The following is a 60,948-nucleotide window of genomic DNA, read 5'->3' as shown; positions in this document are numbered from 1 at the left end:
GCAAAAACACACAACTGCTGTCCAGCTGCGTGTTTGAGACATGTATGAGACACAACCTGGTTTGTGTTACATGTGTCCTGGTGTTTTTGTTTTGTATGGTATGTGCTGCAGTTTCCCATGCAGCCTGGTGGCCGTATGCGGTATTGCTTATAAACCCCGCCTCCTCCATGTTAACGGATGGGACACGGTCCAAACTGAAAAAAGTACATCTTGAATAAATGTTTTAGGTTTTGATTAACTGCACATAAACATGGCTGCTCCACCAAAAGTAAAGCCAAAGAGTCTCTGTCGCCCCCTGGGGGCTGGCTGCAGTACGGGTAATGAATTTAGAGTATAGGAAGTGTAAAAGTACACGGAAAATAAATGTTTCCAAAGTTGGTTTCTGTGATTTTAAGAAGTTTCTAATCACACTGATGTTCGTACAACGACAAGATGAACGTTTCGTTTACAGGGCCAAGTTCGCCATTGTTAGCAAAACCAGTGTCTTGATCGCCCCCTGGTGCTTGGTTGCAATAATATTCAAGATGGTTTGGTTTTAATTTGTTATTTGATGAAAATGTGGTGAAGCGCCATGATTGACGGGTACGACTGACTTCTGATTGGTTGAGCATTTGAATTGATAAACAATCGATAACATTTGTTGAGCTTTATTTGCAAATGCAGTGAATTAATCTCAAATAACTCTTCAGCGTTTTCACCATCAATTGATCTTTCCATGATTTTTCTATTAACTGATCAGTGTTTTGTCTTTAAAATGAAAATATTGAGTTTACGTTCATGTGAGACAAAGGAAAGCATCAATATTTGTCTTCATATTTCAACAGCACCTATTGGAGATTGCTGGATATCGGTTGTGGCAGCGGCCGCTGATTCAACTACATAGAGATGAATGTTGTGTGTCCTGAGATATTCAAACTAAAATAATCCTGTTTTCCATTCATTAGCGAGGTCGTCCAAAAATACAAACCTCGAGAGTCACTCAACTTCCAGGAAGTGAAAGGAAAAGTGAATAATAGACGCTGTCCCACTTTGTCTCTGCATGAGGGAAGTGACTGACTGTAAATAACTTCCTGTCCCATCATGCTCTTCTCCACGGTCAGCGGCTCCGCTCCCAGCTGATCTGGGAACAGCCAACGCCGAGCCCAACCAGGTCAGACACATCTCACCAATTACACTTTTAATGAAGACGTCTGCTGGGCCACAAATGGGTCACTGCACAACTACACATTTATTTAGCATTTTTATTGTATAGACTTTTAGTAAATGGTCTATAACTTGATAAGTGTAGTTATAAGAGCAGATATAAGTGATAAATAAAGTATTTTTAAATGACTATAGATCCTCCTCATGAATGTAGGCCAATATACAGTATATATATGTATATATACAGTATATATATATGTATATATATACATAACCCTGCCACACTTACAGTTAATGACATTTATATTTGTTATTTTCATGTTTATTGTGGTTCATGTGCTGTTGATTTCTTTTTTAACACATGTAAATGTTTTTTGACAACGAATGAGTTCATTCATTAATAATTGATTCTTGTAAATAATTTGATTATGTTCATGTTGTTTAAAATGCATTGATTATATATTATTTGCAATTTTGCAATTTTTTTAAATATAAAATGTTTTACTTGTTTACTTGTTGATGTTTTTATTTGTCCTCTTTCTGAAGCTGTTGGGAAAAGGTGCTTTATAAAGGAAGTTATTATCTTGAATTCACAGCTACAGATGTGTAGTGTGTAGCGTGTAGTGTGTAGTGTGTAGCATGTAGTGTGTAGTGTGTAGTGTGTAGTTGTGTAGTGTGTGGTGTGTGGTGTGTAGTGTGTAGCATGTAGTGTGTAGTGTGTAGCATGTAGTGTGTAGTGTGTAGCGTGTAGTGTGTAGTGTGCAGTGTGTGTTGTCGGGGTTTGTTGTGTGCAGATCATCGGCCACTTGTTCTCTCTCCTCCGGTGATTACACGAACACCTGAGAGTCTCCGCAGGCCACAGTCACAATCCTCCAGCATCCGGCGGTTTGTCTCCGTGTGAACTCCGTCTCACACCCTGACCTCCACCTCTGAGATCAATCACAGCTGACTCACACCACGACAGTGACGGATGGCGAAGCCGCAGACGATCCGCCTCCTCCACCGTGTTGAGAACGAGCACAGCTACTGTAAGTGAGCAACCGGCGTGGAACAAAGGAACTTCCACATCGTTGTCTACTCTCCCCTTTTCCAAAACACGTAACTCTGCAGCTATCACCCAGAATGCACCAGAGTTTCAGGACCACCCCCCCTCCGGCGCTCTTTCACCATTATATCACCCATCGGTGATGTGGAACGCTTTTGTCATCAACTTGCTGCACCGACTTTTCTCATCTGCTTCCACTCCACTCAGTGGATCCCTGCGTTTCCCACAATGCCTTGCATCGGCCCCCAGAGAGTGGGCGTGGACTTGTTGATTTGGCTGAGGGGGTACACAGACACACAAACAGCTTCAAAGTGTGATCACTCAGCTGTGGGGTTATACGCATCTCTACTCGCTGCTGTGCCCCGCACTCGAACGCAACACGTCCCGTGGCAGCGCTGCAGTCTGGTCTCTGTGCACGATGCTCTCTCTCTCTCTCTCTCTCTCTCTCTCCTCTCTCTCTCTCTCTCTCTCTTCTCTCTCTCTCTCTCTCTCTCTCTCTCCCTCTCCCTTCTCTCTTCTCTCTCTCTTCTTCCTCTCTCTCTCTCTCTCTCTCTCCCCTCTCTCTCTCTCTCTCTCGCCTCTCGCTCTCTCTCTCCTCTCTCTCTCTCTCTCTCTCTCTCTCTCTTCTCTCTCTCCTCTCACACTCTCTCTCTCTCTCTCTCTCTCCTCTCTCTCTCTCTCTCCTCTCTCTCTCTCTCTCTCCTCTCTCTCTCTCTCTCTCTCTCTCTCTCTCTCTCTCTCTCTCTCTCTCTCTCTCTCTCTCTCTCTCTCTCTCTCCTCTCTCTCTCTCTCTCTCTCTCTCTCTCTCTCTCTCTCTCTCTCTCTCTCTCTCTCTCTCTCTCTCTCTCTCTCTCTCTCTCTCTCTCTCTCTCTTTAACTCCTTAAACTCAATAAACGCACAATTCTGACAATCAAACCTTTAAATCAGCCTCTCAACTGAAGATTTGCTGCTTTTCTCTGTTTTTATATGATTATACATTTTTATATCTTTGGGTTTCGGACTCTTTTTGAATAAATAAGTAAGTTTTATACATTTAATGAGCTGTGGGAAGCTGTGACGGACATTTTTCTATAAACTATAAATCTTTCTAGATTCATTAGTAATGAAAATAATCATTTGCTGCAGCCACACTCTGATTTTTATGATAAGAAATTAAATCTAAACTCATGTAATCATTCGTTTTAGCTAAAAGTTTGGCACACAACACATATATTTAATATACTGCATTATACCAGATACTATATATAATATTTCTCTGTTGTGTTGCACTACTCATCAGTATTTAATTGTTCTTATATAGTTTGATTCTATTCTGTTTTACCTGCATTTCTTCTGTATTTGTGCTGCTGTAATAACCGAATATTACATTAATATCCATATTCTCTTTTACACTGAGATATAACCTGTGTGCTTTGCTTTTTATTATGTTGTTACATTTGAGTTTGGTTTTCATATAAACCCTGACACCCCACATGTACTTTAATTTATGTATTTTGTATTTATTGTTTCTATAAGTTGTGTGAATTAAATTAAACAAAGCTCAACTAGATCAATAAAGGGATTTTCATCTTATCTTAAACTCCACAGATGTTCCTACACATCTCTGGATGAAATATAATGAAGTGATTTCAAACCATGTTTTTAAACAATTGGTTTTTACATCAATTATCAATTATTCCTCCAGAAACTGTATCAAGCAGCTTCTCCACAGCGATGATGAGCTGATTTTCTCTTTAACGTCACTGGTTGTTTTATAAGACGACAGCATTTAAAAATATCATGTTGGGATCTTGGAAATTGTGATTTATAGACTTTACAATAAATTGCTTATGGCCAGAATACTAACAGTTATCAGATGGATCCATCCATTACCTATAAATCAATAATGAAAATAACCACTGGCTGCAATATCGTCCATCAGAGTCAGAAACGTTTCCTGCTGCCAAGACGTTAAATCAATGAATCAAGTATCAATAAAAAGGCAATTTAAAGTCTAGTATCTTGATTATCAATTAATTCTTCTGGTCGTTATTGAGCAGAAAAGCTGTTTCTGTTTCCACTCTGTCAAATGTGAGACATGTGAAATGTGTAAAAATGGAATAACGTTGGGTTTTAAACTGTGGTTTTTCCTCTTTTTTAATTAATTGACGGATTATTCGTTGCAGATCTACTTTGATCCGTCAAACATGTTCCTGCCTCCAACCTGGGCCTGTTCACGCTGGTCACATATCTCCTGATCCTGATGTTGTTGAATCACATAATATCTGGATACAAAGCTCACAAATGCAGGTTGCGTTGACAGAGGATGTTTTTTTTCATTTCTACAGATGCAGCTTCACGTGTTGGATTCGTCACTTGGCTGCAGGTGAAGTGTCCAGAGGGCCTGGACGCTGAGGGACACGTTGTGAAGGACAGGAAGCTCCAATGTTCCCTCACAGGCAGATGTAGGTGTGCAGCTCGGAAAACATCCTCAACCACACATGCAGCCCTGCAACCATATGCAAGGTGATATCATCCACAAACACTCACCTACACAGAACTCCTACACACACACACTCACACACACACACACACACCGACACACACAGTGAGTTAGGTAAGGCACCTGTGAGGGGAGCAGTTAGTTTGCAGTGTTTCTGCATTAGCACGATGCATTAGCATTCATGAGGCAATTATTTGCTCATGCAGGACGCAGCCGCATGTGTGTGTGTGTGTGTGTGTGTGTGTGTGTGTGATCTGTGTTTTTCTGCATGACTCTCATGTTGCACACACACACACACAAACACATGCATGCTCACAAAACCCCACAATCACCACCCCCCCTCTCTGTTTTGTAGGTGCAGCTGCATGTGTGAGTGATGCTGCATCACAGTGACACACACAATGGGAGGGTTTGTGTTGCATTGTGTCGAGGCGTGTCTCTGTTGTGTTGTATACGTGATGCATGTATGTATCTGCAGATGAGAGAGTCCAGCGTCAGGATGAAACCTGTTCGCATGTCCACACACACACACGCACACACACACGCACACAGACACACACTGCAGCATCCACAGCACCGAGAGAGCAGCAGCACAAGGCAGTGAAATGACCTGTGGTGCGTCTCACGCAGCTCCGCACGCAGGAAGCCGCAGATCGCACGGACGCAGCCTCCGTCACCGTGTTGCACCTTCGAGGGGGAGAAACAGCAGCGCGTGAATCCAGCGCGTGAATCCAGCGCGTGAATCCAGCGGTTTCTCCTCCGTCAGCGGAGCGCACAGCTGGAACAATGAGGCGCCGTCACCGCCGCTGCGCCCTGACGCGCACCGACGCCGCGGACTCGTCCTGATCCAACACTCACTGACATCTTCCTCTCGTGCGACTTTCACACACATGACGCGACCGCTTCCATTCACCATCTTTACGCACGTGAAGAAACGCATCAATAAGAGTTGGGTGTCACGCGCGGACTCGTTATTCTGGCTCCTATTTGTTACGCATCCCTGATAAACGTGTGCAATGCGCGTGTGAAGAGGAGTTGGTGAGTTTTACCTGTTGTCTCGTGGGTCGTCGGCAGCTCGGTGCTAACGTGTTTCTCCGGTTGTGACGGGAAACGTGTCTCCTACATGTTTCATTGTAATTCCGCGTCTGGAAGAGGAAACGGATTCAGCCGCAGTGACGCGTCGCCCGTCGCTCGTCTCCGGTGCGAAACAAAAACAAGAAGAAGAAGAAGAAGAAGAAGAACGCGGAGAAAGATTCGTATAAAACCAGCGAGCGGCGTTAGAAAAAGAGCCGTTGCTCATCTGAACACGCGGAGAGTCACTTGTGCGGTCTCATCACGCAACGGGAACGCAGCTCGGACTGAGGCTGCGCTCTCTCAGGTCCGCTGCTGCTCCGGGGGGGCCAACTCGCGCACTGATTGGACGACAGCGCTTTGCATTCCTCAAGTGCTGGAAGCGATCAACCAATCAGGGGGCGGACCCGCACCGTCCCCGCGTCTGATTGGCCGAGACGCGTTCGAATGCCGTCGCTAAATTCCCGATGCACGCGCACCTGACCGTGAATGTGCTGCAGAATTCACGAGGGGACATTAGTCTTTATTTTTTATTTATTAGCTCAACACATCATTTTGTATTAGCAGTTCTCCATTCAGCCACAGGTGGCGCTGTGTACGGTCCTTTATATAAACTTTATTTTATATACTTTAAAGGTCCAGTGTGTACGATTCAGGTGAAACGATCTATCGGCAGGAAGTGAATATACATGGTCATGAATAAATTGTAGGAATTTTCGTTTTTTCTTGACCCTAGAATGGGCCCTTTATATTTAAATACTTTATATTTAAATACTTGAGGTATAGGTGAGGGGTGTTCAGCTGCAACATGACACTTCACCACTAGAGGTCACTAAACTCTACACACTGAACCTTTAACACTTCTCACCAATTTGTTGCATTTGATATTTCAGGTTTGTTATTTGATGATATATACAAAAATGATGACGATGTGTATTTCCGGGATATTTTGGCTTCATTTCCGGATAGTACGAGGAAGCAGAGAGGCGTCGGCCATCTTTATATCCAGTCTGTGTACACACCTCTCTCTGTACTTCATTGTACTTATACTTTTATATTTGACTTCACAGTTTTCAGATTATTAATCTCAGCACCAGGATTTGTTTTCCAACAGATCACGTTTTGTTTTAGTGTTTTAGCTCCGATCATAAACCTGTTTATCGTACTGTTTCTACAGTCGTAGCAAAAATACAAATCGTTATGTTAAATACTTTAATCGAAGCCATTGTTTTCTTGAGGACTTTAATATTCCTTACGTGTAAATGTGTTTATAGTTGTGTCGGATTTAGAGGGAACAGAAATACAATGTACTATTAACTATGAGGTACAATTACCTGAAGCTAGTACTCGTATGTTCTCTTTAGCTTTACGTGTACAGAGGGAGGCTCAGGAGCAGAAACATGACATCACATACTGTTTACATCTGCGTCTAAACAGACAGTTTTCATGATAATGCTATATCATGAGGATTGTAGTATTTGTGGTGTACTGGCCCCTTGAAAACACACAAAGTACACACCAGTATAAGTATAGTTTGTGCAGCAGTGTGTTATTTCCCAGGCCTCCCACTCCACATTGTGATGTGTAATCATCTATTATGGTAATTGTCTTTACAAGATTAATACCAGACTAATAAACATTGTGTGAACTCTCTCCTGTGAATAAAAAGCAGTTTAATGTGAGTTTAGGTGGCTGCTGCCCTCCCCCCCCCTCCATGGTGGGAGCTGTTGAATGGCTGCTTGATGAATGGGAGGCGAGCGGGAGGACAGGGGGGGGGGATGCAGAAGCTCCAAGTGATAATGCAGTGTCATCAGTTACCTTGACAACCGCGGCCTCTACATCTAACGTGTTAATTATGATTTTTTTTGCCAGGAAATTAGCAGAGGCTTGTTCCCTGTTCTTGGCCGAGCCGCTGCAGCTCCGGCCTCCATTACTCACTGCTGACTCCAACAACAAGACGGAAAATATAAAATGCTAATCTCTCCAGCTCTCTGCCTCCAGCCCCCGTTTCTATTCCCCGGCAGAGAGAAGGTAGTTCTGGTGCACCCCCCCCGGGCGGCGTGCACCATCTCCAACCTGCAGACGCAGCATTAACTGCGATTTATAGTTCGGTTTAATTTATTGCACGAGACATTACGCATCATTTTAGTCCAAATGCCGGGAAATGAAATCACCAGGGCTGTAAAATGCACGGATGAGCGTTCACACTCCAGCTGCAGCCGACATGTTGGTTCGGTGATAAAAAGAACGGATCAAATCGAACCCTCACGTGTCAGCAGGCGGTAAACAGAGTCGAGCGTCTCGGCCTCGAGGTGGAACTGGGTTGTGTGTGGACAGGAAGTCACTGATTGGACGATCATATTTCAATACAACACAGTATTTATCATTTATCATGAATAGTTCTGTGGACGTGTGTTGGTCTCGTGAAACGTTGAAACACAGGACGACAAAACTCCATCTCAAATCTTTATATTCTGATCCAACGTAAGACGTCCAGTTTTCCTCCTCGTGTGATAAGTGTTCCTCTGTGGCCGACGTGAAAATAGATTCACTTTAAGCTCTTTATTTATTCATGTTTATGCAAATGAATACTTTATTTAAAGGCATAACGTGTCCCACAGTTTCTTTTACACTTGAATAATTACAACCAGGAGAAGCCAGGATGTTTCTTACTGTAGAATCATGAGTCCGTCAGCACTGCTGGGTTTTTTGTCTTCATTTGTTACAAAAGTGATTATTATAGTTACACATATTATTAATCAGGTATTAACAATTGTATTTCTGTAGGAAATAAGTATTTTTATGAACGTTCAGAAGATGACACATCTCCCAACAGTCTTAAATTCAACCAGGCTGCAGCTAATATCAGATATTAATAGATATTAGTCCCATAGATACGCCTGGTTTCTCTCATCCAGCTCCGTGAATTAATCTCTGAGTAACTGGGGGATAAACATCAAGATAAACATCTTATCTCACAATGTTCAAGAAAGTTCAGCACCTACATGTAAAGGCTAGTTAACTGAACACACAAACAAACGCAGATGAAAACGTAACTTTACGTTAAACAGAACGTGACCAAACTGAGGTCATGACCTCTGTGTCCTCCGTGGTCCATGTTGTCCACGTCCCGTGTCCTGAGCTGTTTGATGGATTCTGTCCTGAGTGGTTTCTGTCCACAAATGTAGATTTTACTTTTGTTATTTCAAATATCTTCAACAGTCAAAGATCCAGAGTGAACTCACATAAATATTCATGTCGACTCCGGTTAAATCTGCACTTTTGGTCCGTTTTCACGCAGTTGAATATTTGATCAAAGTTCAGCAGAAACCGCAGATGGAGAATCTACATGTTGGTCTCTGCAGAAATAGAGTTGGCACAAATCTCCCAACCGTTTGCCAGCTGCTGCTTCACCAAAGACGACTGGTAATCGGCTGTAATGTGTATTTCACATGAACATCCTCGGCTCAGCGGGTGAAACACATGATTAAAGTCATTTTAAAGCCAGAGGAGCTTCCTGCAGGTAGAATACGAGTAACGCAGGGATGTGGCTTCAGCTGAAAGCATCAGTAGATCAATACCTTCACTGGATTTGCAATCAATGCACCACTGCAGATCGATAGAGTGCAGCACACTGAATTCATTATTTACTTGCTTTTCTTTGTGCACGTGTGTGTTTTCAAACGGTCTCGTAAACCCTCCTGATCGCGAGGGAGACGATGATGTCACCAGAGCTCGACTGGGAACCTGGAAACTAAAAGCCATTAGAACTCTTTGAAGGTGAACCAGGCTTCACGTCTTTGTTCCATTGTTTCCACTGAATCTGGTTCCTTTTGGTTTCTCAGAGTTTTGTCTGACATCGAACATGTAGGTGTGTAAATGCCTGAAAACCACTGAGCTGTGCACGAAATGAATACTTGTCTCAGAAATCCTTGGTTCTCTGATTACCTCCATCCATCTTCTCCTGCTGATCCAAGGTCAGGTCCCGGTGGCAGCCGGGTGCTCCAGATGTCCCTCAGATGTCCCGAGGCGTTCACAGGCCAGATGGGACGTGTGGTCCTGTAGTTCTGGTTCGACCTCGGGGTGTCCTTCCAGGAACCCCCCTCGGTCAGCGGCTCTACTCCGAGCTCCCTCCAGATGTCCGAGCTCCTCATCGTATCTCTGGGGCTGAGTCACCGGACTCTCTGCAGCCTCGTGCTTCCGGTCACTGCCCAGAACTCAGGACCGGGAGAGGGTCAGAAAGTAAATCACCTGGTAAAGTGACGGCTCTGAGGAAACGGTCTGTGGGTCTGAGAGGAGGAAACACAACGTGGGGTTCGACTGCTTCACGAGATTCAGGGAAACTAAAGCTCTATTCCCTCAAAACACGAGTCTCAATAATATCTCATCAGATCGGTTTTGGAATGTGGAGCAAAATGAAAGGAAATGATCACAATCAGCAGCTTTTTGTCTTTTTTTCCAGCCGAGCACACGAAGGGGTCAGAGGTAATAAAAGTGTGAGGAACAAGAATCAGTTTGTCTCAGAGCGTCTTCCAGAACACAAACCAGCTCAGTGAGCTTCCAGATCCGCAGCAGCGATGTCGAACAAGATGCTTCTGTGAGCAGGGCAACAACAGAAAGCTGAAAAAAGAGAAAACGCTTGTTCATGAGCAAAATTAGAGCATGTGGAGGAGGAAGATGTGGTCGAGCAGAGATGATTCAGAGGGGGCAGCGGCATGTGAGGTGCTTCTCGAAGAAATGAACCTTTAATGATTCCCTGGGGGATTCAGGCCGACCGACAGCCGAGGATGAGGAGGCACTGTTCTGATTAGACGAGGAAGGTCAAACTCCCGGGTCTCAGGCAGCCGACCGCATTAGTGGACACCTGATTTCTTTTCTCTGCCCCCCCCCACACACACACACTCTCGCCTCAGGACAGGAAATCAGTCTATTTCTCAGGAGGGATTCTGGACTCTGAATGAGGGAGAAAGAATCAAAATGATGTCAGCGCGTCCGAGTCTCCATCTTGGACTTGATGGACGTTCTGCCCTGAACACATATTCCTAAACCATCTATTAAGCTTTTTACGGTTTCTTTGTTTTAACGGTGGTAATCTTCACTCTGGCAGAATTAGCTCTACGTGTTTTATCAATTCCAATTTACAATATGTACGTTCATCAAGGAGATTAGCTTAGCTTAGCATAAAGACTGGAAGTGAAGGGGAACACTAGCCTGATCAAATGAGGGAAAATTGGCCCAAACAAACCTAATTGAAATGATCCTCATCATTCAACAGAAAGTCCTTTCCCACGGCCTCCAACATTTCTGAGAACGTCCGTAACAGTGACGAACCAGGAGCTCACGTCAGAATCATAAACTTCTGTAAATATCTTTAATGAGAGGAAATAAATCCAACGACCGAAAACAACCCAGTGAACTCGGCTCGAGGTCGTTCAGCTGAGTCACGACTTCACCGTGATGTCAGAGCAGGCGTCAGGTTCTCTTCTCTTGTATCCGAGATTCGATCAGACGTCTTTGCTCCCGTCACTGAAACTCGTCGAGTCGTGTTTGGTCATTTTTCGAGCATCGGTCTTTCTGATATTTGTTCCTCAGACGAAGTCCCGGCTCTGCTTCCTCTCATGAAGCTGCATGAAGACGCTGAGGGTGTTTCTGAAGTGAAGCAGCTGTGCGCCGCCTCCGGCAGTTCTGAGTCTGATTCCGCGGCAGCATGGGAAACTTTCTCTGGGCATTTTCCAGAGTCTGCTTCGGCACCAGCGTTGGTTTCTATAGTAACATGTATGAACGGATGAGCGTCAAGGCGGCAGAATGTAGGACAAAGGCAAGATGGCGTCCGCTTCAACGCTCGCACGCTGCGAGGTTTGGAAGAGGACGAGAGGAGGAATATAGACGTGATACATTACGAAAACTGGTCAAATCTGAAACCTGTTGAATCTGAAAGGAAAAAGGTTCAGTTTCAGTTTGTCTTTACTCTTTGATCTCCTCAGTTTCCATATATTTATACAGATAATGGAACAAATTCTGAAATGTTTCAAGGACGTTACTTCAGGAATCAAAGAAACAACGTCTTTGTCTCCGTTCCTGTTGTTTTCTCCTCCTCTTCATCGTGTTCAGCCTTTACATCACTTCCTCCGGGGCAGGAGGGAAGGAAGGAGTAAGGGGGTGTTTGTTGCTCTCAGTGGTCGACCTGCCAGACCTCAGTACAGTCAACAGACAGGGATGAGTCAAAGTGTCCTCTGGCCAGCAGAGAGTGCGTCACCCTCACACATGAGCGCACACACACGCACATGCACACGCGCACGCACACACACACACACTAGGCAAAGGTACAGACGCCGTCCAGTGAAATCTCCAAAATGATGTCGTGTGACGACCGAGAATCTGCAGATCTGAAAAAGTTTTGAATTCAGCTTCTTCAAATCTTAAATCTCTTCTACGAATCTCTTGAATATTTTCTTCTCACACGTGAACAAGAGTTCTGATCATGTTGACCTGTGGTCCCATGTCCCATCTGCTAACATGGGGCCAGCCACCAGGGGGCGATCAGGATGATTTAGCTTCACCCTTGTGAGCCATCTTTCTGTCGTCCGTCTGTATTTACAGTCTGTGGTTTTCAACAGGCTGGAGGTCAATCATACTGTAAATAAATCATAAACCATTCACTTCCTGTGGTGAGGTCGAGTTTCCTACGAGTTCAACTTGAGTGAACTTTGACCCCTGATGTCTGACCCACGTGTGACCCTTTGAAATAAAGAATCTGGAGTTTGACCAATATCAAGATTTTAGAGTGTGAATATTTTGTCCTTCATCAAAACGTCTGTGACATTAGATAGAAAAGTCCGTGACGAAGACGTATGGCTGCACGTGAACACAATTAAACACACACAGACACACAGACAGACAGACACACACACTGGAGACGTCAGGACAGAAAACTGAAAAGCAGGAAACATCTGCAGGCGCTGACCTGGGTTAAGTCTTGTTAAGTGTGGCGCGTGCAGTCGTCCAGGAGGAGGAGACGAGAGCGAGGAGACGAGAGCGAGGAGACGAGAGCGAGGAGACGAGAGCGAGGAGCCTCAGCAGCCGTCACTCGGACAAACAGCACAACACGACCATATGGTGGAACGTCTCCGTATGTCGAGCTGCAGTTCACACGAGGCAGCAGCGTGTGAGCAGTAAACAAGGCGTCGCTCGGCCCGGCGACATGAAAGAGGGGAAATAAGTGGGTCGCCCAGAGGTGAGGGATGTGGGGGTGATGCTGCTGCAGTGCCCTTTAGCAAAACCCTGGTGAAGCTGTGAAGGTGTGAAATACATCTGTTTGATAAATAATTATTTGTGTTTTATAACTTTATAACGCGATGGAAGAGAACGACTGTGTTTTATTTTACTGGGATTTTAACTCGTTTGACGTTTTGTTGACGGGGGTTCATCGTTGTTCCAAAACCAGGGGGCTCCAACTCTGAAAGGAACCAATAAAGAGCAGCTCGTGTGGAAACTTCTTTAGTGCCGCATGTTTGATTCCCAATTTAAAAAGAACGTGAACGTTTTGATGTTGATTTCTAAGTAACTTTATGGTTTTATGCTTTAATTTCAGAGTAAACAATAAAAACTGTTGTAAAATCAAATTGAATCACAATAATTAATGTTGTGAATAAAAAGCATAAGTTTACGTCGTGACCTTCGGGAGCTGCAGCGTGAATTTGGTCCAATGAGCAGCTCGAGCTGATGCGTTTCCCTGAGACGCTGCATGTTCTCCCAGTGCCGCTCCCACTAAAGCTTTATCTTCCCATTCTGCCCCCCCCACACCACCACCACCTTGTGGCGTTGTCCAGAGAAGTGACGGGTGAAGCAGGAACAAGGCTGCAGAGTTCAGATGAATCTCTGAGGAAGCTCGACCATCTGAGATGTACAGTCGACTGTCACCGATACTGGAAGATCTGAATTCTGATTCACGTCTTCAGACGCTAACAGAAAAAGTGAAATAACATAAAACCTTAACCTGAAAGTTAACAAAGCAAAATAAACACAAAATCTAAAAATGATGTTTCCAGCCGTCTTGTCTTTTTCTTTTCTTCACATTTAATTAATGTTTTCAACCTACAAACATGAATCTTGTATTTTGTGTGTATTTTGTGTGTCTGACATCGTGATAGTTTCCCACAAACCACAGCACCAGCCCAGTTTTCTGAAAAGTAATTATTTTAATATTTTACAATCCTTTATTCATGGTTATTTCATTATTTACTTTTTCAGCGCCACTTTGTAAGTGTCATTATTTCAAGCTGTCTTACGACAACAACAAACAAAAAGAGAAAAAACCCAACGGAGAGGTTTGAAGAAGGAGTCTATACAACACTTTTGTCAAAGGGGCAGAGAGAGATTCACATTTGGGCTCTCGATCGCCCTCTCGTCCCTTACGCTTGTCAAAGGTAAACAAAAGGTTAAAAGCGGGACTGTGGGTTCGGGTGTCGAGTCGTCGGCGTCTGTTCGGCTATAAAAACAAACCACGCTCCTGTTGAGACGATCTTTAAAAACAACAGGGTCCTCGTTCTCCTCTGGGGGGGGGGGTTTCAAACGCTTTTTTCCCCCCCGTCTCTGAAAAAAAGAAAAATAATATACAAACTACCACAGATAATCCAAAAAATACAAAATATAAAGATGGCCTCTCGTCCAGGTGCTGCTCCGAACAACGGAGGAACAGATTTGAGTTTTTTTATTCAATTTCTTTTCTTTTTTTTTTTTCAAAAGCTTTTGGTGAACGAAAAAGAGAAAGTGGTGCGAGAAGCGAAGCCGAGAAACGCTCGTGAGAATCGTGAGAATCCCGAAGGAACATGTTGGTGCTGGTCTGTTTATCTTGTTGTTGTTGTTGTTGTTGTTGTTGTTGTTGTGCTGTGGCGACGGAGCTGCTGGCGGATACATTTCCTCATAAAATGATCGATGACATACTTCCTGAGAAACAAAGGAAATATCTACCTGGCGTTGAGAGGAGAGGAGGAGGAGCTGAGAGGAAGAGGAGGAGAAAACTGAATAAAAAAAAAGAAAACAAGCTGCAGTGTGTTCGGCAGCCGGGAAAACGCCTGATGGAGGTAAGAACAGGGCAGAGAGTGTGTGTGTGTGTGTGTGTGTGTGTGTGTCTGTGTGTGTCAGTAGAGGACGCAGGAGGAGGTGTGGGCATCAGTGCTGGTGTTTGTGCTCTTCAGCACGGAGAGAGCGAGGAGGAGGAGGAGGAGGAGGAGGAGGAGGAGACGGACGACAAACTGTCCATCCAGCTGCTGGTGGAATCAAACGCACGACGCTGACACGGATCACCGCTGGAGCTTCGGTTGTAAACGGATCAGTTCACTCAAATTACAAAAAAATTAAAAAACCTTCACGTCCGTTGTTTGTGTTCGCGAAAAACCAAATGATGTTTTTTTCCCTCGTTTGAGTTTGTGGATGTGAAAAAGAAAAGTTACGCAGGAGAGAGTAGAAAAGTTTCCTGCTGCAAAACGTTTGGACGACGCTGGAACTGACAAACCAAAAGAGTTCGTGCATGTTTCCCAGAAACGTCTGTTTTAAAAACGCGCTTGAGGAATTGAGGCTAAATAAGAAGCTGACCTTCCTCAGTCGGTGAAGAAGTGTCAAGTTAAAAAAGCTCGAGTGACACTCTACAGATTAATCCCGTTTTAATCTTGGATTTGCTGCCATGACTAATTTTAGAAGTTGAGATTGACGCACGTGTCTGAGATCAGGTGACGTCACGTTTGAATCACTAGTGGAACGAGCTGATGAATTTCTGTGTTGGTGGTTTCACACCCTGACCTTTTTAAATTGTCTGTACAGGTTTGGTTCGATCTGTTATTTGACCGGCAGCCGAATCCAATGAAGGCGAATAACAAAAAACTGGCTCCTTAAAAACCTCTTTACTTCTCAGGAAACTGAAAAGGAGGAAAACGTGTTTGTTATCCGATTTGAGTGAACTGACCCTTTTAATTTAACGACGTGAGGTTTAACTTAAATGGTGAAACTGGTTTTCTGATCCCTCTCCTGTGGCGGTGACGTAACGCTGCCCACCAGGTAGAAGCCTGTTACTACCGACACCTCGGCGGCTCTGCTGTCACACTCCTCCACTGGAACGGGACGGGAGGAGGCAGGCCCGGATATTTTTAGACGCCACGGATTCACAAAACGAAGCGGCCACTTTCACCACTTCACACGAACACAACAACAGAGCCTCGGAGATACTTTAGAGTGCGAGAGTGAGAGAGAGGCCTGTGAGCCGCCCACGACCGAACTTCACCCACGTCGTGTTGATTGTTTCTGACTCCGGCCGCTGTCGACCGAACACCAGCCGGAGTCAGTGAAACACCGGAGGAGGCTTCACCGGCGGAAAGATCCGCTTCGAAAGCTGCTTTCAGACATGAACCCAACGTGTTGATGACGTTTCTAACACGTCTGCCCCGGACCTGGTCCTGCTGCTTCCTCACATGTTAAAGACAAACTCCAGAAAACGTCCAGACATGATATTCTGGAGTTCATGTCTGAAAACTGTTTTTCATCAGTGCTGAAGCGATGAAGCCGAATACGCTTCTGTTGTATCAGCTGGAGGAGAACGTTGTTTCGTGAAGGTTAAACTTTTCACTGCTGCGTTAGACGAGGGGGTCGTTTGATTGTTCTAATTGTTGGTTTACACGGTTCTTACAGGTTCAGATTCGTGGTTATTAAAAGACGACGTCCTCTCTCTCATCGTCTTCTCCTCCGTCTTCACTTTAAAAAAACCAAAGTCACATTTGTCACCTGCGTCAGTCCAAAGTTTGAGATGCTGCAGCACAAATTTATGTTTGTGGTCCGGAGCCTCTTTAGTCGGTTTGGAAACAGGACGGAGCCTGAACGGTACGAATCGTTATCTTTGGTTCTTCAGGGGCAAATGTAAGCAACAGCTTTTAAAGCCAAAGCAACAGAATAACACAGAGAGGGAAAAGCACGTGGTCGTCAGGATGTCGGGTGTGATTTTAGTTTTTTATCTGCCAAAACAAAACAAAGTCTTCTTGTTGTTTTAAAGAAAGTTCCAGTTCAGGAAAAAGATGGAAATAAAAGACCTGGTGAAGGAGGAGGTGGAGGAGGAGGAGGAGGGGGCGGGGCTGGAGGGTCGGGGGGAGGGACTGGTGGCGCCCTCCGGCCCAGAACGTCTCCTTTCCAACAGCGAGCTGAGGTCAAAACCAGGAATGTCAGCCGCCGGACCGCCCCGTATTTGTTCGTTCAATTATTCGCTAATTCTTTCCTCCGTCCACGTCCCTCTCTCTCTTTCTCGGTTGTCCGCCCGTCTGTCCTTCCACATTTCTCTCCGCAGGTCACTGGAGGTCACGGTCTTCTAGGTACCGGTACTCGAAAGTGAATCCCTCCTTCTTCCGCTGGCCCCATTTCTCATAGTCAAAGTAGATGTACGTTCCCTGAAGCGAAACAGGAAAACAAAGACACCACAATGATAAAGGGTTCCTCTTGGCATCACCACCTACGTCTGAGAATCTAACCGACGAGTGGGACAGCGTCGGTCCCCTTCTGGTTGCTTATATAAACATCATCACTAGTGTGGACCTTCGTTGGTCCAAACCGTCTCCACACGAGGTCAGAGGTGCGAGACTCACCTGCTCAAACTCATCAGTGATGGTCTTGGGTTCTTCGTGCCTCTGAAACCACATCATGTACTTTGTGTGGAACCTCCACGACTGCTTCTTCAGGGCTTTGGCTGCCAGATACTGGGCCTTAGTGCCCTGCACACAGGAGAGGAGGGTGGAGGGTGGAGGGTGGAGGGCGGAGGGAGACGTTCATTTGATTAAACAAACCACAAGTGATGGAGAAAATACAGGTTCTTTTTGTGCTGTAGATTTAAAAGAAGCTAATCCTGAGTTTTGCACAAAATACAACTTGACATTTTACTTTTCATTTTGAAAAAGCAACTAAAACCTTGAATATCCTGAGACGACTCCTGACTATATTTCTACATTAAATGTTCAGTTGTGAAACTCTTCTCCGACTCCTGCTGTGCGTCATGTTGCATCACCGTTCAGCGTGGAATCACACAAACCTACCTCCAGGTAGTAAAAGATGAAGAAGAGGGTCTCGGTCGAAAGCCTCTGGTAAAACTCTACAGTGTCAGAGTGGGGCGGTGGCACCTGGTGGTGGAAAGGCAGGGTGGGGCAGGGGTTCCTCATCAGGTACTGCCTGAAACACAGAGGAGGAGAGGGAGGCCGTGAGCGGGACCGAGAGGAGGAAGCAAAGTGAGACACTTCTAAAACATTGCTTTGACATATTTTACTTTCTTGTGTACATGTTCTGTGCCTGAATAAAGATAATTATCATCATCAAGAATAAATAAAACAGAGTCAGGCCTTTCAGAATCATTTCACAAATCATAGATATTCTCCTCTAAGAATCTCGTTGACGTAGAAAACGAATAAAGCGCGTTGACCCGGTCATGTGACCTGAAGTAACAAGCCTGATGAGTTTCAGTTAGAAACTAAACGGGAACGATCGACTGACCCTGATGAATCCACACAAAGTAGGAAAATTCACCAGTGGGTCAAACTCTCGCTGTTTTCCATCTAAACCTCGTATTTTTAGATCAGCGACAAACCCACATTGTCTCTTTTTGTTTCCACTGCACGTGTCCCTGTCCCCAGAACTGAGGACCGCGTCAAACAAAGAGGACGAAAAGTTTGACGTGAAAACACTCGACAGTCGGAAACAAGCAGGTTAATGAAATGATTCAATTAAGACAAGTGAGGATTATGTGCCAGTGGATTATGGATATTTAAAAGGTTTTCTTCTCATGTTTTGTTTATATTTAAACATCAACGTCAGATTCCAGTTTTAAACACACAAAAGGAGAAATCTGTGTGTGTGTGTGTGTGTGTGTGTGTGTGTGTGTGTGTCACCGCCTCTGGCTGAACAACAGGTTCTGTGGGACAAGAGGTTTTGAGTGTTTGGATTTAAATGTCAATTGTACCTGTGTGGGCTGAAAGCATCGTACAGCCCCAGTATTATCTGTTCGGTGTGTGTGTGTGTGTGTGTGTGTGTGTCTGTTGTGTCACTGCACACTGAGGTGAAAATACTAAATATATATTAAATACAATGACACCATTTTTACAATGTCTCCTGAGGCATGAATCTAAATCACAGACTGTAAATAAAGACGGTCGACACACGTTTCCACTTCCTCCCACACAAACGCTGCCACTCAACCAAACAGCCGGTCTCAGCTGTCAATCATGACGTTTAACCTTGTTTTTATATCATCAAATTACTAATTAAACCATTATTTTTTACAACATATGACATATATCTATGACCTATACTGCAGAGAGCCACCAGGGGGTGACAAAGCGACGTTAACGGCGTGAAGACGAATTATCGCGTGGTTACAAATTTGAATTCCACTGCACCTGATCCTCTCGGAGTCCGATGGGTGGGGCATGTGCGTCCACGCCGCCTCCTCCATGGCCTGTTGGTAGAGCTGGTCTTTGGACACGGGCACCGGCCCCAGCGGACAGACCCCCAGTGACGGGGGGATGCTGACCTCTGACAGCGAGGTCTGAGGCGCAGACGGGGGTCCGGAGGAGGCTGTAGTGCTGCTGGGGAAGATGTCTGAGGAGAGGACAGAGTTAAACTATTTAGACCTGATGGAACATACGAGTGCGTGGACACCTTTAAGACCAGTGATGTGTTTTATATGAAGTCACTGTTTTCAAGAAATAAATTGTAATTTGCTGAAGTACGAGCAGGAAAAGGTGAAATGTGTTGACGGGGATCGTAGTTTGCTTGTTATCACTCGAAGCCTGTACAACATTTTAAAAGTCTCACTTCAGAAAACCCTCAGGATTTAGGAGGATGTCTTCAAACTGTGCTTATTTTTTATTTGACGCCTTCGGTCTTAGTCGGTTAATGTCGGCGCCCGGATGAACCAGGGAGGAAAAGGGTGCAGGAGAGGGATGATGAGGATGGAGGGATTCAGAGAAGTTGAGTCAGGGACGATCAAATCCTCAGCAGTGTTTGCTCAGAGGAGTGTGGGAGGTGAGATGACACTTTGCTCTGTTAAACTGCAGCTTTCCTATTTCTGCTCCGTGGCAACCCTCCTTTTACTCAGCTCCATGCCCAGTGTGTGTGTTTGTGTTAATGTGTGTGTTACCTGGGGTGAGGTGCAGGGAAGGCACGTCTCCCTCCATCCCTGAGCTGAGTGCTGCTCGCTCGGCCATGGACTTCAGGCTGCTCAGAGGCTCCTGGGGCTGATGAGGACAGACAAGGGAAGAGACTCATGGGAAAACAGATTCTGCAGGTCGTGGGTTTTCGGAGTTATCCTTCCTGCCCTTACGGGGGAACTCAACTTCCGCCCACCAGTGATAACACTTTCATGGAAATCATTTGGGCTTCGCTTTTCGGGCTGTTTGTATTGGAGGGCCCCTCCACCCGGAAATGTCTGTGACGTAACATCAGGCAGCCGACGAGCAATTTAGAAACTGAACAAAAAAACGTTTATATTGCCAAGAGAATTGTGTTTTCCCATACCTCGTCTTTCATGGTCATGTTGTCTTCAAACAGGGTCGAGTTTTCCGAATCGATTAGGATGCTGTCCTTTAGTGGTAGACATGAAAACTCGGACCTTGGTATTTTCAGAAAGCTCAGAGTTCCTGAGCTGTGACACTAGAAAGTAAATAAACATAGATGACGTTACAGATGCCCAAAGAGGGGCCAAATCATTTTGGATGCCACCTGGTGGGTATTTGCAGAATAGATCACATTAAACAAATTCCCCCAAAGATGGCTGCTGGTGGGCGTTCATTTTAGACGTATACTTTTATAAAGCCTCTGAAGAAAATGTTGATATTTGCAGAAGTCTCTTCTTTTCTCTCTTCAGATTTCCAGCATTACTTTACCTGTTTTCTAGCTCTGCTAAACTACAGTAACGTTAGTATTAGCACATCATGTACACGACTTCCCACATCCCAGCATTAATAGGAGGGACAGTTGCTGTATTTTTTTAAAAGGAAACTAAAAGGTCTATCTTTTTAATCTGACTTTAAACCACTGGTTTTATATTTATCTTTATCCATCGAGCAGTGATGATATCAATGGGTGAACTGACTCTGAACCTGCGCTGCAGATCTAACTCCTGTTAACTGCTCCCATCGAGTATAAACCAGCTTCACTGTGTTAAACTCCTGTGGCTGAGTGGGAGCAGATCCCTGCAGCCTGCTGCTGGTGGAGAAGACTGAAACCAGGAGGCTGTTACAGAAACATCTCAATATTCACACATCACGCGTGTTTGTATTCTCACCTTCATGCCATCGGAGGACTGCGAGAAGGACAGCGGTCCGTTCAGCAGGCTGCCGCCGCTCACCATTTTGGCATCGCTGTAGGAGCCCGGCGATGGAGAGCTGGACGACAAAGTGATAGAGCCCAGTAGACTGGGACCAGTATCCTTACTGGGAAGAGGAGGAGAGGAGGAACAGAGGGTCAGCAGGTCATACAGAGGGAGAATCACCAGTTTAGTTTATTTAAAACTAGCTAGTAAAAAAAAGACAGAAACCACAGAAGAATATGTTCCCATGTTTTTTTAAATGAATTCAGACTCACGGCTGATTGGCTGTGGAGATCAAAGATGAGGGTTGGCTGTTTTGTGATTGGCTGACACTGTTGAGGGCGGAGTCTGTTGTGCTGTCGGCTACCACAGCACTGTAACCTGCGTGACGGAGGAAAAAATAAATGAGAACGTGGAATCTGACTTTTCAACTCATCGTATCTCAACAGTAAGAATGAACTGGTCGTGAAGTTCAACACTTTAAGAGGAACTCTGACTGTTTCCAGTAGTAAAGTTAGTGGGTGTGTGGATACCAGTGAGAGCACCAGTACCCTTCACTGTGTTACATGATCCTTTCACAATTTTATTTTCAGTTTGGCTGATTGGTCTGTTAAAGGTCCAGAGAAGCTGGACAACCACTGAGCATCACTTCTGCAGACGGATACTCACTAGTGCTTCCGTTCTGCTTCTGTCGGCTCGGCGGTCTGACGGAGAGCGACGAGTTTCCTCCCACCACTCCGCTCCCCATTGATCCCGAGTTACCCCCGTTGCTCCCGATGATGCCGACTCCGCTTCCTGGAGCCAGGCCTCCCACCGGGCTCTGTGACATCAGAGACAACCCCTGCATCCCCGACTGGCTGGAGCTCAAACCCAGAATCCCAGAGCCGATGCTGCCCATCGATGTCGATGCGCCCAGCAGACCTCCTGATGAAGATGTCGGCCCGCCGACTGTGATGTTCCCACTGCCAATGGAGCCCAATGCGCTGTTGGTGGTTGTGGTGCTGACGCCTCCCAGGGAGCCCGGTAAACCTGGTAAGCCGGAGCCGACGGCGCCTGAGGCGGCTGCCTGAGCGTACGGTGCTGGGGTGGAGCTGGATAGAAGGCTCGCCATGGTGCTCAGGGATGCCGGCATCCCTGATAAGCCGAGGCCCCCGGACATCGGGCTGGTGGTGAGGGAGCTGGACATGCCGCCTTTCCCCAGAGAGAGTCCCAGGCCGAGGCCGAAGCTGTTGGAGGTCTGCGGGGGCCCTGACGGAGGCAGGGAGTTTGAAGTCAGGAGCCCCTGTGTGCTGGCATTGGGGGGAGAGGAGGCGGAGGAGGCGGGGTGGCTGTTGATGCTGGGGCAGGCTATGGGTGCAGAGGAGGAGGAGCTCACTGAGTTCTTGGCCGGCTGCTGCTGTGCCGACGGGTGCGGCGGCTGCTGGGTGGCGTTGCTGTAGCTGCCAGCGGAGGTGTTGGAGAGGAGACCCCCCGAGGTGGTGTAATGACTGTTTCCCCCAGAGCCGCTGCTTCCACCCCCAGCGATGGTCGCCATAGAGACCAGCGAGGAGGGGTTCAGTCCTGAGACGGAGGAAGAAGAGGAGGAGGAAGAGGAGGAGGAAGAGGAGGAGGAGGAGGAGGAAGAGGATAACGAGCAGGAGGGGTTTCCGTTCTTCACAGGTGACTGAAAAAGAAGTAAGAAAACTTGTTAGACTGATGAAATATTTAAGTCCAGGCAGCCGGAGCGTTGAATGTTCAACATTAGAAACATGTCATCATGTGACCAGGACACAGAAAAAAGTATTACATTTAAAAATACCAATACCTGAAAATGTGTGAATATATTTAGGCTGTTATATTAGAACAGTTATTTTAATAATTGAGGAATCTATCAATTAACCATAAATCATGAAAATAAAAGTTAGAATCAGAAAATCAGCACAAGTCTGTCTTTCATTAAATGATCATCAAACTTCAGAGTTATCTTCCCACTGACTGATCAATAAATTACATTATTGTTGTGACAAATTCTTTGTGTGTTCCTGGAGGCTGCAGTCACGTGTAAAGTGTGTGTAGACTCACCTGACTAACTTCACTGTCTGTTGAACGTCCTCTCTTCTTGTCATCCTCTGAGTTCTCCTGAAAAAGGAACAACATGCAGGAGATTGTGATTATTCAGGTCTCAGTCTATTAGAAACGTTTCTCATTAAAAACATGTTTGGGAAGCGAGACTCGACTGCAGCTGTGCTGAACATCGCTCAAGCTTCAGTTTAAACTGCTCCTGGATAATTAAAAGTTAAAACTACAACCAGTTGAACTTCTGCTTTCCCAGGAGTCCTTGAACATCTCATCCCTTACATTCACCTTGATGCCAAAGTATAACTTCCTGCCAGCAGCGTTTAACGGCTCCACGCCTTCTATTCAGACACATCAGACTTATAATAACTCCTCTCACTGCGTGCTGTCGGTGGGCGGATCGGAAGAACAGATGATATAATGGTAAGAGAGCAGAACAATGAGAGCAGATGGCAGGGCACTACAATCACAGATACAAAGGCAATTATCTCCTAGTTATGTTTTTGATGTTGGCCCGACTTGACTTGAACTTCACTTTCAGGAATTAGATCGTTTTAACTCTTTGATTGAAGAGATAACAATGAGGTAGATGAGGGTCGAGAGACGCTCCGTTACTTTTTGAATTTCACTCTGGAGATTTAACGTTGGAGAGTAAACAGAATATTAAAAAAGCAAATATAAACCCTCTTAACAAGGTGATTGACAGCTTTCCCAGCGCCAGGAGAGGAGTTTGTTTCTCAGCCCCAGAAACCAACGTGTCGGAAACACAACACACAGCCGGAGAAAGTTTCATGGAGACCAGTGACAATGTTTTACGGTGGTTACACTTTTATATCTTTCACGTCAATCGGTCTTTGAAACTGAGCAGCGACTGAAAGTCTTGTCTGTGTTGCATCTTGCGCAAACATCACTGTAGCACATTGTTCCCAAGATGTAAAGAACAAGAAGAACACAAACGTTACTTCAGTGCCAATGTCCAGAAGTTCAATGCGTGTCGCACCAGAAAAGGTGCAAGGTTTGACCAGTGGAAAAGTGGCTGTAGTTACTCACAATTCTTTGGTAACTGTATGAAAAATCTCTAAATTTTAAACACCAAATGTTGCATTACTTTCATGAACAGAAAAAGACTCAATCTCGATGTCAAAAGTGCAGGAAATGTCAATTTGTGGACTTCCATCAATAACCAAAACTCTGAAGAAGATTTCATACCGTAGTGCAAGTGGCAGGCGAGGGGGGGATGGGTGAAGATGAGGTGGTGGAGGTGGGTGTGCTGCTGGAGTGCTGGAAGATCTCGTCCTCCAAGTGCGAGTGTCCCGGCGGGGAGGTGGCGACCAGCGTCTGAGCTGCAGGGAGCAGGGACACAGAAGAGTTCAGTAACAGTCTCGAGCTGATGGAAAAAGCCGTGTTAACGCGTTGACGCTCACAAGCTTCACTGAACTTGGGTGCATTTGTCTCCTCGACCAGCCCACCTGAGCTGAGACTCAGCCCTGCTCACACTAATGAGGATATTTAGCTAAACAAACTTTTTCCCGTGTTTGAGCCTCTCGTCCGAACACAAACGCACGTTTCAAGTCACTAAACCCGTGATTCAGTGCTCAGTGCAGATTCCCAAAAACTGGGCTTCCTGTGTCAGGGACAAGGGCAACAACAGCAGCTAAAACCGGTTGACAGGAGAACAAGCTCACCAAGCATGCTCACAGAGTTCTTCTTTGGTATGTGACGGATCGCTGATGTGGACTCTATCGCCACCTACTGGCCCGGCATGCCTGTTTAAGTGTTAGTAGTCATTTTTGCGTTCTCGTCTGCGAGGAACTGAGGCTGAATATCTGAGAAAGCATCCACAGTAGTGTAGACGAGGCCTCAGTCGGATCGAAGATCCACAGAGTTGATTTGAAATAATTCAGGAGTGAAGGTCATGGACGTCTCTGTGGTTCGGCAGCTACACTGATGGGAAATTCAAAAAGTAATTATACAACAGTCTCCTGATGAACAGCGACGCTTTAAAAGGACTGAACCTCTGAATCATCTCCGCTACACATGAACCGAGCTGCTGCTAGGAGCCGCCACCATGCAGAGTCTCATAGTGCCGCTTAAAAACAACATTTACTCTCTGGTGAATGTGTTCAATTATTTATTGCAAACAACAACAGTGTTGTTGTTTTGAATTCTCATCTGTTGCTACTTTCATCCTGATACTTTCAGGTTTCAAAACGCATCACTTCTGCTCTGTTTGCGCCGGACGTCAACATCACTCCTGGGTTTTCTAGCCCTTAAAACGTGGATTTTTGGAAAACGCTTCAGTCTGGACGGATACAAATGTTATCTGTAGTTATCTGACTTTATTGTTCAAAAAATAAACAAAGACACCTAATTAAAGCTAAAGGAGAGTCAAGTCCAGTTCTGCCTCTACTTACGAATGTCGTCCAGATCCAGGTCGTCGTACAGAAACTCGTTCTCCTCAAAATCGGGATCCTGCGACGAGTCTATGTAGTACTCCACATCATCCTGAAATAAAGGAAATGATCACATGTGCATTACTTGAATGGTATTTCTCAGGGTTGACACAAAACAACAGTTAGATCTTCCATAGAAACAGAACGTTACAGTGCAGTTTGTCAGTTAGGAATCGTATACAAATACAAATATAAAAAGGTTTTCAGAAGCAACAAGACAAACTGTAAAGAATACAAAGTTCAGTCCCAGAGTTTTTTTCTAAAGAGCAAACCTTGATCTTCTTGATGGAGTCCACCTGCAATGAGTCGTTGTCCAGCATCCTCAGTATTGTTTCCAGCATCCGGATGTGGTATCGATGCTTCTCAATGAACTTCTTCAGCTCCTCGATCCGGTCCTGCTTCTGCACAATGAAAAATGGATCGAGGCAGCGGGGAAGTTATTTTAAAGTCTGACTTCTGTCCCCCTAGACTTTTGGTTTAAAGTTTAAAGACACTTCTGAACGAAAGCTGTTTGTCTCTGCACAAACTTTTCAATTTGATTTAGATAGTGTCACTATCCAAAAGGACCATGAACCTCCTCCATGTCAGAAAATGGGAAATGAACTAAAAAGCAGAAACAAACGTCAAATAAATGTTTTAAAAAAAGATGGTTTCTGTCATTTCAGATTGTTTGTCATCACACTGATGTTTGTTCAAGTCTTCATGTTTCTGATAAGTTTGGTTTTAATTGAGTAGACCCAAAAAGAACCCCTTCATGTTTGGAGCTGATGTGGATAAACGGGTGAATCCAGGAACCCCCCCCTCCACCTCGTGCTCCTCCATTTGGTGAAAAGATTCTTTCATCCCAATGCAAAACATACATTTGAATGAATTATTCATTCAAATAGTAAAGAACAAAATGGCCCAACAAGCATTAAGATAAAGTCTTTTAAAAATTTAAAACAATAAAAGAATCCCTGTAGTGAGTAAACATATAGGAGGTTTAACAGCATGCGGGTGGGAGGCACTGCTACATGTTCACTTTACGGCTTAATGCATCGTGCGCACCACTTCTGATTTCAATATTTAATTCTTCAACTCCTTCCCAGTTAATTCATGTTCTGAAGCACTTGAGTGCTTCAAACGCCTTTTATTATGTATTTATCCATCTTCCCCCCCGTTTCTGCTTATTTCTATATTTTGGGGTCAAACGTGTTCCAGTTTATATCTTGACCAAACTCCGGATGTTTCTTTTGGGTGAAAGCTTCAGAAGCGGCGCCGTGAGCGACTGGCTGTACTGAGAGGATTATTAAAACACCACGGCTGCTAAAACACACACTTAAGACGCATGTTGTTCGGCTGCTGCTGCCGGACGACATTAGTGGAGTTAGCAGAGTGGAACATATTAATGTGTTTCATCTCAACACATATTAATGCTGCCTCAGCACATGTCGGGAACGCGAGGATTTCACTGTGCTGAGTGCAAACAGGCGACATTTTAATTCTTTATGTTCCACTCACACTAGTTATGTTTTATGGTACAAATTGTTTTTTTAGTCTCAGCCAACGTTTTACTTATTTATGAAGATTAAAATTAGGCAGGTCAAGTTTCTGTTGTTCATTCAGCTGAAGGCATCGGTTGAGCATCTATTTTAATCCTCAACCTTGAAAAGGTATTAAAGAAATATCTAACTTACTAGTTTTATTAAGTTTGGTCCATTTGCTAACATGGAGACGTGTACTACAGCCAGCCACCAGGGGGCGAATCAGATGTTCTGGCTCAACTTTTGGGAGCAGAGAATAAAGAGGAAGGACGATGCATCTCCACTTCAACTTTTGGAGCCAGTCAGTGAAGTAGCGATTGGGGGCCTTCAGAATAAAGATGCTGCCGATACATGGGCTCGACAAATGACGAGTCAGACCCACCTGTCAATCATGATGTTTCACCGCGTTTTTATACCATGAAATAACTAATTTAAACCAAACTTATCAGAAACAAATGACAATAGAACGACTTGTACAGTACTTTGTGTTTTAGTCTGGTCCGTGTCCCATCTGCTAACATAGAGGAGGCAGAGTTTATGACTTCAACATCTCTAGACTTGGCCAGTGACGCTACGTGCATCAGCGACACAAAAATAAAACCCCTCTGGGTCTCATGCATAAAAAGATCCTTTGTGCAAACTCCATGCTTGGAGCAAAAAATCTGAGGCAGTTACAGAGAAAGTCGTCTTGATCCAAAGGAAATAAGTTGCAAATATTTCCTGTTGTCATAACAAAGACGTAATTTTTGAGACAGTGAAAGTGTGAGGCTACGCAGAACCTGCTCGATCTCGTGTTCTTTAAAACGACTGCTGTGTCCTCAGGGGTCAAGTCAAAGAGCTGTTCTATAAATGAGGCCCCTGGAGAGGACTTAAGAGACGTGGTCAGCGAGGTTATCCTCGTCAGGGAGCGACAGAAGATGAATGGAGGACAGAGGAGCTCGGTGAGGCTGAGGGTCGACTGATCTGAGTTAATGGAGGGAAACGACACAGAGCAGAGAGGAAAACAATGAATGAATCAGAGATGAGGATAAACTGACCTCCTTGTCTCCTTTCTTTTTTCTGGTCTGGACCGACAGAGACTCCACTTCACTCTCAAACTGGTCCACCTGCATGTTCAACGTGTCGATCATATTCTGAGGAAAGAGAGGAAGAAAAAACAAGAAAGGGGAAGTTAATCTCACAGCAAACGTGACACGGCTCTAAAGTGGTTGTAAGTGTTAAAAGTGCATCTGGAGAAGAAGAAGATCCACGTCTGATTTTCATTCAAAGGACCAGGAACAATTGGTGATGATGAAATAACATGAATCAACACGTGCATTAAAGTTAATCATACATTTAAGTTCAACACAAGTTAAAATACATTTGAGCAGAGTGGTTTGTTTACTGTCACTCCCCTTAATTTACATGTCATAGCTGTGTATATTTTACTGTTTTAAACTATGTGGTGAAGACAAAGATCATTTTCCAATTAAGTTCTCAAGCAACTAACTTTCTATTTTAACCAAAACAGGTTCATGCTGATGTCTTTTGACCTGCAGCAGTCTAACTCTTTGTTAAACATGTTTTCTGACTAAATGACTGCTCCTGTGCACAGATGATCATTTAATAATAAAATGAAACTCACCGTTAGCCACATCCCGACCTCCTCCTTTTCCCTCTGGGCCGGATCGACCTTCTGTGCCAGACCCAGTCCTTCTTTTGAGTAGGCTTTCGTCTTGGTTTCTCTTTCCACTATCTTGAACCGCTCCATTTGCTGCAGACAGAAACAAAAGAGAAAAGAAAAACATTATTAAAACTTGTACCTATTAAATCGAGGTTTATAATGTTCACGTTAATACTACACAGAAGTACCTGATGAGTGTAAAAATCCTATAAAACAAAGTAAACAACTGAACTTTTACTCTTTCTTAAATAACCTTAACAATCGTGGGGCCATCAAATAGACGGACTGATTATAAATGGAAGTCTTGCACTAAACAAGCAATTAAAAACCACACAGCAGATTATAAATGGGGTAAAACTAAAACTTGGTTCCTGAAGGTTGAGCCTCTTTTATCAGGATTTTAACACCCAACCTAAATTCAGACATGTCCAGGGTCTCAAAGATCCTGAACTGTAAAACAAACTGACTGATTCATCGCTCTGTATTTTTCTTCTCAGGACGAGACGCTTCTAACAAACACGTGTCCGCTTCCTGCACGACTCTTACGGCCGAGCGCACAAATTCAGGTCAAGCAACAAAACCACAGGAAACACGAAGAGCAGCTTCGGGTTAAAAAAACAACTCATCAAGACCAGAGGGAAGTTTGGAGCGTCGGCTCTTGTGGCTCGTTGTAGGTGTGTCTGCATCAGTCCGACTCGATAACCCTCATTAAAGACTCAGGTGGCGCTGCGCTGAACAACAGCTATCGCACCAGCTCCCACGTTTACCATCTCTCTGTGAAGACGCCACAATGACTGTCGCCTGAGTTCAGATTTAGATAATAATTCCAAAATTCTGTGTCTGTCTGACTGTGGCTCGCAAATCTCAAGAACAGTTCATCAGATCAGCTGCACAACTCACATGTGTATTGTTAAGGGCTCGAAGAAGTCCAGTGCGGGATTAGGTTTGAATTGGACATACGCATCACGTGAATCTCTACAGGAGCCTTGATATTTACATAATACTAATACTAACAAACACGAGGATGTTGAGTGTTATCAGTGGGTCGATGACTTATCTGGTAATGGATCAATGACAGAGATTTTTAATAACTCCTAAGACCTGAAGTTTGTCAAATACATTTGTGAACTTTTCAAGAGTCTCAAGAGATGAAATCAAACTCCACCTGCAGAGTGAACACGGGTCCTGGAGGGAGCGTAATCATGAACATGATGCGAGCTCCCTCTTCAGTTCCTACTCACCGTTTCTATGAGTTTGCGATTCTCGACTAGCTGCCGTTTATCTTTGATCTCGTTGGATGCCACCCACGTCTTGATCTGGTCTCGAAGACGCTGTGGGACCAGGAGCAGAGGAGGAGGCAGAGGAGCGGAGAGCGGGGGAGGGAGAGAGAGAGAGAGAGAGAGAGAGAGAGAGAGAGAGAGAGAGAGAGAGAGAGAGAGAGAGAGACATGAGTGAAGTGTGTGGTACGTGCAGAGACTCGTCTTCAACCGTCATGGAGGGTGAATTTCATACAGACAACCGGCTTGGCTTTAAGTTTGGTTCTCATGGAAACATCAAGATGAAGCGTGCACACGGCTTCTGGCCGATCATATTCAATGTAAATTATTGCACGTCAGCAAACAATATTCAACCTTTCATCCATTTTCAGAACATGAGACCACAGGTCGACCAGTTTCTGCCTCAGCTGCTGATTGGCTACAAACTGGACGATGAGGAAGACTTCACACACAGGAAGTCGAGCCACAGCTGATAAGAACCAATCAGGTGGCTGCATCATCATCGCTTCCACATGTCTCTGTTGTTGTGCATCCAGACTAAAGCTGACTCTTCTTTAGTTCTGGGTTTAACCCTGAGAGCATTTAAACATCGACAGATTCAATTGATTTAATGGTTCAAGTCATGTCTTGGTTGTTACCTGTAGCTTTTTAATCTCTTTCTTGAGGTCTGCTTCATATTTCTCCTTTTGGTTGGCGTTGGCTGCATTGTGAAGCTGCAGAGAAGAGACAACAAGCGACAACAGGTGAAATATTTAAAGGAACACGGTGTACATGCTTGCCACACATTCATAATAACAACAGGAGGAGGATAAAACATGTGCTCTGGAAATACAGAGCGATTTAAGAACTTTTATATAAAATCATGTCATCTGTTTTGTGCTATTGATCTCACATCATAACACAGTTGAATGGGGTCAAATATAAACATGAGAGGAAAATATAAAATCAGCAGAAATCACAGGAATAACAAAATGAACATGTCTGAGTTAACTCAAGCCTCCAGAAGGTCACTGGATTTCTGTGCAGTAAGCTGCTGATAATATAAGTACAGCAGTATAATATAATAGTACAGCAGTATAATAAATACAGGATATAATGAGGGGAAAAGGGCGACTGGGATCTGTGCTAACTGAACCACTAACAGGTTTGTGCCTCTTTATTGGCCAAACAGATCTGCGCTCTGGGCCTGCGGGCTGCTGGGAGCTCAGGGCCGAGCACTGTTTTAATAATAATAATAATAATAATAATAATAATAATAATAATGAGGACTGCACATTCTGTTGTGGTGATGGCAGTGTTCATTTACTTATTATGACTGCAAATGCAAATCCCAGTTTAACACCCTTATAAAGAAAATAAGCATAAGCAAGAAAATAATTAAATCACTGCAGCTCATGTAACACGTGAGAGTAGTGTTGAGATTAACACGAAGATATTCACACAATCTTGTAATGGTCAAAATTTGGTTGAATGCCGGCTGAAGCAGACACATGTCCCGTTCACAGGCAAAGTTTACTATCATTTTGTTCTTTGGTTGTTCCCTGATCGACAGGAAATTATAATTTTGTCGTCAGACCAAAATATGGCTCTGGGGAAATAGTGACATTTTCTTATGATCTAATTAAAACTCTCAGTGAAAATGTGCAGAGCTGCAGTGATCGGTCAATTGAGTGAATAACTGAAAAGTTAATGGAAAGGACATTGATTTTCATCTGACATGGCATTGTGACGGCATTTTACGTATTTTCTGATGTTAAACAGACAAAAAACATGATACACAGAATCATTTGCATATGAATTGAAAGGTAGAAAAAAAAAAGTTCCACAAACCTTGTCACAGTCCCTCCTCACCTTTTGCCAGATGTCTTCAAACTGTTCTACACCTTCCGCTACTTTTTTCAGACATCGATCTATTTCACCTGGAGGAGGCGAGAAGGAGCAGAACACCGCGAAGGTTTAGTGAAATTTGCAAATATGAATATGTCAAAACACCAGGGGGCGAGTTCAAAGAAGCCGATTTAAAAACTGGAAAAAATGTTTTAAGTTATTCTACGCTACAGATTCGAGAGGATTAACTCGTCAGCATAATCTCAGTAAAAGCGCGAACCTGCTTTTTTTTTTTTATAAAAACACGTCACGTTGCTGCTCGAATTTCAAATCACACACAGAAACACAACAAACGCAACACAGAAGAGTCGGGCATTAGCAAATTGTGGCCGACATCTCATGAAATATGCAAATCACTAAAGGTGCATTAAGCTTGTAGGCAGGAGGACACACACACACACACACACACACACACACACACACACACACACACACACACACTTCAAATCTTCAGCTTCACGATCAGAGGAAGGTCGCGGAGTCAAACATGCGGTGACAGGAAGTGAAAATCATTTAGGCCTCGTTATCGCCACCATGTCCCAGATTAATGTTTTCTTCAAGTCACGTGACAACGATAAGTTGTTCGCTAATAAACATAATCAGGTAAAAAACTTGTTCTTATGCAGTTTGATTATTTTTAGCACAGAGATTATGGTTGTAGTGAAGTGAGAATAGGGGAAAAAAAAAACACGTGTGGAAAGTCATCTTTCAATTTCATAATCATATTTAGACAATCAATTTATTATTTATTTCTCAAATATATTTCCAGCGTATTTTCCGTTTTATATCATATTAGCCGCAAGATATTTGTAGTTTGGACAAAACAAGACACGCGGAGACATTTTCTGACATTTTACAGACTAAACGATTAACTTAAAAAAAGTTATTGGTGGATTAATTGATGATAAAAACTAATTGATAGTTGCATCTGATTCACTGTAATATGACTGGAGTCTGGGAAGGAAAATCTGAAACAGATGAATATATCTGTTGATATTTATGTTTGCCGATATGAGCCCAAAGCAGCTTCAGATATTCAGCAGTGTTTCCACTACTATCTCCACGTGGCTCTGACTGTTATTTGATCACCTGTGCGGTCACTCCGAGAAACGAGGGAAGATTCAACAAATGCGAGGAGCCAAAGTTGAGTCTGACCTTAAACAGCCTTGATGTTAAGACACTGCTGCCGGTGTGTTATTTTTAGATGAAAGTCTACCTCCTCTGTAATAATACATTACAATTTGACAGAGCCGAGTCGGTGCCTGCGCTCCATCTTTATTCAGGACGAGATTTAGGGGGAAATACACGTTTAGTTTTTTCAGAGAGGGAAGTCACGAGGGCGCGCGTGAAGAGATGAGTGAAGCTGACAGAGAATCATTAAGGATGAATTTGTTGTTTTCAGCCCTGTGGTGACAAATGGCAGCTGAAAATAACATCAAAAGAAAAAGGACTCCGAGGAAGATTTGTGTGGGACAGAGCTGAGCTGGGGGGATTTCTGTCTGTACACAAAGGTCTGGGTTGGGTTACGAGAGTCGCTGTGGTGTTGTGTGTTCAGCTTTGGATGCTGGATATCATCAGAGCACTGTGAACAGTTCCAGACATCAGTCAACGTCGGATTCACTGTCACAGTCCGGGCTGTTTAGATTTAAAAAAATAAAAGCAGCGAGAAAAGAAGGGAGGAGCAGCAGAGGAGTCACATCTTGACGGGCCTCACTACAGAGTGTGTGTGTGCGTGTGTGTCAGCACTTCTGCACAGATGTCTGCCCACACACATGGATGTCATGTCCCCATGTGCACAAACAGGAAGTGTCAACAATTGCCAAACCAGAGTTTGCTGGGTGATATGGAATATTCTCAGATAATATCATGTTCATTGATAAGATAATTCTCCTCACACACACACACACACACACACACACACACACACACACACACACACACACACACACACACACACACACACACACACACACACACACACACACACACACACACACACACACACACACACACACAGTAACCTCACCTTGAAGTTTCCTTTTATCGGCCATGACTGATAACTAGGATGATGTCTTCATGCCTTCTTTCACTGCAGAAAAACACAAAAGAGAAAAGAGTATGTATTAATTAAAACTGCATTTCACATATTGAGTTAAAAAATCTAAATGTTTAAAAAGCTGATGGAATAAGATACGAGTGTAAACATGCTGAGCTAAGACAAAAATAAACCACTTAAATAGCATTAAGTTTAAAAATAAAATGAAGACACCGATAGAAAGAATATGGGACATATGAGGAGACATGCAGAGAACATTTTCCTCTTTATTAATTAGCTGCTGCCCTGCTCAAGTGTCTTTGGGCAAATCCAGAGGTGCATCTCCAGTTCAGTCTGACCTTTACCCTCTTCAACGTCTCTACAGAAATCTGAAAATGTAACTAAAAGAAAAGTGATGTTGTTTATGTGCCGGCTCCGTGTTAACGTCAGCTGATGAGTTCTACGTCAATATTGTTCCACTTTCATATTACGAGTTTGAGCTTGTTGATTTCAATTCCATTTCCTCTGCATGTTCCAATATCACATGCTTCAGCATGTAGGCACACAGGGTCTCTGATATGATGACATGCATTTAATCTGCAATCGTCAGACTGTGAGACACTGATGTAAATCATCAATGTCTTTTTAGTCCAAGATGGGACAAATATGGAGATTTGTTGAGCTCTGCAGACAACGTTATTGAATCTTTCCTTCTCTTATGTAAGTATTTTTCTATTGTCCATCATGGTGTAGTCAGATCTTAGTATAGGAGTGTTCAGGCCTCAGGTGTTGTCGCACCACATTCTGTGACAGGGCAACATCGGGTTCACCTGCAGGTGATGTGAAGTGCATTGTGCACGCAGAAAAACCAATTATTCATTAATGTCTTCTGACTGTTTAAGTGGAATTTCATCTGAGCTGTTTTGACTTTGGCTCCTGCATCTATTGTCCTCCGGTGAGGAGCCAGGACGGTGATGAGCGAGTTGTTCTGATATCAGCATCGGAGATGTCTCTGCCGATAAATGACGGGTCGCGCACCAGCGAGTACGCAAAAAAAACATTTCTGCCGTTCTGTAATGCAGTGTTAGCCAGAGCTAGCTAAAATGTCAGCATGTAGTTTCACGCTGGAGAGTCCCACCAGTAAAATGGCGGCGTGTGCAATGTTAAAGACTTCAGCTTCGAGAGGTGGCACGAGCAAGTTCACAGAGGACGGACTGCAGCAGCAAACTTTGGAAACCAAATTCAAACTTCACTAATTTGACAAAGAAAGCCCCAAAGCAAGAAAGATAACCAGAAATCTTAAGTCGAGTCGAGTTAATTTCCGTTCTGTTGTCAAACTAGATAAAAAAGTTCTATGACGGGTTGGGGAAATGGTAGAAGAACATCTCTACTAAGCTTCATGCCAAATGAGGTGGTTTAATGTTTCCTCTCGCCGCAGTAAACGTGTAATAAACTGTTCTGCTCGACTTTTCCCTTCATGGCTGAGCAACAATTTAGACTGGAATTTCACAGCTGCTGCTTGGTCAGATTGAAAAGTGGATCCTCTTGACCTGGAAAAGAACCTGAGCTGTGTTCAACAAAGTAGCATCGAGCGCCGTCTGTTGATGAGACACGGAGCGCACGCTGAGCAGACATATTTCTAACAAGCAGTCTGAGGTGATGACAATATGCCATCTCGGCTTTAAGGCCGGTTATCACGTTCGGACCCAGGCCATTGAACAAAGGCGTTTCTGATCACGCTGCAGAAACGTAGTATTTATAACGTTGTACTGACACACACCCAGAGGGAAGCTAACGGTTACAGGAAGAGCATCAGTTCAGCTAATTTACCGAAGGTGTTATCATTTTCCACAATTTGCAGACTTGGACCCATCAAGGCTCCTTGGTGGATGTATTACATGTATATAATTAATATAGTTTATTGTTCAACTTAACGCCGCCATAATTATAAATGACAACAAAGATGCTTTCAGGTGCATTTTGATGTCCAAAGAGCCGCTGAGCATTTAATTTGAACGAGTCTTTTTTAATGAACGTGTCTTTAAGCCAACAGTTACGTGTACAAGTTACGAGTCTCTCAATCAAAACAATAACAAAAGAACTAGGTTGATTACATCATGATGCAGCATGGGATCATGGGAGTTGTTGTCTTCTTCACCATTGCTGATTAAAATCTACCTGGTGACGACTCAGGTGCGAAAGTATGTTCACGGATGATGTAATGTATAAAAGTTGTTTTCAAGTCATGCAGCACGACGGATACAAACAACCGCCGGGCTAAAAGGCTAGCAGGGTGCTTTTCCTTTGTTATAGATAATCTTCTGGGCAGATTGCACAGAATGAAATCTGTCACTGAATTCTGCCTCAAATTAAATGGTTAAAAACAATTGATTTATGTTGTAAAATGATGTGAATTGTTGGTATTAAAACAACTCATCCGAGCCCTGAAATACAGACAATCACTGCACCTCATAATGATTTCACCTTTGCAGTTGTTTTTCTGTTTGAATAAGAATGAATTCCAGGGCATTGTTTCATGAAAAATAAAAATTAACAGTGTGCAGACGCTGCCTGAATGAATTTGACTTCATAATCTCTTTATTAAACATCGGTGTCGATCGTAGTAAAATTCAACACGTTATCATATTTTGCTGCGGTCGCTGTGCTAGCATGAAGTTTAAGGCCTTGTCTATTTTTTGGTGACGTTTGTTAAAATGTTTTTAAAGACTAAATATTAGAAACACGTCTCAGTATAACTCAAAGTATTTAATGCGGAGACTGAATTAGTGATAAGCTACAGGGGAGAAAGAAAACTGCATCTTTCAAAATTAAAACCAATAAGGCGAATGAGCAGCTCTCGAAAGACTATAACGTCTATTACAACATTTATAAAGTTGGAAGGTTTCGGATAATTGTATTTAGAGTGTGCACATCGATGTGGATTATTGAAATCACACGATACTATATTAATATTACTCATATGGAGGTTTTCTGCAGGTATAGAGATGCTGGAATCCTGCTGCTAAAAAATATATAATCCAAAGATGATATTTGTGATATTACAATGAATCTGATGGATTAAAGTGTTGTACATTTGTCCCACTTTTGACCTAAACCTGTTAAAACCCTTGTTTTGTTTTTTTCTGCACCAACGCACTTTAATATTTAATGTCTCTGAGATGACGATGGTCTCTGACAGTTTAACTCTCGCTTCCCCAGTTTGATCCGAGGAACACGTTAGAAACCAGGACGTCAGCTGCTGGTTTCCCTGTGAAATGTGCACCGTGTGTTGACTCGAACAAACAAGGAGGTGTTGTTTTTAGCATTTCCTCTACAGCGCGCGGACACATGTGGAGCAGCCGCGGACTCGAACCGCCGGTTTCTGCACCGGATTCACGGTGAAATGTGAGAAACCAAAAAAAAAAACAGCCGGAACCACCGGGAGCGAGGGTCAAACATTTCTTATCCCGGGATGTTTATCAACACGGCGGGCATCGCCAGCCCCAGCTCCGGGGGCACCGAGCTCCGCGCGGACCCACTTCACTAACCGACCCGGCCCCGGCCGAGACGCGGCGTTTAGTCCGTTTTCCGGAGCAGAAACACGGACACGGAGCAACGTGGAGAGACGCAGCTTCCCACCGGCGGCGCTGCCTGATGTGGAGAGAGGAGAGAGGCGGAGAGAGACGGAGGGGGGACGGTTCACAAACCCATCACCCCCGGCTCCGAGGGTCACTTACCCGGACTGTTCCGAGTGACGGTCTCGGTCCTCGGTCGCCTCCACTTCCTCAAACCTTCAGGGATTCAGTAAAATGGCTTATTTTCTAAAATGTTCACAATTCTTCTCGCTAAACAATCAGTCCGCACATCCAAGATGGCCGCCAGGAACTCCTCCTCCTCCTCCGAGGCCCTGGTGGACACGAGGCCCGCCCACCTCGCCTGCGATTGGCCCACTGTGGCCGCTCGCGCTCTTCTATTCGCCAAAACCTGCTGTCCGTCAAAGCATGCTTGTTTACTACATCCTGTACAACTCGGCCTGTGATTGGCCGCAGGGGATTGTGGGCCTTGGAGTTCGTCTTATTTGACTGTTTGTTCGTTTCAGATCAACTTCGGTTAAACTGATGGATGATTTAAATATATGAAAATAAATGAAAATAAATAAGCGTAATACGAAGCAATAATAATTATAACTATATCAACAGCAACAAGATCAAGTTATTCACTAAAATCCCAGATTCAATTTATTCTCTTACCAATATTTTAGACAAATGAATACACGTCACATATTCGACTTCTCGTCACATGGTTTACTACTTCCGGTACAACTCGCCCTGTGATTGGCCGCAGGGGGTTGTGGACATTGGAGTTCATTTTATTTTATTATTTGTTCATTTCCGATCCTCAACTACAGTTAAACTGTTGGAACGATTTGTTATTGTTTGTAATTTATTTGATTTAAATAAACAAATACAATACGAAATAATAAAAATAATAATTATTATAATTATAATAGCAAAAAGATCCATTTATTGTCTGAAATTCTGGTTGAATTACCTATATTTACATACATACCTTGTATCTGTGGCTTTGTGTTGCAGTGTACAGCTTGATTTTTAATAATGTGTTTTAATCATGTGTTATTTGCGTGTTTTTATTGGGTGTTTTAATCATCAGTTATATTGGATGGTTGTGGCGTCGGTATTTGTAATTATATAAATCATTCTATTATATCTCAGGTTGCCTTGTTTAGGCTGACCTTTGCCCTTGACCTTGACCTCCCCTCCTTACTCGTACAGAAGCACAGTCAGCGACACCCTGCTCTGTCCTCATTAATCCCATGTGAGACATAAAGAGACCATGTCAGAAAACAAGTTTCATCATAAGTGACTGTTTGGATTTGAACCTGCAGCTGCTGAGCCTCATTATGATTCATGAAAATCACTTTGCTACTGTTTGGCCCGTGTGCTCCGGCTGCAGAGTGGATGTGATAGTGATTCATGGAAGCAGCCAGTTATTGATCAGAGTTTAAAGGGTGAATGCTCTGCTGACGACCCCCTCTTCCTCTTCCTCTTCCTGCTCTTCCTCTTCCTGCGTCTCTTCCTCCTCTGTGGTGACTGCAGCTCAGGATGCTGCTCTGGGTTAAAGACTCCGTAATCCTCTAATCTATCAGGTGAACAGATGATTGACATCTTATGACCAAGGTCAGAGGATGTACTGCAGGTCTGTTTTCCAACAGCATTATTGACACCATATGGCCAAAAGTATGGGGACACCTGCGGATTACATCCACGTGAGATTGTTGGAACATTTGAAGCCACTGTCGTCAATCTGCTGCAGCTTCAGCACCTTTGTGTTCTTGTGTCTTTTTTGAATACATCTGGTCATAGGGATTATTAAACGAAGATAACCAATAAACATATTAAATATAGAATCTATTTCTATTACCATAAAATAAAGCACATCCTGAGTACAGTTGGTTCTGAAATCATTTATGAACCGAAGCATCTTCACAGATAAAGAGAAATAAATAATTTAAACCTGGTGTTTGAACTATAATAATTTCAGAAATCACGTCACTGTTTCACTGCTGTTGGACTTTACCAACATTTTGCATTACCACCCTTTGTCCACTGGAGGACGCTGCAAGCTGCTCTGAGGGCCCACGCTCTCAATCTGGCTCTTCATCATAGACTGAACATAAAAACTCCTCATCCTCTTTTTTAAAATCTCTTTGTTTTGTTGTTTCTCAAAACTTGTGGTTTGAACCTCACCTTCAACCTTATTAACACTTTTTATTTAATTGTTTTGTCATCTTACACATATTTAATTATATTTCATTTTTACCTTGTGATTTATCTTGTAACCATGTTTTAAAGGTGCTGTATAAATAAATATTATTATTATTAATATTAGTTTAAATTACATGACAAACTTTTTTCAGCTAAAATCTGTCGGTTTCATTTCTTTCCTCAGCTCAGATCATAAAAAACACTGAACATGTAAAATCATGTAGAATTCTAAATACTTAAGAGTCGACTTCTCTCTGTTATTTCTTTATGTGGAAAAGCTGAAACAAAATAAGGAAATTCAGGTCTGTGGTGTTATTTCTCATATTCTCATGAAACAAACCATCATAGATTCGAAAGTCATTTACTTTTTATATTTTTAAACTGATACAATTCAAAAAAATGCCACAACATTAGTCAACTCAAATAAAATGTATAACTTAGGTACGAGATGAATGAACAAGCAAAAATCCCTTTGACACATCATAAATGTTCATATTTTACAAATAATAATTTATAAATTACAAAATAGTCAAAAAACAAATAAATGATAAATATTCCAGTCGCTCATTGAATAGAAAACATGAGGTGGAACTAACTCAGTCTGAGATCTGTAAATGTTTTCAGGACTGAAAAGTCCGACAGTGGCCTTTTAAATAGAAATCTTGTGTTTAACATCGTCACACTGCATCTCTGAGTTATCGTATAAACTTCAGGTAAAGTTTTATGCTTCAAAAAGTAACTTGTTTCATAACGATAATGTCAGAAAAACCTCCTGACCAACATAAAGAGCTGCACGATAAACAAATAGAAAAAACACTATTTTAAACATATGTCAAGCAGCTTTTTGGAAATAAACCTGAACTGTATTCAAACCAACTTCATCCTGATGATTGACATTGGTCAGATCAGTTTCTGAACCTGTAGGAGATGGGAAGCAGCTTGTGAGTCTTCTTCAGGCTCTGGACCTTCGCGTGCGTCGGCTCGTCCATGGTCTTGTAGCAGCGCCGGGCGTAATCCAGAAGCTTCTCCTTCGAGGCCTCGAACTCTCCGACCTCCGCCACCTGCACAGCAACAGATCAGATCAGCCATGTGGAAATGTAAACCAGTTTGAAATGATGATCCTGTAACGCACACACGATACCAGGAAAACCACCTTCCACTAAAACCGTGTCCGTGTGTCCACACTGTTGGTTCTGTTTCACATATGAACCACACAGCAGGAGACGCTCCGCTCGAGATGTGACACAGAAATCTGAGCGTTCATGTATCAACGACATAGTAAAGGTTCAGACCTTCTCCGGGGCGACCAGCAGCAGCTCTGCGACCGGGGACGTGGAGGCCATGGTGTTGCGGTCGACGCCGTGGATCTGGAAGGCTCGGGACATGCTCCTCACCCGCTGGTAGGTGGACAGGATCTTCTTGTAGCGAATCAGAACTCCGTCCGGATCTTTAACTGAAGGAAGGAAGTGGTGAAAGAGACAGAAACAAACAAACAGAGACATTTAATGAGGAGAGTCTTTTCTTTCATGTTCTCCCTACACTCACAACTCACCATAAATGACCCTCGATCTTTCTGCCTGCATTCTTCCATCCGGGGTTTCGGCAAATAAACATATTTAAGACTTTATAAAGGCCGAAAATTCTCATTATTACATTTGAGACTTTATAAGAGTCACTGAAACCAAGTGATCCAGATAAACAGGTGGATCCAGGAATAGGTTTAACTTTAACTTAGCGTTAGCCGAGGTTGTTTGAGCACCTTCATGTTTCGAATGCAACCTAAAGCTGTTGTTCCATCTGGAGCAGATCCACAGTTTCACTGATTCAATCCCGGTTTTTCTTTTGTGAATTTAACAGTGAAACATTTCCATCCACTCCGAGCCTCACCTCTCTGCCTCTCCCTCCCATGTGTGATCCTGAAGATCCTCCTCATCTTCATCCTCGGCTCCCCTCGCCCTCGGCCTTTCTTCTTCGACCCCTTCTCTACCGCCTCCTCCTCGTCTTCATCCTCCTCCTCCTCCTCTTCCTCCACGAACTCATCATCAGTGTAGTATTTCTCCTCCTCCACGTGAAACTCCTGCTTGACTACAGACATGAAAAATACATTGTTAGAGTTGAATTCTTCCACCTTAAAGACGGATGATGTCTGAAGCTTCCTGACCAGGGATGGTGCTGCGGCGGCTCCGCGGTCCCACAGCCTGCAGCCGTTTGAGGGTCATTCCAGACCTGGTGGTCATGGGGGAGGGAGGTGAGGGGGAGGTGGAGGGCTGGACCTTTACATTCCGCTGGGCGTCTCCACACCACTCTGTCACTACATGAATTATAGTCATCATAATGAAATATTAAAACCACAACCGCCACACGACACGTTTCCTGACAAACTCACCCTCCGGACTCATGCTGACGATGAAGCGATTCAGCTGACAGCGCAGGAAGTTGCGTTCCTCCTCCAGCTCCTCGATGCGCTTCTGCAGCCAGGCGTTCTTCTCCAGGGCGACGTACAGGTGAGCCCGCAGGTTCGAAACCAGGATGAACGGGCTGTACTGGGAGTGAGGAGGCTCATGCACCACAGGCTCTGCAGGAGGACGAGGGAAGTGTTCATAACAAGGAAAGATAGGATGAGAAGCGCCTCTGCAGTCAGAATACTTATCATCACAATAAGTTTCTTAGGATACGTTAAGAAATCCCAGTGAATTTGACCTTTGACCTTCAAACACCAAATTCTAATCAGTTCATCTCCGAGTCCAAAACGTTTGTAACAAATTCCCTTGAGGCTTCTTGAGATATCGTGTTTACAAGATTGGGACGGTTGTATATCACAGAAACGATAATGCCTCCGGTCACTAGGTGTCACCAGTGCAGAGGCAAAAAAACAGCAGATAAAACATGATCTCTTGTGTGAAAACATCATGTGTGTTCAATCCGTCATATGTAGCATCTTTATAATTGATAGTAATTGATATGGTTTGGCTTTTTGGCTAAAATCTTAATGTATAATTAAGATACAGGTACGTTTGGGGACTTTTCTATTTGTGAGGTCGTTTGATCTAATAAATAACAAATCATTTTGAATGATCTTGTTCCCGTCGATCACGGAAATATTCCCCAGAAAAATGCAGCATGAAAACTGTAACGTGACGACGAACTAATCCCGAAACCAGAGTTTGTGTCACGTGATAAATACGATCGCACGTCGTACCGTCCATCATCTGCTGGCCCTGGTTCAGGTTATAGGCCGCTGGTCTCTCCATATTCTCGTCCAGGGGGAACGACACCTCGTAGGCGTCCAGATACAAACCTCCTCCTCCTCCTGCGGCAGACGAAGATGACTGTGGCATGTAGTGCTCTGACAAACACAAGACAACAGGAAGTGAGATTCTGCAAAGTCTGAAACAGCTCATGTTTATTATTCGTTATGAAGTAAGTAGTTGAGTTAAGTTCAAGTCAAATACGCAGGAACCTTTCAGACACAAATACCAAATATTTCTGGTTCCAGCTTCTCATACATAAAGATTTGCTGCTCGTCTTCTTCAACATACACGATATAACATGAGAGGTGTTTTAGTTCTGTCCTGTTGGCTTAAGAAATCCATTATGTAAAGAAGTCTCGTCTTCTGTGATGATGAGGTGGATGTTCTTCACTTTGATTTTGTAATTTCTAAAAGATGAATTAGTTAAATCAGTGGTTTATATTCCTTTTGAGCCACATGTAGTAGAGAGCAGCTCGGGCCTGAAAGGAAACCAACCGAGCCCGACCTGAACCCCCACAGGAGTTCTGCCTTGTTGTGTCCGAACCCGACCAGAACCCCTTGAGTACTACAGCTCAATAAACAAGGTTCTATCAGAAGAGAAAGTAAACTTAGATGAGGAGGTCTTCACACGTTCATGTCAGATTCATTCAGAACCAGATGCTGTTTCTCAAGACAACCTCACTTCAGGAGCTATCATGAAATGACAATGTTGCATGATGGGAACAGGAAACTATTGATAAGGCAAAGAAGGCGAATCCTCCAGAAACCAAAAGAACTCCTTCAGGGCCTCGGCACATTTGGACTGTTCTGTGTGACCTCCTCTTGATACTGGGAGATATCAGGGGAGAACATGTGTCATTATCACGTCTGAACACTATAACATAAAACTGTGGAACCCATAGACATTATATTTATAATAATATCAATCAAGTTCAAACAGAAAACACTTTTAAACAATTGATCAACTTCACAGGGGCTTCAGATGAACTAGTTTCAGCTCTGATAATAACTTATGGTAAAGTTAATACAGTTCATCAGGTTTATTCATATTCTCTAGTTCCAACAAACATCAATGAAATGGTCACAGTATAGAAAACAAGGTTTTAAATCTAGAGAAATAAGGTGTAAACTAAAACTGAGTTGAATTAGTTTAGAAACAGAAACTGAATCTACTCAACTTTACTTTATAAAGAATTACAGCTCAAACAAATGAGCAGTTCCTTCTCTCCAGTCAGAGGTCCATTAAGAAACGTGCATATTTAAGGTTATGTAGAAGCTGTGGGTGGGTCAGTGTGTTGGAGGGCGAGCACACGTCGTGCACGCGGTGCAGTTACCTGGCGGGTTTGCATCGTCTCTGCAGTTTGGTGGATTCATGACGTGACAGCAGCAGCAGCAGGATGTTTGGATGGAGTCGTTAATAAACCACACTTCAGTTATACTTCAGTAATACAGCGTGAAAACGAGCCTCAGCTGCAGCCGCGCGCACACGCTCCTCACCGCTCACTGCAATTACCTGATTATAAGTGACGAGCACCGCTGCCTCAGGTGTGCACGCTCCACGCATGCGCACGACGCACCTGAGACGTTGTAAAAACTTTATTCACAACGAACATGTGGATTACACATGATCGGCAAAATAAAAGTCTGTGAAAATGGAAATAAAATAAAAAAATTATATACTTGTGATTGTAGAAAAGGAAATGACATCATTCAAAAACCGTATATACGATAATAACAACAATAATAATGATATTAATATGATAATAATACGTCATGATTATCATTACAACTTTAGTTTTTATATTTATATTTATAGATAAAATCTGCCAGAATAAATCTATGATAAACCATTAATTTATAAAATGTTCCTTCATGGACTAATTAACGTGAAGCAGATATTGATTAATTTGATGTGAGTCAGTGTTTAAAAAGGAAAAATAAGATAAACGTTTAAACATGTGAGTTAGTAGAGTTTTAATTTATTAAATTTAGTTTAAACTGAAAATCAGTGGTTTTCTAGTTCATTCTGAGTGATTATATATTTATCTGTAAATAAACTGAAGAGGAAGACGAAGAGGAAACCGGAAGTAGGTCACCTGAGGGCGGGGCTCAGGTAGAGAGGAATGTAAATGCGGAAGTGAAAAGAAGCGGAAAGGATTAAAAAGTTTAAATCAACGAACAACGAGAAGAAGTGAGTTCAAATCAAAAGTTCATGTTTTAATGTGGAAAGAATCAAATTCAGAGAAACGTTTGTATGAAGAAGATTTGACCTGAATCTGATTCAACGTGTGAAACACCTGGATTTACACGTTAGAGAAAGAGTTCAGGGAAACGTAGAGGATCTATAAATATCCTCCATATCTATATGTGTCTGTATCTATAATATTAATAACTAATTAAAAATAGTCAACTAAAAACAAGACTAATCAAATACAAGTGTTTTACAAAACCTCCAAACAATAATATTATAATAAACCATCTGTTTTTGTGTTGATTAATATATAAACTGCTGCAGTCAAGTTATTCTCTTTAACTTTCATTACAACATGTAACATTAGTTTGTATTCACATTTATTAAAACATCACAAACTACTACCTTCATATTTAGACCTGAAACATGCAACTGCAGCTCTTAAGGTTATTTAAAGGCAGGTTATATATAAACTAACATCACAGGGACAACAGTACATTATGTTTTTATTCAATCAGGGTCGGATCCTTATTGAGCTGCAGTTTTCATGTGAACCCGTGTTTCCTTCACATTCAGGTAACGACCTTGTTTCCTTCACATTCAGGAAACGTCTGTGTTTCCTTCATTTTCAGGAAACGTCTGTGTTTCCTCATTCAGGTAACGACTTGTTTCCTTCACATTCAGGAAACGACCTTGTTTCCTTCACATTCAGGAAACGTCTGTGTTTCCTTCATTTTCAGGTAACGTCTGTGTTTCCTTCATTTTCAGGAAACGTCTGTGTTTCCTTCACATTCAGGTAACGCCTTGTTTCCTCCACATTCAGGAAACACCTTGTTTCCTTCACATTCAGGAAACGTCTGTGTTTCCTTCACATTCAGGAAACGTCTGTTTCCTTCACATTCAGGAAACGTCTGTGTTTCCTTCACATTCAGGTAACATCTCTGTTTCCTTCACATTCAGGAAACGTCTGTGTTTCCTTCACATTCAGGTAACATCTCTGTTTCCTTCACATTCAGGAAACGCCTGTGTTTCCTTCACATTCAGGAAACGTCTGTGTTTCCTTCTCATTCAGGAAACGTCTGTGTTTCCTTCACATTCAGGTAACGACCTTGTTTCCTTCACATTCAGGTAACATCTCTGTTTCCTTCACATTCAGGTAACGACCTTGTTTCCTTCACATTCAGGTAACGACCTTGTTTCCTTCACATTCAGGAAACGTCTGTTTCCTTCACATTCAGGAAACGTCTGTGTTTCCTTCTCATTCAGGAACACGTTGAAACGTCTGTGTTTCCTTCCATTCAGGTAACGCTCTGTTTCCTTCATCCAGGTAACCTTGTTTCCTTCACATTCAGGTAAAGACCTTGTTTCTTCACATTCAGGAAACGTCTGTGTTTCCTTCACATTCAGGAAACGCCTGTGTTTCCTTCTCATTCAGGAAACGTTTGTGTTCTTCACATTCAGGTACGACCTTGTTTCCTTCACATTCAGGTAACGCTCTGTGTTTCCTTCACATTCAGGTAACACCTGTGTTTCCTTCACATTCAGGAAACGTCTGTGTTCCTTCTCATTCAGGAAACGTCTGTGTTTCCTTCTCATTCAGGAAACGTCTGTGTTTCCTTCTCATTCAGGAAACATCTTTTCCTTCACATTCAGGAAACGTCTGTGTTTCCTTCACATTCAGGTAACGTCTCTGTTTCCTTCACATTCAGGAAACGTCTGTGTTTCCTTCACATTCAGGAAACGTCTGTTTCCTTCATTCAGGAAACGTCTGTGTTTCCTTCACATTCAGGAAACGTCTCTGTTTCCTTCTCATTCAGGAAACGTCTCTGTTTCCTTCTCATTCAGGAAACGTCTCTGTTTCCTTCACATTCAGGAAACGCCTGTGTTTCCTTCACATTCAGGAAACGTCTGTGTTTCCTTCACATTCAGGAAACGCTCTGTTTCCTTCACATTCAGAAACGTCTGTGTTTCCTTCTCATTCAGGAAAACCTCTGTTTCCTTCACATTCAGGTACACCTTTTTCCCATCAGGTAACGACCTGTTTCCTTCACATTCAGGTAACGACCCTGTTTCCTTCACATTCAGGTAACGACCTTGTTTCCTTCACATTCAGGTAACGACCTTGTTTCCTTCACATTCAGGTAACGACCTTGTTTCCTTCACATTCAGGAAACGTCTGTATCCTCCTCCAGTTTCACGATGGGCCTCTGTGACGGCCTCTCTCACTGTAAAGTGGCTCTGGCCTTCGCCGTGTTGATGGATTTACTGGGTGGCGCCGCTCTGCTGGTGGGAGTCTTCGCCCACCTGGAAATCAACGGACAGGACTTCGGAGACTTACTGGTTTATACTGGTACGTTACGTCTGATGAGTTGGAATCAGAAGTAGAACTGTGGTGGTATCAACTTTGTCGAAATGCTGATTATCGATTGCTTGAGAAAACGACCATCAGATGTGTTGGTGTGGCGTCTTGCAGGAGCCCTGTTCGTGCTCATGTCTCTGGCCGGGTGGGTGTTGTGGTACAGCGGGAACATCGACGGCCTGACGTCCAAGAAGGAGCTGGGACACATCGGCAGCGCTGTCGACCGCCTCGCTCGCAACCTCAGCCGCAAGATCCGCATCTACAGGGGCCACCGCTGAGCCCCGAACATGAGTACGCTTCATTTTTAAACCACCAAGTGTTCGATACCTGTGTTTGTCAGTATTAAGATGAGAAACAGACCCTGAATCAAACTGTGTTACAAGCTGGTCCCAAACATTTAAACTGTAAACGTGTGGCTCTGTCACAAAATCCCTGAATGTTCTTCAGTGTTTGAATGAGACTGAATCTCAGCATCGGTCTGTTAATGGATTTCAATAAAAGCTTTTCATACCTCAGAGACAAGTTTGTTTTGAATTCATTATCAACGATATAAAATCATCTCTGGTCACAACCAAGACAATTTTCATAACTTTTAATTAAAAACAGGCGAAATAATAAAAACAAAATAAAATAGATATATAATTCTATATATGTACACACACACATGCATTTACATATATACTCAGCACAATCTATCTATCTATAACGTCTCTATCTTTGCTGCCTCTGCCTCTGTCTCTCCTTCTGCTCATCTTTTTAATCCCCCTCTCATTCCTCTCAGCCACAGGATTTTCTTTCCTAGAACTCCGTCTAAACCAGGTTGTGGGTCAGAGGTGGGAGATTCATCTTCCAGCCAAGAGAGGGAAACCTCGAATCAAATAAAACCCTGTCGTCGTCGTCGCGTCGTCGTCGTCGCCTGGAGGGAAAATCCCTGTTGGAAGGGAAGCTACATTTTCGATTGACGGACAGATTTTGAGGTGCAACACGTTATCGAGGACGGTTTTTATGCAGTTTTGTGTCAGAAAACAAGACAGGAATCAAAACAGGAAGTTGGATTTTTTTTAAATTATGCAAAAATAAGTAGCAAAAGTCAAAATCACAGAAATTACTAGTTTTCTTAAATTATCCAACATTCAAACCAGAATCAAATCACTGAAGGAGAAAACTCTTCTCTTGACTCTGAGTAAAACTTTGTATCTGTGTTTGACTTTGAGTCTGCGCAGCCTCAGGTTAAAGAGTCTATGTGAGCGTGAAGAGGACTTTGGGTCTGCGTGTCCTCTCCTCGTCCTCAGATCTCCAAAGCCTCCTCGGCCAGATGGTAGAATCCAAATCACCTGTGGAGGCGGCCGGTGCCAGGAGGAAGGCCCCAGTTAGGCCTCAGCACGTCAGCAAGGGAATTAAGTTGTTTTATTTAATACAGAGGAGAGATCAGCGCTTTGCCAACAGAGCTTAGTGTCGATGCCGATCTATACTTATCCTGCATTAAAGAATCCAGCCGCTCCGCCTGCCTGCAGCGCGCAGGGCGGGGAGGACGACTGCAGGTGGTTGTGTCATCAGATTAATGACAAACAGTGGACGAGCTCACGGGTCCTTGTTGCTGTTTGATGATATTATGTCACGAGGCTCTAACTTAGCTCCTCTTCAAAACTTCCACACTGCCCCTACAGTTCATGTGCGTGTTGCATTTCGTGTTCACGCAGCGTTACGCAGGACACGTGAGTCACACATCGTGCAAACGAGCGGCTACAAGCAGAGCTGCAAGGTAACAGAGTACAAATACTTCAAATACTCAGGTACAGGTACCTGAAAGAGTTTCTCAATAACAAGTATCTACATGGATCTTCACTGTACTTCAGTGATTTACTTTAATTACAAAAAATTCTGAACTTTCTTCTCTTTAAATTATCAGTTTTTTTTATATCTTGCATCATTGCTGCGTCAGGGTCACAGGTAACTTTGGAAATGATTCGCTTCCTCTTGTCACCTCAGTTGATCGGGTTTGTTCTCACAGATGAAAGTTACCAGGCAACGTGTCTGTGCCAGGTTCAGTCAGCTGACATGCTCACAGCGGGGGGGGGGGAGCTGCAGGGCGTCCATGTTTTCCATTTGATCTTTGACCCGTGTCACGTGTCAAAACCACATCTCACCTCTCCTGACTTCTCAGTGCATCACATCCCATAATGATGACATGAAACACACAATGATTTGTGTTGAATTATTCTTTTACATGGACACTGATCATTTTAAAATTTGACATATTTAAAGTCAAATTTCTCTTAAAATACAAACTTTTAAAATAACGAGTCATGTTAAATAAATGTATTTTTTTATATTTTTTAAAAAATCTGCTGTTTTAATGCAATGACAGAAATATATCCTGCATTTATTAATCTATACTTTAATTATTATAAACACAGAGGTTGTCATTTTTGAGGAGATGGTTTGTGTTGTTCTCGTCGTAGATTGTATTATTATATTAGTATTGATTCATTAATAGTATTACAGACCTGTACGTCTGTAACGTCATATCATAAAAAATCAGTTTTGAAATGAAGAAGAAATTCAGAGTCAGCTTATTAAAAACTGTGAGTGATGAGTCCAGAAGCAACTGAAGGATTCAGTAAATCATCCTGTGAATAATAAGAATTATTCTCTAAACAAACACAATTAACAGATTTTTTGTGTCTCGGTTTCCTTTGCTAAATAAAACATTTAAAAAACCCAACCAACATGAGATCATTCTGCAGGAGTTGTGTGTCCTGGAATGAACCTGCTGCAGTTGTGTTTGTGAAAATCCTTCAATGTGACTGGGCCACACGCAGCTCAGGGGTTCACATGGGTGTTGCCCTGGCTCCGCGTCAGGATGATCCAGTTTAATTGACTTATCTTTACAGGCTGATTCCCGGTGCCGCTCGCAGGGAGAGCTTCAGTGTTTGTGTTGGACTCGCCAGCTGCTCACACAGGTAGGAAACCAACCGCACAACACCGACACCAGGAAACATCAACACAGCAACGACTTCACCAACAGAACCGACGGAGCTTTTCTTCTCGGGCTGTTGGTGATGTCACTTTCATTTCATCAAGTAAACTGAGTTGTGCTTTTTTCTTTGTTGGATGAAATGTGGAACCGCTCACATCTTCATTTTTTAACGTATTTTGTTCTCTTATCTGTAACTCTCTATTTTTATACAAATCATTTTGATTATAGAGCTGATATACAATATATACTCGCAACTTATAAAATGATAATTATGAACCTTATTTAATCGATTTTTAAAAAGTTAAAAGATAAATAAGAATCAAATTAATTACTGATTATTATTATTATTGTTATTTATTATGTCCTATGTCCAATTTGATCAGCAAGGAGCCTGTTGGTTACAATAACACATCATAATTTAAGTTTATATTTTCTTTTAACCATTGAAAACTGAGGTAAAGGAAATTTAGATTTAATCTTTTTGTACAAATCTGGGAAAGTTTTTAAAGACAAAACATTCTGATGTTTTTAATTAGGTCAGTGAATGTGCTGCAGTCCACAATGGAATCAATACTTATTGAGTTCAGTCACAGTTGTGCAGGACAGTGTAGTGGATTGTTTGACCCAGTTTAACGCTAATTGCAGTGGACTGGTTTCAGTGATGAGACACTAAATATTTGGGGATGTTGACTGAGCTGCTGGTTAACTTGAACCCTGTGAGGATCCTGAGCCGTGTGGATGTTGGCAGAACCAGCTCGTCCGTGCAGAGTCGACTTTGACTTTGACTTAGTCCTAATTGACCTTCATTAATATGGCTCCTCCCGACTCTGGGGTTTCTTTCACATTGTTCTTCACTGCACATTGAAAATGATGAAAAACACAATAAAATGAAAGATGAACAAACGTGAAGGATCCATTAATTTTTTTAAGCATCTTCCTGCACACGTTTTAAATGCTCGGTTTTCAGAAGGCAACGGAAGTAGAAGAAGTAGTTTTAATTCTATGAGTTTGTCAAAATGTGTCAGGTAACGTCACCGAATTGCAGATATTAACGGACTAGAATGGATCCACATGATTACCATCCTGTCCTGTCTCTAGAAGATGTGACCGAAGTTCTCTTAGTCCTATTAAAACCTGGATTGCAGTTTATTTTTAAATAACAAATGAACAGAGACTTTCCAAAACCTTCTGAAGCTCCACAATTCAAATGTTGGATAAATAAACAAGCAGATCATCTCTGACCTGAGTTTAACTTTGTCCGTGACAACTCTCGCTGGTATTACTGACGGCTGATTGGCTTAACGAGCTTACCAAGCTGCTTCTGCTCTCTTCACAGCACTTGCTTCTCGCTGAGTTTCCGGCCAGGACCAGGACACTGCAGCGATACCGTTACAGCAGGAAGCTTCTGTTTCCCACGTCCACAAAGTAGAGGAGGCGAAGCTGTGCATTAACAGCCCAGAGTCACACTCGGATACACCTGTAAAACTTTGCCAACGCTACCGACAATGGGCAACAGCAAGAGCGGCGCTGTGTCGAAGGAGATCCTGGAGGATCTGAAGCTCAACACCAAGTTCTCAGAGACCGAGATTGCCCAGTGGTACGAAAACTTCAAGAGGCAGTGTCCAACGGGCCGCATCTCAAAAGAGGAATTTCAGAACATCTACAGTAAGTTCTTCCCCGACAGCGACGCCAACACGTACGCCCAACACGTCTTCCGCTCCTTCGACACCAACGACGACGGCACGCTGGACTTCAAGGAGTACATCATCGCCCTCCACATGACGTCGACAGGGAAGACCACGAGGAAGCTGGAGTGGGCCTTCTCGCTGTTTGACGTGGACAAGAACGGCTACATCACCAAGTCAGAGGTCAAGGAGATCTGCACGGTGAGTTCTGGAATAAGGGCGGCAACGTTTTCATGGGGACGGTTTTTCCTTGCAAATGTTTTGTCAAGTTAGTTTGAATTTAGCAGGAAATTTGGCAAAAGCTTTATTTAACACCTTGGTACCATTTTTTGTGTAGTTAATTGTCCGTGGCCAGAAAAGACCATGTGAGGACACTAATGAGAGACGTTAGAAAATAGGGTTTAAGTTTAAATAAATACACAAATAATTATTCAGTCTGCAGAAGGTGTGAATGAATCCCAGATTCAACATCCTTTGTCATTGTCTTTGCAGTAATCGTCTCTTTAAGAAACCAGTAGATCTGGTTCCATTTCTCATGGGATTATTCCGTGAATCTGTTCAAAGGTAAAATGCTTCTGATGCTGATCCAGTATATTTTTGATCCAGTCGGTCGTAGAGAAGCTGCCAAAGTGTTGATTATATGTTTATGACGTATAATCACAGATGTATAATCACATCCAGGGCACCGAGTTAGGAGCGATGGTTGTTCTCTGTTCGCCGACATGAAAGTAGAACGTGAACTTTCTACTAGAGCAGAATTCACATCAATTTCAGGTTCCATGCAGAAAAGAGCAAATATCCGTGAGTATGTAAAAAAAACGTTCTATCCAACAGGCCATTTTCAAGCTGATCCCTAAAGACGAGCTGGCCACGCTGCCCAACGATGAGAACTCCGCTGAGAAGAGGGCCGACAAGCTCTGGAAGTTCTTTGAAAAGGGCGACAATGGTGAGAGGAAAGAAACGACGACATGTTGGATGAACAGGAGACTTTTTGTGTTCTGGTTTCTGGTTTTGTGCCGTCAGTGAATATTCATTTACAATGTTTTTTATGTTCCAGTCGCTTCAGTCACACGAACGTAACTTTCTTCTTTTCTCCGTCCAGACCGAGTTGCAGAGGGAGAGTTCATCAAGGGAGTTTTGGAAAATGAAGTCGCTCTTCGCTTGATTCAGTATCAGCCTGTAAAGTAACTGTTGTGTCAGATGTGTTCGTTCTTCATCTCTCTCCACGTCTGTCTCTCTCCCCCTCTGCTGATGCAATGACACCTGACAGCACCTTCACAAGTTGTGAGCACATAGCAGCTGGGATCAGTCACCACATCGCTCCACATTAACCAATGACACCGAATCTCTTCATAACAGTTGTCTTTACCACACAGAGCAGAAAATACGTGTTAGAGCTAAAGGTTCAGTGTGTAGGATTTAGTGACATCTAGTGGTGAAGTGTCACGTTGCAGCTGAACACCCTCACCTCACCTCACTCCCTTCCAAACATGGAAGAGAACCTGTGGTAGCTTCAGATGTCGTAAAAACTCAAAAGGTTTAGTTTGTCCAGTCTGGGCTACTGAAAAAAACATGGCTGCCTCCGTAGAGAGGACCCACTCCGATGTAAATATAAAGTATTTACAACAATTTGTACAATTTAGATGATTAAACACTCGTGAAAACATCACTAAGATTATTTTATATTCAATTTCTGCCAATAGATCCTTTCACCTGCATCTTAGACACTGAACCTTTAAACTCATCCTAGTTGACCGGTGTCTGTCTGTCATGGAGCAGACAGCAGCGCTCCCTCATGACAGTGTGGCCTGATTACTAAACTTTTATAACTGACTATAAATATATATATCGATTTTTCACTAGAACTAAATAGATAAAGCACATATAGAATTTCTAAAAAGTGTCATATTAACTTTACAAACGTGATTTGTGAAGGTGTTTCAGCAGCTCGACAAACCTTTTACTATCATAACATGTTGCATGAGTTCAAGTAACGCTACAGTTATGATTATATGTTCTTCTCACCTGAGCAGCCCATGTCGGAGTCTGTAGTTTCTACCCTGAGGTGTTTTTTAAAAGCTGCAGTAAAGGGCAGTGTGTTGTTATTGTACAACTTTGTGTCTTTGACAGTGTGTAATTCATCTTGTGAAGTGGTGCATATTGGAGAATAGGTTTGTTTGTGTGCAACATGTAAAACGTGTTGGATTTTAACTTTACAATAAATTCAGAAAATCAAGTTAATGAAATTGTGATCAGACGTAAACGCTTTTTTCTCTTCCAGTGTTTTTCGAGGTCTGTATTAAAAAAAAAAAACAGACGACGTGACTGTTTGTAAAAACAAAGAAATTACATTTGGGAAACTCAAACTCTGATCCTCAGGATAATCCACATTCCCCACTGTGCGCAGTTCTGATTAGGAACAATTTCCCTTCTGTGGATTATCCAGAACAAGCAGGACATTGTCCCACTGCTACGTCGGCACCAGACGGAGAATCGTTTCACCCGTATTGAGTTGTGGATGTTGTTTGTAGGAAGTTGAGGGGGTTAGGACATCATGTCAGGACTTTGGGGGCTCACCAGGTTTACACCCAACTGGACCCAGAACTGGAGGGACCATGCATCCCATCAGGCCTGGGGACACCTCGGGAAGCGTGGCTGACGACCTCCACAGCCTGAGCCCAGATGAGCAGAAAACAACGGAGCAAACCTTTTATCATTTCTGTCTTTCTCCAACATATTTAGCTCTTTTCCTTTTCTCGAATAAATCTTTTAAAAATAAGAGCTGAAGTCTTTCATTCCTCCCAAAACCTCCAGATGTTCACAGCTGTCCCGGCTTCACAATGGCCGAGTTCTTAAGTTGCACAAGACAAACGCAGATAACAGTATTAAAGATTAATATCGTTTCATAATGAGAAGACCTACTTTACTTTCTTGCCCCAAATTCTGGGAGACGTCTGCTGGTTTCATCACGAGGTCGGAGCATCTTTAGAGCGGCGCCGGTTCCTGTGTCCTGATTGAGCTCAAATATTCTCTTCTACGCTGTTTCTGATTAGTTTAACGATGTAAGGGATTAGTGATGTCACTGATGACATCATCAAAAGTCACTCTCCACCTTGACGGACATTACTCAGACTTGTAAATTATGAACTGAGAATCATATTAAAATTGAAAATGCGATTATAGCTCAAAACAAAATGAAAAATGATTTTTGTCGCTGCCGTCATTTAAATCAATATAGACTGTTGTGTGAATAAATGAATAAATGAACTCCTTTATCTTCTGGAACAAAGGAAATAGATCATCTGCGTCTGAAGTGGTGTGAGACATTCATCTTACATAAACTGTTGTATAATTCAAGCTCGTAATTTACATTTTTAATTACTCTCACATACTGTTCAGTGACCCCACCACCCGGTTCATCTGCGCTTCACTGCCTTTATTATGTCAATCTCTCTCTCTCTCTTATTCCCCTGACTGGGGAGATTATTGACATAATCTTCTGTGCAGCATTTGAAAGCATCTGTCTTAACATCCAAATCTCTCTGTTGCTGTAATCGTGGATTCTAGCTTTCTCCTCTTTGTCAAGGATGCACATCAAGTCAAGGTAAGAATATAAGAACCATGGAGGAAGGTGTTTGGGTCAACACAAGGTACAAACACAAGTTACTGCGTTTGTCTGCGGTTAGAAGTAATCTTGTGAATCTGTAGATTTATATATACGTCATGTTTCCTGTTGTGTTGAAAACATCCTACCTGGAGAATCTGCCGCTGCGTTTGTCATATGTGAGACAACAGATGAAACCACAACCCAGTTTCAACAGATCATCGAGCAGAGTCCGTCCTTAAAAGGTTCCAACAACCGTCCTCTGCTGTGGGAAATCCCTCTGAAGTCTATCAGCACTCAAAAAGTTATTGGTCCATTTGTGAAAAGCTCGCTGGTGAGAATTCTTCTCATGAAGAATGACGGAGACTCGGCTCAAACAGATTTTCGACAGTGAAGCTGTTGTGTATTGATAAAACATGCAGTGATTTAATTTGTCACCAAACTCATTCATGCAAACACTGAATAAAAAAAACTAAATTGTGAATAACACTGTAAACCACAGTCATAGCCAACGCTGTGAAGTTCACTTTAAAAACTTAATCACATCATCCATTAAAGTTTCATTACATATAAATATTGTTTTAAGTTTTCAATAACTGATCTTTTTTATCATATATGTGATAATGTTTGTTTTTCTTTGCATATCATCACAGAAACATAACTTTAGCAAATCTTTTGCAACCAGACTGAAAATGTACTGATACAAATATCAAAAGGATTTCAGAGTTTTCTATTGGCCTTAAGTCCTTTAAACACATTTAAACGTATTTTACAATCACAACTGTCTTTATAAAAATGAAACAAATCCTTTCTTACATCGATCTTTCCGTCAATGTCCTAAAACAAATTGATAATTTAGTTTAGAAACATCAAACGTGCAGCTGGGTCTTTGAGGTTTGAGCCAAACATGATGTTTTAAAAGAAATCCAGGAGGATGGAGAAGATTCTAAGCTTCAGTTGGTTTCATTTTCAACTGCAGTCGTTAAAAGAGCTGAGTCCGATGAGAATCGACACTCGACTCTTTGAGCTTCTTCTACTTTGTTTCGGTTCCTCAGCTCAGTTCTCTTCCACATACAAGCTCAGGTCACAGTTTTAAATCAAACAAGCTCAAACAACCCGAGTCTAATCTACACTAACTGATATTTAAGTTGGTGGAGAACAAACCGGAGCCAAAAGGGAAGTGAATGTTCATCAGCTGGCCAGAGACACAACAATAGAAAAATAATGTTGCTCTGCGTGAGTCTCTACGCCAACTAGTGGTCAGAAAATGAAATGACGGATCAGTGTGTAACTGCTGCAAACAAAGAGTCCAGAAAAACAATGTGCCACAATTATTATTAAACTTTATATATACAAAAGTGGGTGTGGTTCCAGTGTCGTCACAGTTCTACAGAATCTCAGCAGAGTGAGTCCTCCCTCTCCTCCTGCAAAGCGTAATCTATCTCGTCCATCTCCCGTTCACAGTCTTCACATCCTTCAGCGCAGCATCCTTCCATCACCACCACGCCGTGAGGGTCCCCCAGCCGCCCCACTCCCACTCCAGCTGCTCCCATTCCTCCCACTGCTCCCACTCCCATTCCAACCCCACTCCCTCCAAGTCCCATTCCTCCCATGCAAGTCATTCCTCCCATTCCTCCCACTGCTCCCACTCCCATTCCCACCCCATTTCCTCCAAGTCCCATTCCTACCATCCCTCCCATGGAAGGCATTCCTCCCATTCCTCCCATTCCTCCCATGGAAGTCATTCCTCCCACGCCAACTCCTCCCATAGCCGTCATTCCTCCCATTCCTCCGATGGCCGTCATTCCTCTGACTCCTCCCATGGCCGTCATTCCTCCGACTCCTCCCATGGCCGTCATTCCTCCCACTCCTCCCATAGAAGTCATTCCTCCCACTTCCACTCCTCCCATTCCCATTTCCCCAACTCCAATCCCTCCTCCACCAACGAGCAGCGCTCCCCCAGCTCCACATGCAAGAGGTCCAACAGCTGGTCCCGCCCCTCTGGGCCACAGTGGGTCCATGAGCACTCCCTGGTGGCCGAGCTGAATCAGCTGGCTGACGGAGTACACCCCCGCACCACCCCCTCCGCCGCCTCCTCGGACGACCTCCTCATAGGAAGGGGCTAAGGTGGCGGCGTGGGCCTCCTCCAGCCTCACCCGGGCCCGGTGCTTCATCTCGATGAGGGTCTTTGTGTAGGAGTTGAGTGTCGCCACGGCGGCCGCCATGCAGCAGCTGAACGACAGCCACGCCATTCTGAGTAAAGTCAAAACCGTCATTGTAATTAGCGAAGAATGCTGATTAAAACCCAACGATGGTCATGGCTGCTCTCTGAGATCAAAGCAGTTCCTTTGAAATGAAATGAAACCTAATTGTTTAAACTTACGCGAAGGACCATCCGTAGTCCCAGCTCTGTGGCCTCCAGTCTTTGGGTCCGATGCTGACGGTCATCTGAAACACGGTGGTGTACATCATGTGCGCCATCATCCCCATCAAACCTGACAGAGGACGGACACAAAGAGAAATGCAGGGTTTGTTAAAGACGAGGTCGAACAGGTTAAAGAGCGGTGGTTCTGAAACCACACAACACAAAGTGTCCCTCACCTGAGAGGACGGTGCACATGGCGGCATAGGCGTTGATCTTGAGGGCGTTCATCTCCCTCTTGGCACAGAGGCAAATGGATTCCACCCACATCAGCAGGAATCCCATGGCCAGGAGGCCGATGTACATGAACTCACTGATGACGGACAGCCAGAGGACGCCTGGAGGCAGCAGGAGGGGATTTATCCTTTATCTCTGTGTAAATGTGTTCTTTAAGAAAGGTTCCCTGCTTTGAATCAAAGTGAGGAACTTGTACCAACCTTGAGTTTCTCCTGGCGTCAGCTCAATGAAGCTGCGACACTTCTCCTCCTGATCCTCACCTGAAAGAACAACACAGATGTAACCACTCAGATCCTGTGACCAAGATAAACGCGGTGGAGTCGAGATTCTTCAGATTCGCCCTCTTTTCGATGAAGAATACAAGCCAGTGATTACTTTTTGTTTGCAGGATGCACAAGTTCCTCTTCTGAGGATGATGATTCAGTGAAGAATCAAACCAGAATAAAGTTATAAGAGCAGATTATAAGTGTCATTATCATCAAATTAGTTTTAAATAAAAAAGCATTTTACAACAACATGACTTTGACTTTTTACTGGACTAAAATAATCCAGGCTTGTATAGATGATAGTCTTAAGTGAGAGGCTTCGCTGTAAATCATCCATGTTGACCAATACACTGTAATTAGAGAGAATATACCACTAAAAATTAAAGAAAGTAACTGATTACAGTGCTGGACACTCACTTTTCCACTGAGAAGCTTCCAATCAACTCTTTAACCATCATTCCTGACAACACACCTTCATTGTGCTTCTCACACGAGAGCCAGAAGCCCGTGTGGAAGTAACGCAGCATGTACTTGTCCTCGCCCGTCTCCCAGATGTAGTGGACGGCGTTGGCCAGCTGCTTCCTCTTCATCCTGGCCAGCTCCTCCTTCTGCAGCGGAGTCAGCGTCACGTTGGAGGACGGGTTCTTGGGGTCCGGGGTGGGGGCCTCTGAATGGAGAGTGGTGGGACCAAAGAGACAAGATGCTACATGCAGAGTCACTTTATGACCAATATGACCAAGAAACTCTGACATTAATCCTGCAGCGAGTCTACTGCAGGTCACGGTGTGAGGAACAATCTGCAACACGGCTCTTTGGGTAATTTATGGTCTTTCTATGTCGTGGAAATTGAATCGTACATGGAAACAAATAGGCTTAGAGCTCAAAGATAAGACAGCGGGTTAGAGAGTCCAGATAACATGCAGCTGCAGATACAAAGTTCTGAGATTAGCAACAAAGCCGGGATTATGTGAATCTCTGCGAGTGTAAAAAGCTTGAATGTGGGGTGCGAGAAAAATCATTTGAAAATGCTGCATTAAATAATATGGAGTATTTTTTTTTTTTTTACATTATACATTTAAAATCACTTTAATTAATAGTTAGAGTTACATTACAAATACACTGTGTGTTTCCTGACAGGAAGATCAGCACTTGTCAGGACTGTCACAGTTATTACACATATGTATTTTATACATCGTTTAATAATCATAGATTTAAAAATGTGTATCAAGGTTAAATCTGGGAAACACTAGATTAAAATGAGATGTTAAATTTCAGGTTACATGCATACGTTTCTTATAAAGCATTTTACAAATGAATCATATTAAAATACTGTTTAAACAACAGTTACGTGTAAAAAGAAATTCCCAATTTTAACCGAGACGACTTTTCACTCATAAAATGACAGAATTATGTTTATTTGTTCATTCGGTTTGTGGTTCATTATATTTTACTTCATTATGGATGATCCGGCATTGAAGTTGTTCAAGCTTAAAAGACTAACGAATACAAAACATCTCATTTTATTTAAATCCTACCAGATGCTGGTGCAGCTTCAATGTGCACGTGCATATTTCTGGTCTTTAACTGTTGTATAGTTGCTGTATTTTTCTTGAAGGGAACTTATCAAATATTAAAAAAGTATACAAAATGGCGGATGTGTATGTCTGTAAACGTACACCAGGGGGAGCCGTGTAGAAGTTGTGATTTGTGCTTTAAGAGTGTTTCCCCCCCCCCCTCACCTGTGGTGTATGGTTGGCTGTTATTCTGTCCGCAGTTCTTCAACTTGACGGGCGACAGGCACAGCGGCTTCACCACCTTGTGCGTCCCCTCGCACCAGTAGGAGGTGCAGAACGCCAACACGGACAGGGTGAGGGCCAGGGAGGTGAGGGACAGGGACAACAGGGAGCGGTTACGTCTGGACATATTCTCCAGCATGGCTGCCTCTCCACGCAAGACAGACACGTGATGAAAGATGGAGACAGGACGAGCGTGGCTGCGGCTTCCAAAGTTAAAAAATGGCTGTAAGAGCCCGCTGACCAATCAGGACGCAGATCAGAGGCGAGAGGGGGGTTCTGTAACACCACGAGTCCAACGGGCTGAGGACGTGTTGGAAGTGAAAGGTTGTGGTGGCGATTGAGGTTGATTCATGGAGGATGGAAAAGAGGAGGAAAGAGAGAGAAAGCGAGGGAAGGGGATTGGGG

The 60,948-nt window shown here is 43.3% G+C and overlaps 5 protein-coding genes across 8 annotated transcripts in view; 2 read left to right on the top strand and 3 right to left on the bottom strand.

Annotated features, from left to right (window-relative positions):
• Window positions 1-13,920: 13,920 nt before the first annotated feature.
• cnot3b (CCR4-NOT transcription complex, subunit 3b) lies at window positions 13,921-37,913 on the bottom strand. Of its 3 annotated transcripts, none has more exons than XM_035182567.2 (20): window positions 37,704-37,913; window positions 33,958-34,020; window positions 31,896-31,963; window positions 30,683-30,757; window positions 30,009-30,098; window positions 28,729-28,857; window positions 28,142-28,237; window positions 25,854-25,982; window positions 25,543-25,633; window positions 24,338-24,471; window positions 23,135-23,191; window positions 21,743-22,736; window positions 21,349-21,454; window positions 21,050-21,197; window positions 20,281-20,415; window positions 19,904-20,000; window positions 19,161-19,362; window positions 17,808-17,940; window positions 17,364-17,489; window positions 13,921-17,168 (listed from the first exon to the last, which is right to left on the bottom strand). In XM_035182567.2, the coding sequence occupies exons 2-20, from the start codon at window positions 33,980-33,982 to the stop codon at window positions 17,070-17,072; spliced, it is 2,934 nt and encodes a 977-aa protein (XP_035038458.1). In that variant the 5' UTR covers window positions 33,983-34,020; window positions 37,704-37,913; the 3' UTR covers window positions 13,921-17,069. The 3 variants fall into 3 exon arrangements, with proteins under 3 accessions (XP_035038458.1, XP_035038457.1, XP_035038456.1); XM_035182566.2 differs by having other exon boundaries at window positions 25,854-25,979; window positions 31,875-31,963; window positions 37,704-37,912; XM_035182565.2 differs by having other exon boundaries at window positions 31,875-31,963; window positions 37,704-37,911.
• A 2,184-nt stretch (window positions 37,914-40,097) lies between these two features.
• On the bottom strand, window positions 40,098-44,570 carry LOC118124641 (coiled-coil domain-containing protein 106-like). Of its 2 annotated transcripts, none has more exons than XM_047344208.1 (7): window positions 44,338-44,570; window positions 42,952-43,098; window positions 42,139-42,327; window positions 41,914-42,063; window positions 41,640-41,837; window positions 41,045-41,205; window positions 40,098-40,813 (listed from the first exon to the last, which is right to left on the bottom strand). In XM_047344208.1, the coding sequence occupies exons 1-7, from the start codon at window positions 44,375-44,377 to the stop codon at window positions 40,658-40,660; spliced, it is 1,041 nt and encodes a 346-aa protein (XP_047200164.1). In that variant the 5' UTR covers window positions 44,378-44,570; the 3' UTR covers window positions 40,098-40,657. The 2 variants fall into 2 exon arrangements, with proteins under 2 accessions (XP_047200164.1, XP_047200165.1); XM_047344209.1 differs by having other exon boundaries at window positions 41,914-42,057.
• Window positions 44,571-45,090: 520 nt separating this feature from the next.
• tmem238a (transmembrane protein 238a) lies at window positions 45,091-48,068 on the top strand. Its single transcript, XM_035182718.2, has 3 exons — window positions 45,091-45,194; window positions 47,364-47,544; window positions 47,668-48,068. Exons 2-3 carry the CDS (start codon window positions 47,394-47,396, stop codon window positions 47,829-47,831), a joined length of 315 nt encoding a protein of 104 aa, XP_035038609.1. The 5' UTR covers window positions 45,091-45,194; window positions 47,364-47,393; the 3' UTR covers window positions 47,832-48,068.
• A 2,304-nt stretch (window positions 48,069-50,372) lies between these two features.
• On the top strand, window positions 50,373-53,699 carry LOC118124664 (visinin). Its single transcript, XM_035182708.2, has 4 exons — window positions 50,373-50,516; window positions 51,870-52,419; window positions 53,053-53,164; window positions 53,321-53,699. The coding sequence occupies exons 2-4, from the start codon at window positions 52,039-52,041 to the stop codon at window positions 53,404-53,406; spliced, it is 579 nt and encodes a 192-aa protein (XP_035038599.1). The 5' UTR covers window positions 50,373-50,516; window positions 51,870-52,038; the 3' UTR covers window positions 53,407-53,699.
• Window positions 53,700-56,247: 2,548 nt separating this feature from the next.
• Window positions 56,248-60,948, bottom strand: part of LOC118124607 — a 6,663-nt gene continuing 1,962 nt past the window's right edge. Inside the window, exons 2-7 of the mRNA XM_047344067.1 lie at window positions 60,487-60,948; window positions 59,220-59,414; window positions 58,682-58,741; window positions 58,424-58,582; window positions 58,206-58,317; window positions 56,248-58,075 (exon numbers count right to left, since the gene is read on the bottom strand). The exon at window positions 60,487-60,948 is cut by the window's right edge and continues 662 nt beyond it. Of these exons, the coding sequence (XP_047200023.1) occupies window positions 57,220-58,075; window positions 58,206-58,317; window positions 58,424-58,582; window positions 58,682-58,741; window positions 59,220-59,414; window positions 60,487-60,682 (1,578 nt within the window). The 5' untranslated portion in view covers window positions 60,683-60,948 and the 3' untranslated portion in view covers window positions 56,248-57,219. The remainder of the gene's footprint in view (window positions 58,076-58,205; window positions 58,318-58,423; window positions 58,583-58,681; window positions 58,742-59,219; window positions 59,415-60,486) is intronic.

Source organism: Hippoglossus stenolepis, chromosome 17, assembly GCF_022539355.2.
Source record: "Hippoglossus stenolepis isolate QCI-W04-F060 chromosome 17, HSTE1.2, whole genome shotgun sequence".
NCBI classification, from domain to species: Eukaryota; Metazoa; Chordata; class Actinopteri; order Pleuronectiformes; family Pleuronectidae; genus Hippoglossus; species Hippoglossus stenolepis.
Note: the sequence above shows the minus strand (reverse complement) of the source record. Positions and strands in the feature narration are given on the sequence as shown.

Bases quoted from the DNA above. Each gene is read 5' to 3' on its own strand.
- cnot3b (XM_035182565.2), bottom strand. From the start codon at position 33,982: ATGGCCGATAAAAGGAAACTTCAAG. The intron at 25,983-28,141 runs GTCAGTTTATCC...TTCATTGTGCAG, and splicing joins AAAAGAAAGGAGACAAGGAG to AAGCAGGACCGGATCGAGGA. The intron at 23,192-24,337 runs GTATGAAATCTT...TTCCTTTTTCAG, and splicing joins CGCCTGCCACTTGCACTACG to GAGAACTCAGAGGATGACAA.
- LOC118124641 (XM_047344208.1), bottom strand. From the start codon at position 44,377: ATGAATCCACCAAACTGCAGAGACGATGCAAACCCGCCAG. The intron at 42,064-42,138 runs GTGAGTTTGTCA...TAATTCATGTAG, and splicing joins CGTCAGCATGAGTCCGGAGG to TGACAGAGTGGTGTGGAGAC. The intron at 41,838-41,913 runs GTCAGGAAGCTT...TCATGTCTGTAG, and splicing joins CCGCCGCAGCACCATCCCTG to TCAAGCAGGAGTTTCACGTG.
- tmem238a (XM_035182718.2), top strand. From the start codon at position 47,394: ATGGGCCTCTGTGACGGCCTCTCTCACTGTAAAGTGGCTCTGGCCTTC. The intron at 47,545-47,667 runs GTACGTTACGTC...GGCGTCTTGCAG, and splicing joins AGACTTACTGGTTTATACTG to GAGCCCTGTTCGTGCTCATG.
- LOC118124664 (XM_035182708.2), top strand. From the start codon at position 52,039: ATGGGCAACAGCAAGAGCGGCGCTGTGTCGAAGGAGATCCTGGAGGAT. The intron at 52,420-53,052 runs GTGAGTTCTGGA...TCTATCCAACAG, and splicing joins AGGTCAAGGAGATCTGCACG to GCCATTTTCAAGCTGATCCC. The intron at 53,165-53,320 runs GTGAGAGGAAAG...TTCTCCGTCCAG, and splicing joins CTTTGAAAAGGGCGACAATG to ACCGAGTTGCAGAGGGAGAG.